Source organism: Lathyrus oleraceus, chromosome 7 (genome assembly GCF_024323335.1).
Source record: "Lathyrus oleraceus cultivar Zhongwan6 chromosome 7, CAAS_Psat_ZW6_1.0, whole genome shotgun sequence".
Taxonomy (NCBI): Eukaryota; Viridiplantae; Streptophyta; class Magnoliopsida; order Fabales; family Fabaceae; genus Lathyrus; species Lathyrus oleraceus.
In genome coordinates, this window is record NC_066585.1 from 37,115,624 (window position 1) to 37,187,712 (window position 72,089).

General features: G+C 29.0%; 4 protein-coding genes and 3 long non-coding RNA genes across 11 annotated transcripts in view; 2 read left to right on the top strand and 5 right to left on the bottom strand.

The window, feature by feature from the left end:
* Window positions 1-27,896: 27,896 nt before the first annotated feature.
* LOC127105628 (uncharacterized) lies at window positions 27,897-39,469 on the bottom strand. 3 transcript variants are annotated; one of them, XR_007795064.1, is made up of 2 exons: window positions 39,452-39,469; window positions 27,897-28,483 (listed from the first exon to the last, which is right to left on the bottom strand). It is a non-coding gene; the product is annotated as an uncharacterized LOC127105628 (long non-coding RNA). The 3 variants fall into 3 exon arrangements; XR_007795062.1 differs by lacking the exon at window positions 39,452-39,469 and adding an exon at window positions 33,129-33,311; XR_007795063.1 differs by lacking the exon at window positions 39,452-39,469 and adding an exon at window positions 28,587-28,750.
* Window positions 39,470-46,538: 7,069 nt separating this feature from the next.
* On the bottom strand, window positions 46,539-48,997 carry LOC127101882 (uncharacterized). The gene is made up of 8 exons (XM_051039315.1): window positions 48,730-48,997; window positions 48,236-48,637; window positions 47,910-48,160; window positions 47,668-47,835; window positions 47,463-47,567; window positions 47,300-47,366; window positions 46,805-46,900; window positions 46,539-46,715 (listed from the first exon to the last, which is right to left on the bottom strand). Exons 1-8 carry the CDS (start codon window positions 48,889-48,891, stop codon window positions 46,539-46,541), a joined length of 1,428 nt encoding a protein of 475 aa, XP_050895272.1. The 5' UTR covers window positions 48,892-48,997.
* Window positions 48,972-49,624, bottom strand: LOC127101884 (uncharacterized). Its single transcript, XM_051039316.1, has 3 exons — window positions 49,363-49,624; window positions 49,071-49,285; window positions 48,972-48,984 (listed from the first exon to the last, which is right to left on the bottom strand). Exons 1-3 carry the CDS (start codon window positions 49,621-49,623, stop codon window positions 48,972-48,974), a joined length of 489 nt encoding a protein of 162 aa, XP_050895273.1. The 5' UTR covers window position 49,624.
* Window positions 49,625-52,229: 2,605 nt separating this feature from the next.
* On the top strand, window positions 52,230-53,174 carry LOC127105626 (uncharacterized). Its single transcript, XM_051042820.1, has 2 exons — window positions 52,230-52,553; window positions 53,027-53,174. Exons 1-2 carry the CDS (start codon window positions 52,233-52,235, stop codon window positions 53,135-53,137), a joined length of 432 nt encoding a protein of 143 aa, XP_050898777.1. The 5' UTR covers window positions 52,230-52,232; the 3' UTR covers window positions 53,138-53,174.
* LOC127101886 (uncharacterized) lies at window positions 53,173-54,556 on the top strand. The gene is made up of 5 exons (XM_051039318.1): window positions 53,173-53,191; window positions 53,222-53,288; window positions 53,643-53,733; window positions 53,815-53,874; window positions 54,055-54,556. The coding sequence occupies exons 1-5, from the start codon at window positions 53,173-53,175 to the stop codon at window positions 54,547-54,549; spliced, it is 732 nt and encodes a 243-aa protein (XP_050895275.1). The 3' UTR covers window positions 54,550-54,556.
* Window positions 54,557-56,389: 1,833 nt separating this feature from the next.
* Window positions 56,390-57,252, bottom strand: LOC127105630 (uncharacterized). The gene is made up of 2 exons (XR_007795065.1): window positions 57,051-57,252; window positions 56,390-56,947 (listed from the first exon to the last, which is right to left on the bottom strand). It is a non-coding gene; the product is annotated as an uncharacterized LOC127105630 (long non-coding RNA).
* Window positions 57,253-62,684: 5,432 nt separating this feature from the next.
* The window catches only part of LOC127105627 (uncharacterized), a 13,566-nt gene continuing 4,161 nt past the window's right edge, over window positions 62,685-72,089 (bottom strand). The window contains exons 1-2 of one of the 3 annotated variants that reach the window (XR_007795059.1): window positions 63,366-63,545; window positions 62,685-63,262 (exon numbers count right to left, since the gene is read on the bottom strand). This is a non-coding gene — a long non-coding RNA (uncharacterized LOC127105627). Of the gene's footprint in view, window positions 63,263-63,365; window positions 63,546-69,681; window positions 69,869-72,089 lie in introns of those variants that run through there. The other 2 variants (XR_007795060.1, XR_007795061.1) reach the window with 2 other exon arrangements.

Below are 72,089 nucleotides of genomic sequence, written 5' to 3' on the forward strand. Positions count from 1 at the left end.
TAGTTGTGACCCCTTTATCTGGGTCTCCTATAATGAGATCTTTAGGATGATCCTTCTGAGTTCTGATTGAGGGTCCTTTTTTTAATTTTGTCAGCTTCAGGTTCAGCTTGAGTGAGTTCACTTTCATTACTTTTGTCTGGGAAATTAGTTGGGGAATCATTTAGGGATGTCTCAACATCTTCTGTGACATCAGTCTGCTAATCATCAACCACAACATTGATAGATTCCATCATTACTTTTGTTTTGGAATTAAAGACTCTAAATGCTCTGCTGTTTGTTGAGTAGCCCAGAAATATTCCTTCATCTCTCTTGGGATCCATCTTCCTTCTTTGTTCACGATCAGTCAAGATATAACAATTACTACCAAACACATGGAAGTATTTGACTGTAGGTCTTCTCCCTTTCCAGACTTCATATAAAGTAGTAGGAGTCCCTTTCTTCAAGGTTACTCTGTTGTGAACATAGCAGGTTGTGTTCATAGCTTCAGCCCATAAGTGGTAGGGCAATTTCTTGGCATGAATCATAGCTCTGGCTGATTCTTGGAGAGTTCTATTTTTCCTTTCTACCACACCATTTTGTTGGGGAGTAATGGGAGATGAGAACTCCTGACTAATTCCTTCTGATGCATAGAATCCAACAAGTTTGCTGTTCTCAAATTCCTTCCCATGATCACTTCTGATTTTGATAACTTGACTTTCTTTTTCTCTTTGAAGTCTTAGACAAAGATCTTTGAAGACTTCAAATACATCAGATTTTTCTCTTATAAAATTGACCCATGTGTATCTGGAGAAGTCATCCACCACTACATAAGCATACTTCTTCCCACCAAGACTTTCCACCTGCATGGGTCCCATCAAATCCATATGGAGAAGTTCCAGCACTCTGGAAGTGGTGTCATGTCTGCACTTCCGATGTGACATCTTTGTCTATTTTCCAATCTGACATTCCCCACAAACTCTTCCTTCATCAATCTTCAAGTTGGGAATTTCTCTAACAACTTCAATAGATATAATCCTCTTCATTCCTTTAAGATGAAGATGGCCCAATCTTTGATGCCATATATTCGCTTCTTCTTCTTTGGCTAGAGTACACATTGATGAATAACCAATTTCTTGAGAACTCCACATATAGCAGTTGTCCTTAGACCTGACTTCTTTCATGATCACTTCATTTTCTTTATTAGTAATCATACATTCAGTTTTTGTGAAGTTTACAGTTAGACCTTGGTCACATAGTTGACTGATGCTTATCAGGTTTGCAGTCAGTCCCTTAACAAGTAGGACATTGTCAAGGTTAGGGACTCCAGGGCAGTTAGGCTTACCAATCCCCTTGATTTCACCTTTTGATCCATCACCAAAGGTTACATAACTGGTGGCATGAGGATGAAGGCCAGTTGGCAGGTTTTTGTTTCCAGTCATGTGTCTGGAGCACCCACTGTCAAAATACCAGTCTTCTTTGGCTGAAATTCTGAAGGAAGTGCGAGCTATCAGGTTTGTAACACCAGTCCTAGGAATCCATTGTTTTCTGTTGACAGGTATGTGTTGTTTGGGTCTAGGTTGACGATGAGAAGGACTAGGGTAGCCATACAACTTATAGCAGAATGGTTTTATGTGGCCAAATTTTCCACAATAATGACATCTCCATCTTTGATGTTTCCCTTTCTGCTGTCTTCCTTTATGATATTGTGACATATGATGTGACATCTTTGGTTTTCTACCAGTGTAACTGCGCTCAGGTTTGGATTTTGGTTTGCTACCTGTGTGATTGCACTCAGGTTTGGATTTATTGAACCCAATGCCAGACTTGTCTCCTGTCATTTGTCCAGTCTGGAGAATTTTGTCTAAGGTGTCAGATCCATTGTTTAGCATTCTGACATACTTTGTCATCTCATCCAGTTTGGAATTCAAGAACACTGCTTCAGTCTTTAACTTAGAGATGGTTTCCAAGTGTTCTACCTTTTCATTCTCCAGTTGTGTTATCACTTTCTTCTGACTTTCAACTTGTTGACACACTTCTTCACTTCTGTGACACAACTTTCTGTAGGTAGTGGTTAACTCATCAAAGGTTACTTCATCATTACTTGAGTCTTCATCAGAACCCCATCTTCCAGTCAAGGCAGTCACAAGATTTGCAGACTCTTCTGTTTCACTTTCATCAGACCAAGTAGCAGCAAGACTCTTCTTCTGTTTCTTGAGGTAGGTTCCACATTCAGCTCTAATGTGTCCATACCCATCACATTCATGGGACTGAACTCCTTTTCCTTCTTTGGACTTTTCATCAGATCTTGTTCTTCTTCCAACATTATTGGACTTACTGATGTCAGATGAGATGTTCTTGACATTAGACTTAGACCTTACATCCATCTTTTTCAAAAGTCTGTTGAACTGTCTTCCCAGTAATGCTACATCATTTTCCAAATCTTCATCAGTATCTTGACCACTTTCTTCCTCTTTCTCTTCAGTGTTTGACATGAAGGTTATGCTTTTGACTTTCTTTTCAGATCCATCACACATTCCCATCTCAAATGTTTGTAGGGATCCAATTAGCTCATCAACTCTCATATTGGAAATGTCTTGAGACTCTTCTATGGCTGTCACTTTCATGGCAAATCTCTTAGGAAGTGACATGAGTATTTTCCTCACTAGTTTTTCATTTGATATCTTCTCACCCAGGGCTCCTGAGGCATTAGCAATTTCAAGGATATTCATATGAAATTCATGAATATTTTCATCTTCTTTCATCCTTAAATTTTCAAACTTGGTAGTGAGCAGCTGAAGTCTAGACATCTTCACTCTAGAGGTGCCTTCATGAGTGGTTTTGAGAATGTTCCAAGCATCTTTAGCCACCTCACAGTTGTTTACCAATCTGAAGATGTTCTTATCAACTCCATTGAATATAGAATTCAATGCTTTAGAGTTCCCAAGGGCTAGATCATCCTCCTCCTTGGTCCATTGTTCCTCAGCCTTCTTATCAGTTGTAACTTCTCCATCCTTAGTAATAACTGGATGTTCCCAGCCTGTTAAAACAGCCTTCCAAGCCTTATTATCCAAAAAATTTAGGAAGGCTACCATTCGAGGTTTCCAGTAGTCATAGTTGGATCCATCCAGAATAGGTGGTTTGTGAACAGATCCTCCGTCTCTATCCATAGTACCAGAAAGTAACGTCCCTAGATCTCACCCAGAACCAGAGCAGGATGCCTGCTCTGATACCAATTGAAATTCAGGTATCAGATATGAGATGTCTAAGGTAATGTCACGACACTAATATCTGAACAATACTAACAAGATAAAAGATAAAGAACAATAATGCAAGAGACACAAGCAATTGTTAACCCAGTTCGGTGCAAACTCACCTACGTCTGGGGGCTACCAAGCCAGGAAGGAAATCCACTAAATATAATCAGTTCAAAGACTCTCAGTAAACAACTTCAAGTTACAGTCTTTTCACCTAATCTCTACCCGTGTGACTTCTACCTAAGAACTCTTAGATATGAGATCCTACTCACTCCTCCTCAATCACAGCAGTGATATAAAACAAGAATTACAATGAAAAGAAGACACTCTTCAAAGACACATACTTGATCTTGCTTAAAAGCTTCAATCAAGTAAACACACACTCATGCTTCAAAGCTTAGAGTGGACAAATTACAACTCAAAAACCAGTCCAATTCAATCATCTATGGATGAATGAATGGCTTACAATTCACACGACCACACAAGACTAAAAACCCTTACTCTCTCTCAATATTTTGTTCGTTGTTTCTTGTGTATAAAACCAGGTTTTCCATGTCCTTTATATAGAAGCATTTGGCTGGGCTTGGACATCATAAAACCCTAAAACTATTTTCCATTCATATATTCTCATGACAACTGATTTTATCTCGTTGGAAAATAAGTCAATCTAGTTATAATGACTGATTGAGAGCGCGTTCAATCATCTCATCAATCATACATATATTAGCATTAAAAACGCAATCACATAATACATAACATTCAGACTGGATGTTTTGTATACAGATGTCATGACATCGAGTCTGACATCTCAGTAAAAATCATGCATATTCACATTTTAAACATCCTGCAGGTACATGATATCTTATGTCAAGATAACACTTGTGACAACTTGTGAACACTCTAGATTTTACCAAAATTGCTGCCAACACATAAAACCAACAGTTACCTCTACCATTCCTGCAACTGCTGCTCACTTTACACCCAACATGCCTACTGGATTCCCGTGGTAAATGCCTCCGAATTTTGTGCCTGAAGGCTTTGCGCCTACCTTTGCTTCCATGTCGGCTGTAAGACCCTAATTTTGACCCTAAGATGCCTCATGGCATCATCTCATTGCATATTGCATTTGCCTCAAGGATCATAGCATCTTGGCTCCTTAACCCTAGGGCGGGACTTGTGTGAGTTGGTTTGAGACCACCAAGCATGCTTGAATTGTATATTATTGCTTTTCTTATTTTGTTTACTAACCAAAAGCACAAAAATATGTCATTAACATCTTTTGTTTTGTAGCTTGAGCAATCATAAGATCTAAGGCTCCTAGAAGGCCCCTATGCTCAATGATATGGCCAGAGGAAGTTGAAAGCAAGCATGAAAATGGTTCACAAAGCTCTCAATCATCATATATGCCTCCCAAGTATCTTAATTTGTCAATTTGATCAAGATAAACCAAAGGGCTTGAGGATTGTTTCCCAAGGAAACCCTAATTCATCTGTGCATTGATTGTGCCTTGCTCATGAAGCAACCTCAACCCATGATCAAATACAATAAAGGTAAGTTCTTTCATTAATCATTTCATGCATATTTGAGCTTATGTGAGTGTCCTCAATCATCAATTCATTAAGGTTTGAAGTTTGGACTTGAGAAGTTGATCAGTCAATTCATCTGACTATTTTTGAATCCACTGAGACCTAACGTTTGATGTGTTTGTCAAATGAAGATGACCCCAAGAGAAAAAAGGTTCTTCATGACCATATGAACAACTTTCATGTTCATCAAAAATTTATTTGAAGCTTGGAAGGTCATCATCCATTTCAAAACATTATAGGTCATTTTGACTGAAACCCTAATTTTGGGTCAACTTCCCAAGGACCTAACTCACTCATTTTTCATGATTTTGAGGTGGGATCAAATGAATTTGAATTTTTAAGATGCCTAATTCATTTGTTATGTTGAACAAATTTTCATAATCCTAAAATAAACACATGTGATAATACAAAACATTATAGGTCATTTTGGACCAAAGCCATTGAATCTTGAAAAAGTCCAACTTCAAGTGCCCATAAATTTCTCATAAAAAATCCAAATGATGCAAACTTTAAGTCCAAATTGTTTGTCTTGAAAATATCTACAACTTTGATGTTGAAAGTCTTGTAATTTGAGGCTTGAATAATTGAAACAGAAGGGCTTGAAGTTGGTCCATTTTGGATAAATTCACATACACATGTTTTGCACCTTGAACTTTATGATCAGTTTTCATTAATTTCCCAACTCCAAATGGATTTTTGTTCAACATAAAAATTGTTCCCCATATCAAGACCTTTCCAACCATTACCCACAAGGCCATGTTTCAATTAGGAAAAGTGCATTTTCAAAGAGGTGAAAGTTTATGTTCATTTATGGAAACATTGTTAAAAGTTCATGCACGCTCATTTACAATGCCATGTACACGTCCAATTCAGCTTAGTGTGATACCAGCATGCTAAATCAATTGCATTTGGGCCTCCCATGCGCCTGTACAGGCCCATGCATGGATGCCCTCTTTCCACATGCACCCGAATTTTACATGATTTGTATCACCTTGTGCTATAAATAGAGATGCTCAACTTCATTCACAATCAACCTTAAGGCGCCTTACATGCTGCAGAATTGATTCCTCACCTCACTCAAAGGAATTTTTGCATTTCTCTTCCAATTTTTCAGTCTCAGTTTTCAACTTCCTTGGTTGATTATTGAGCTCTAATTCCTTAGCCTCACTTCCTTTCCATCTCAAGAACAAGTTGCATAAGAGAATTAGAGTGGATCAAGTGTTTGAAAGCTGCTCTTCAAAGGTTTTCCCTCAAACTATTTTGATACGAAACTCCAAATATATTGATCATTTCTTGTGTTTGTTGGCTCCTCTGAAGTCCTCTCATAAGAGGCAATTGAATTGTGTAATTAATTTCACGAATCCATCAAGTTCAGATTGAACACCATAATTTTCTCTCTCAGATTTCTCCTTCTATGAGAGTCTAGAGGAGAAACCAATGGCATAGGGGTGATGTACATCACACCAGCTTTCCAATGATGTGAGGATCGTCCATTTTGGTTGAGATTTCATGACCTACAAATGTCACCGGAGCTAGCATGCTCGCTGGAGAAGACGGTGGTGTACACCACCGTCCACCATGCCAGATCACATCTGGACCGTTGGTTGTGATTTCCAGATCTAATCATAGCCTTCAATTGTTATGACTTTTATTAATGCATTGTGCTTCTCCTTTGACTCTGATCCATTGTGCGCGTGCGTCTCTCCACCTTTGGATGTGCCACCTCATTTAATGAAATGAGATCCAATGCGCCAAGCTTTTTTGCATTTTCTGATTTATTCATTTTATTTTCTTAAATTCAGTTTATTTCAAAAATTCATATCTCTTTCACTTTAAATCCAAAAAATATGGGACCGATTGCATTTTTTCCTTTTTTAACATTAGTTTATGAAAATTATTTTTAATATTTTTTGTTTTGTCATTTGATATTTTTTTGTGAATTTTCTCTTTTCTGGTTATTTTTAATTCATTTTAAATAGTTTCCAATATTCAAAAAATGCAAAAATATTTTCTTAACATCTTTAAATGATGATGAATCTATGAAAAATATTCTCATCAATTTCCGAATTGATTTGAGATTTATTTCAGATTTTAGTTCAATCATGTTATTTTTTATTCATTTTTAATTGTTTAAAAATAGTTTCTGGTTTCCAAAAAGCTGAAATTTTTTGTCAAACTTTGTTTGACCTTGTTGAACTTAGGATGATCCATTTGGACTTTTCAAAGTTGATTTGAAATGGATTTGAAGTTTGACCTTTGTTTGATTATTTTAATTCTCAAAAATACCAAAAATATTTTATTTGTTTCTTGACTTCTAAACTTCATCTTGCTTCTGTTTACCATTGATTGACTTTGATTCCATTCATCTTTGGTCAATGTACTTGTTTATTTCATTTGAATTTCAATTCATGTACATTCTTATTCTTCTTATTCTTCTTCTTTTTTCTTTTTGATCAATGAGTTAAAGATTGGTGGTTAGCCTTGACATGTGAGGCGCTTAACCTTCCTTGATTCAAATCTAATTCATCTTGATCAAAGATCAAGTGAATGGCTTTGCATTAAGGATAGGTTTCTTCTTGGTCAAGCAAAAAACCTAAATCAATACAAGATCATCCTTCTTTTCTTTTGGCATGGCAAGTTGTAGGAGCTTGGCTTACTAGTCATGGTCTCTAACTTGTGTTTGTTGCCTATAGTTTTATTGACCGACCTCAGATAGGCGTGACTACTACATTAGTCCATTTACGATTGCTTAACATAGCGCTAAATTTTTCTTGGTAGGGGTTTGTGTTCGTACCATAGATTTCAAAAAATTTCATACATTTTTACCAATATTTCAAAATATTCGGAAAACATTAAAAAGTATTTCAAAATATATGAAATTCCAAAGTATTTTAATGAATATGCTAAAAGAGTTAATGCAAGATGAAAACAATTTTAATGATGCATGGATGAATAAAGAATGCTATGTACAGAAGAATAACAACAACTCAATGCAATAAATTCAAGAAATGTTTGATGCAATATATTTTAATTCAAAAAAACTTTAATGTCAATGAATGGCATGATGAAGATGATTACACAAAACATCATATGAATGGAATGATCTAGATGAAAGTATAATGTGCAATCTGATGAATGAGGTATATCATGCACGCATACCAAACATATACTACATATGCAAAATACATCAAACAAACAGACATATCAACAAATAATTAAGGTACACTAATAGAAGATGAAGGAGAGTGGAACAATCATGTGGCAAAGTGGTCATTTCTGCACATATTCCTCAACATGTTCTCATTTCAATCTTGGTTAGATAAAATCATATTGAAATTCTAACTTATGATTATGAAAACTATTAACATAATGGTATTATATTTTTTCACATAACATAAAGTCATTTAATCAATAGATATTAACTAAGCAACATGTTATCTATTTATATGTATAGATTACATTATTTGAACACACCTTTTGGATCGTTCTAGCCCACATCCTCAATCTTTGAGGTGGCAAAACCTGATCAAAAGAACAAGCTTTAATACCAATTATTGACGGAGGATATGGGAATTCAAATGGTCTAGGGGGTCATTGAACCATTTCCCTAATACCATTTTTAAAAACATTTATTTTTATAAAATCAGATTTTTTCTAGCAGGTGTGCATATTACATGCTCTAACGCCAATTATTGTTACCATGAGAGCATATAACAAACAGAAGCAAGAGATGACAACAATTTTATAAAGCATACGTTTAAATAGACATTAGAGTAAACTCAAATTATCATAAATCAAAACAATTGAGAAATATAAATTTGCTGAAACAAGTATTTCAACAATTATCATAACTCAATTTTCACACAAGGCTTAAATTGAATTTGATTAATCAAATGATTAGTCTAATAGAAAGAGTTCATTAAACAATAATCTAAAGAGAGAATGTTCAAATGACTAGATCTATCATAGATCTAAACTTTAATCACGAAATCTCTATAAGATAAATTCTAATTGCATGTTATTGTATGAAGGCAATACAAACCTAAGCATGAAAAAATATGCAGAAAATTAAAGAGAGAGAGAGAGAGAGGGAGAATAGTGCATCAGATATATTATGGTTCAACTTTATTATCCTCGAAGGTGCTTAATTCACCTTTCAATGGTTTCCTTTTGTTTCTTCTAGTATAATGATAATATGACAATTATCTTACCGATATTATACAACCACTTGATACAAGATACTCCTTAAAAAAGCTAGTCTTCTTATCTTGATCCTTTCTTGTTATATATGGTGTATGCTTCGCTGATCTTGACTTAAATCTTTGAGAATCAACAACCTTATACAAGTCTTCATATATGGAAATACACTTGATCCCATCGATTTTTTGAACGATGACCTGACTAAAGAATACATAAACTCCAACTTTGTGTTCAGGCTACCCCACATCTCTACCAAAGTGATCCTTAGGAAAAGACTTTGTTTTCAGACGTATAATAGTTCTGCAGCAATTATCGCTACTCGAAAAATACAGAGTCACCATCCGTTTTTATTTATTACAAGAGGAAAGGGAAAATATCGCGAAAATCCCAAAAGAATGGTCATCGCAACCATGAGTGGACTCAGAAGTCGGTTATGCAAGGCGAAGGTATTAGCACCCCTCATATACATTATACTTAATGAGATCCTCCTCTAAATCTAGGGTTACTATGTGCTTGATATGTTTGTTTATCTCCTATTTGTTGTTTAATTGTTTATTTATTTACAAAAATGTTTTATTATTTTAATTAGGGATGATCTAAAAAATGTTTTTGATTATTATACTCGCTAGAGTTTACAGCTCTATGCCTACGTACTATCACGTTAGATGAAGGGTCAGAGTATCGTAGTTCTTGTATAAAAAGGTTGTTTTGTTGATTGTTTTTATCCCCTGAAAATTCTCACACATCGGAGGCGTAGAAGTGATTGATTTTAAGAAAATTCCTCAATACGCTAGGGTAGAGGACTTATAGTTTAAGGTGTGTTCAATTGATTTTATCCCTTAATCATTTTGCAAATATTTAATATTTAATTTATTTAAGAAATTAAATTCATAATGATATTTGATATTGAATATTAAAAACTTAAATTAACCCAATATCATATCCCTTATTCCTTACTTTTATCCATGATTTTTATCCCTGATTTATCTCTTGAAACCCTAAGATTTTATATTTATCCCCAATTTTTTTATCCCATAATTATTCCAAAATATCCCAATCAATTAACCATAATTTTTTGTTATATTAATCCCTTATCATTTAAATATTTTTCCTTTAATTATTTTAATAATAGAAAATAAACAAATCAAACTATAAAAAAACAATTAAAATATTGAAATATTGAAAACTCAGATTATTAACTTAATTACATTAATCTAATGTTAATTAATAGTTTAGGTGTGTGAAGTTCATTTTAATTATTTGTTAATTTGCAAAAATATAATAATTAGTTTGATTTAGAAAATAAACTCATAATAGATGTATAATTATTTTATATTAAATAAAATCAAGTTAATTATAAAGGTTAATATTATATTTTATATCCCTTATCCTTTATTTATTATCCATAATTAGATAATCAAACCCCTAAACTTATGCCAGTTAGTTATATTTTTTATTTAATATTCCCTAATTAATTAATATTCCCTAATCAGCTAATATTCCCTAATTAGTTATTCCCTTATTTAATATTCCCTAATTACTTATATTTTTTATTTTTCTTTTTGTTGATTATAAATAGATAACTAATTACTAAATGATCATTGTAAATAAAATTATGCTAATTGAACAAACCTAATTATACTAATTAAATTACTAATCCCTAATTACCCTAATTAAATAATTAATCTCCTAACTATCCTAATATCCTCAAAGTATCCTAACATTATCCTAATTAGTAATAACATGCAAGAAATTTAATTATTTATTTGATTTTTGTGTGTTCTATTTATTATTGAGTTTTATATCTTAATAAATTATTCTCAAAATAATAAGAAGAAGAAAATGACATTTTTTTTTGTATTTTTCCAATATCTTTACCTTATGATAAATTAATTAACTCAAACAAAATAAATTATGATGTTTTTATATTTTTTAAATTTAAATAAAAGATTAGTATTTTTTTTAATAAATAGTTTAGTTTTCTTTTTTATTTTACAATTGAATTGATAAATAGGAATTTCAACCAGATTGATTTATAAACATTTTTTTTATAAAATTTATTTAGATGATATCCATATAACATTTATTATGATAGAAAAATAATAATATTATTATACTATTTTAAATGTAGGACAATTAAGAGTGATAAAAAAAAATAAACATAGAATTCTTGGTCTGCTTAAATCCATTACCAATACATGTCTACGTGACTACAATAAAGTACATCATGAATCGGTAAATCTTATAAAAAGTTATTAATAAAAATAATAACAATAAAGTACATCATGAATCGGTAAATCTTATAAAAAGTTATTAATAAAAATAATAACGAAACTACGGAAAATAGTCAAAATTGTGTTGTTAAATTCGTAGTCGTTTTCAAAATATTTATTTTCAAATTAACATCACACAATTGATTTTGTTCAAATGGAAGAATGTTAGAAGTATTTCTTTGGACTACAATCAATTTTAAGTTTTGATTCTATAAGTTGTATTTATGTTGTAAATGTGATATATTTGAAGATGCTTAATCCTAATAATAATGAATTTTAAATACAAATTCAGATTTGTGTAGAATAAAATCTAGGTCCAACATCTAGGATCCATAAGAGGTATTAGAGTTGTAATTTTATAAATACATAGGATATGTCTTCTTTATCGTCACATTGAACCGAATTAGGCTCTATTAAAAACTCTAAATAAGTATGTTCTAATATTTTTTATAATTTTATATCGGTTAAGCATTGCTCTATTAAAAACTCTAAACAAGGGTGTTCTAATATTATATTGTTGATAATTGTATTCCTAATGTTATATTGCTTATAATCTTAACAAGTCTTGTACATTGAAAAACATATTACTATCCAGATTGTTATACCTTAATATGTTTACAGAATATTAATATCTACATTTCAAAGTAATGTTTTGCATTATGATTTATCATGTGTTCTTGTGGTATTATTTAAAGATGAATGTATAAACTTGTTTAGCTTACATAAAATTGAAATGGTTAATATTAGATACATTTTTATGATATGGACTTTGCTCCATCTAGTAAAAAATGTAGCCAAAAATGTAGCCATTTAAATTTTGGAATGTGTTTATATTTTGGAGTCACTACATATAAAAAAATTTAATCCCAAGACCGTCGTTGAAGGCATTGCAAGACCATCTACGTTGCCTGGGTCCCACACTTTTTCATATAAAAGTTATAGCATAAAGAGCCTCCAATCATATATTTCAAAATTAATTTAAGGTTAAATAAGACCTTTTGAAAAAAAATCACAATATAATTAAAGTTAACTTCAACTTTTAACATAGACAATCTCAAAAGTTTGAGACGGCTCTGCCTTAGAGGATAATATTAATATATGTTCCTTTAATGCAAATCCCAAAAAAAAATTTAAAAAAATGAAGAGATGGACTATTGTGACACCGCCTCACACATTTTATTACATTCTTTGACTAGAAATTAGATTTACCTAGGATCAAATCAAATGAATATACAAACTTTATCAAATTTAATTTAACATTCAGCCTCTTGAATAGCATCAAATAAGGCATGCTTGCAAGAATCCAACAAAGGAAATACAAAATTGCAAACTACATCATGGACGGATGCAAAGATGAAAAGGGCATGGAATTTCTCAACTCATCTACAATATCTTCTTTCTCTTCCAATTATTATTATCTCTTAACACGCCCATTTTACCTTCTTGAGATTTTTTCTGCTTGATCATCGTCGGAAGTCTTACCGTGTTGCTTTGGATGCGAAGTTAGGTCTAAATGTTGCATAAATTTTGTCGGGTTTAGATTTCTATCTTAGTTATGAACCACAACAGACATCAACATCAACAAAGAGCCTGATCCATTTTTCTCAAAGTAAGTGTACTCAAGGAAATCACGATCGAGAAACGGAAAAAACTTCATCTTCAACTTAGAATGAAGTTGCATAATTTAGATCAAAATTTAGTAAATATTTAAATATCACATACGAATAAAATTAAGTAGATGGAAAAACCAGATCTAAAGAAACTATGAAAATTCATACCAGAAAAGGTATTTCACATTCCTGTTTAATTTATGTTTATATAATATATAACTACTCAAAACAAAATAATCACAACACACTATTTATTGGAATCAAGTTTTGGATAGTAAAAGAAAGTGTTTAAGTATTTGGAAGATGATAGAAAACTTTTTTGAAAGGGAAGAATAATAGTATTATTGAGTGTTTATAATATTGACTTGATACAAACTCAAATGCATCACCTCTATTTATACTAGTTACATTCCTAAATTAATGATTGAGATTTTGCCACCACAAACTTAATCTAATGGTCATAAATCACTCTCTAGAATTTTCTCTATTATTCTAGCAAAAGTTAAAACTTATCCTTATCTTCTAAAGATCTCCATGAATCTCTCTAGAATAGGCTTCTAGAATAAGCTTCTAGAAGTTGGGCTTAAAATTCCTAAGACCCAAGAACTAACAAATCCCAAATCAATTTAAATATTCAACACCCCTCTCCTTAAAGAAATTTTATCCTGTCACCCCCCACCTTGACCTACCACCTCCATAAACTTTTATAATGACAAAAATACCCTTTTCATTATTTACCTTTCAAATTTTCAGATTGTTTAAATAAAAATTAATCTGTAAAACTAGTAAAAACAAAAAATTTGGTAGTTATTTACAAATATCTCGTGCAATAATTTTTGTAAGAGAGAAATTTTATGCATATTTACCGGAATTTAAAAGATCTGGTTTGTGTTTTTACCAAATTTAAAAAAAAATCGTGTTTTTTTGCATTTATACCAAATTTTTTTAAAATACGGTCTTTTGTTGCAGCTTTACTGGATTTTTTTTGGGAAAATCCAACATTTTCTTGGTAGGGGTTTGTGTTCGTACCATAGATTTCAAAAAAATTCATACATTTTTACCAATATTTCAAAATATTCGGAAAACATTAAAAAGTATTTCAAAATATATGACATTCCAAAGTATTTTAATGAATATGCTAAAAGAGTTAATGCAAGATGAAAACAATTTTAATGACGCATGGATGAATAAAGAATGCTATGTAAAGAAGAATAACAATAACTCAATGCAATAAATTCAAGAAATGTTTGATGCAATATATTTTAATTTAAAAAAACATTAATGTCAATGAATGGCATGATGAAGATGATTATACAAAACATCATATGAATGGAATGATCTAGATGAAAGTATAATGTGCAATATGATGAATGAGGTATATCATGCACGCATACCAAACATATACTACATATGCAAAATACATCAAACAAACAGACATATCAACAAATAATTAAGGTACACTAATAAAAGATGAAGGAGAGTGGAACAATCATGTGGCAAAGTGGTCATTCCTGCACATATACCTCAACATGTTCTCATTTCAATCTTGGTTAGATAAAATCATATTGAAATTCTAACTTATGATTATGAAAACTATTAACATAATGGTATTATATTTTTTCACATAACATAAAGTCATTTAATCAATAGATATTAACTAAGCAACATGTTATCTATTTATATGTATAGATTACATTATTTGAACACACCTTTTGGATCGTTCTAGCCCACATCCTCAATCTTTGAGGTGGAAGGACCTGATCAAAAGAACAGGCTTTAATACCAATTATTGAAGGAGGATATGGGAATTCAAACGGTCTAGGGGGTCATTGAACCATTTCCCTAATACCATTTTTAAAAACATTTATTTTTATAAAATCAGATTTTTTCTAGCAGGTGTGCATATTACATGCTCTGACGCCAATTATTGTTACCATGAGAGCATATAACAAACAGAAGCAAGAGATGACAACAATTTTATAAAGCATACGTTTAAATAGACATTAGAGTCAACTCAAATCATCATAAATCAAAACAATTGAGAAATATAAATTTGTTGAAACAAGTAATTCAACAATTATCATAACTCAATTTTCACACAAGGCTTAAATTGAATTTGATTAATCAAATGATTAGTCTAATAGAAAGAGTTCATTAAACAATAATCTAAAGAGAGAATGTTCAAATGACTAGATCTATCATAGATCTAAACTTTAATCACAAAATCTCTATAAGATAAATTCTAATTGCATGTTATTGTATGAAGGCAATACAAACCTAAGCATGGAAAAATATGCAGAAAATTAAAGAGAGAGAGAGAGAGAGTGAGAGGGAGAATAGTGCATCAGATATATTATGGTTCAACTTTATCATCCTAGAAGGTGCTTAATTCACCTTTCAATGGTTTCCTTTTGTTTCTTCCAGTATAATGATAATATCACAATTATCTTACAGATATTATACAACCACTTGATACAAGATTCTCCTTAAAAAAGCTAGTCTTCTTATCTTGATCCTCTCTTGTTATATACGGTGTATGCTCGCTGATCTTGACTTAAATCTTCGAGAATCAACAACCTGCTCCAAGTCTTCATATATGGAAATACACTTGATCCCATCGATTTTTTGAGCGATGACCTGACTAAAGAATACATAAACTCCAACTTTGTGTTCAGGCTTCCCCACAGCTCTACCAAGCTGATCCTTAGGAAAAGACTTTGTTTTCAGACGTATAATAGTTATGCAGCAGTTATCGCTACGCGAAAAATACAGAGTCACCATCCGTTTTTATTTATTACAAGAGGAAAGGGAAAATATCGAGAAAACCCCAAAAGAATGGTCATCGCAACTATGAGTGGACTCAGAAGTCGGTTATGCAAGGCGAAGGTATTAGCACCCCTCATATACATTGTACTTAATGAGATCCTCCTCTAAATCAAGGGTTACTATGTGCTTGATATGTTTGTTTCTCATCTATTCATTGTTTAATTGTTCATTTATTTACAAAAATCTTTTATTTTTTTAATTAGGGATGATCTAAAAAATGTTTTTGATTATTATACTCGCTAGAGTTTACAGCTCTATGCCTACGTACCATCACGTTAAATGAAGGGTCAGAGTACCGTAGTTCTTGTATAAAAAGGTTTTTTTGTTGATTGTTATTATCCATTGAAAATTCTCACACATCGGAGGCGGATAAGTTATTGAATTTAAGAAATTTTCTCAATACGCCAGGGTAGAGGACTTATAGTTTAATGTGTGTCCAATTGATTTTATCCCTTAATCATTTTGCAAATATTTAATATTTAATTTATTTAAGAAAATAAATTCATAATGATATTTGATATTGAATATTAAAAACTTTAATTGACCCAATATCATATCCCTTATTCCTTACTTTTATCCATGATTTTTATCCCTGATTTATCTCTTGAAACCCTAGGATTTTATATTTATTCCCAATTTTTTTATCCCAAAATTTTATCCCATCATTATTTCAAAAAATCCCAATCAATTAACCATAATTGTTTGTTATATTAATCCCTAATCATTTAAATATTTTTCCTTTAATTATTTTTATAATAGAAAATAAACAAATCAAACTATAAAAAAACAAATAAAATATTGAAATATTTAAAACCCAGATTATTAACTTAATTACATTAATCTAATGTTAATTAATAGTTATGTGTGTGAAGTTGATTTTAATTATTTGTTAATTTGCAAAAATATAATAATTAGTTTGACTTAGAAAATAAACTCATAATAGATGTATAACTATTTTATATTAAATAAAATCAAGTTAATTATAAAGGTTAATATTATATTTTATATCCCTTATCCCTTATTTATTATCCATAATTAGATAATCAAACCCCTGAACTTATGCCAGTTAGGAATATTTTTTATTTAATATTCCCTAATTAGTTAATATTCCCTAATTAGTTATTCCCTTATTTACTATTCCCTAATTAATTAATATTCCCTAATTAGTTATATTTTTTATTTTTCTTTTTGTTGATTACAAATAGATAACTAATTACTAAATGATCATTGTAAATAAAATTATGCTAATTGAACAAACCTAATTATACTAATTAAATTACTAATCCCTAATTAAATAATTAATCTCCTAACTATCCTAATATCCTCAAAGTATCCTAAGATTATCCTAATTAGTAATAAAATGCAAGAAATTTAATTATTTATTTGATTTTTGTGTGTTTTATTTATTATTGAGTTTTATGTCTTAATAAATTATTCTCATAATAATAAGAAGAAGAAAATGACTTTTTTTTTGTATTTTTCCAATATCTTTACCTTATGATAAAGTAATTAACTTACACAAAATAAACTATGATGTTTTTATATTTTTTAAATTTAAATAAAAGATAAGTATTTTTTTTAATAAATAGTTTTGTTTTCTTTTTTATTTTACAATTGAATTGATAAATAGGAATTTCAACCAGGTTGTTTTATTAACATTTTTTTTATAAAATTTATTTAGATGATATCCATATAATATTTATTATGATAGAAAAATAATAATTTTATTATACTATTTTAAATGTAGGACAATTAAGAGTGATAAAAAAATAAACATAGAATTCTTGGTCTACTTAAATCCATTACCAACACATTTCTATGTGACTACTATAAAGTACATCATGAATCGGTAAATCTTATAAAAAGTTATTAATAAATATAATAACGAAACTAGGGGAAATAGTCAAAACTGTGTTGTAAAATTCGTAGTCGTTTTCAAAATATTTATTTTCAAATTAACATCACACAATTGATTTTGTTCAAATGAAATAATGTTAGAAGTATTTTTCTGGACTACAATCAATCTTAAGTTTTGATTCTATAAGATGTATTTATGTTGTAAATGTGATATATTTGAAGATGCTTAATCCTAATAATAATGAATTTTAAATACAAATTCAGATTTCTGTAGAATAAAATCTAGGTCCAACATCTACGATCCATAAGAGGTATTAGAGTTGTAATTTTATAAATACATAGGATATGTCTTCTTTATCGTCACATTGAACCAAATTAGGCTCTATTAAAAACTCTAAATAAGTATGTTCTAATATTTTTTATAATTTTATATCGGTTAAGCATTGCTCTATTAAAACCTCTAAATAAGGGTGTTCTATTGTTATATTGTTGATAATTGTATTCCTAATGTTATATTGCTTATAATCTTAACAAGTCTTGTACATTGAAAAACATATTACTATCCAGATTGTTATACCTTAATATGTTTACAGAATATTAATATCTACATTTCAAAGTAATGTTTTGCATTATGATTTATCATGTGTTCTTGTGGTATTATTTAAATATGAATGTATAAATTTGTTTAGCTTACATAAAATTGAAATGGTTAATATTAGATACATTTTTATACAGTTTTATGCTATGGACTTTGCTCCATCAAGTAAAAAATGTAGCCAAAAATGTAGCCATTTAAATTTTGGAATGTGTTTATATTTTGGAGTCACTACATATAAAAAAATTTGGTTTGTGTTTTTACCAAATTTAAAAGAAAATCGTGTTTTGTTGCATTATTACCAAATCTTTTTAAAAATCGGTATTTTGTTGCAGGTTTACTGGATTTTTTTTGGGAAAGTCCAACATTTTCTTGGTAGGGGTTTGTGTTCGTACCATAGATTTCAAAAAAAATTCATACATTTTTACCAATATTTCAAAATATTCGGAAAACATTAAAAAGTATTTCAAATTTTTTGAAATTCCAAAGTATTTTAATGAATATACTAAAAGAGTTAATGCAAGATGAAAACAATTTTAATGATGCATGGATGAATAAAGAATGCTATGTAAAGAAGAATAACAACAACTCAATGCAATAAATTCAAGAAATGTTTGATGCAATATATTTTAATTCAAAAAAACTTTAATGTCAACGAATGGCATGACGAAGATGATTATACAAAACATCATATGAATGGAGTGATCTAGATGAAAGTATAATGTGCAATCTGATGAATGAGATATATCATGCACGCATACCAAACATATACTACATATGCAAAATACATCAAACAAACACACATATCAACAAATAATTAAGGTACACTAATAGAAGATGAAGGAGAGTGGAACAATCATGTGGCAAAGTGGTCATTCCTGCACATATACCTCAACATGTTCTCATTTCAATCTTGGTTAGATAAAATCATATTAAAATTCTAACTTATGATTATGAAAACTATTAACATAATGGTATTATATTTTTTCACATAACATAAAGTCATTTAATCAATAGATATTAACTAAGCAACATGTTATCTATTTATATGTATAGATTACATTATTTGAACACACCTTTTGGATCGTTCTAGCCCACGTCCTCAATCTTTGAGGTGGCAAGACCTTATCAAAAGAACATGCTTTAATACAAATTATTGACGGAGGATATGGGAATTCAAACGGTCTAGGGGGTCATTGAACCATTTCCCTAATACCATTTTTAAAAACATTTATTTTTATAAAATCAGAATTTTTCTAACAGGTGTGCATATTACATGCTCTGACGCCAATTATTGTTACCATGAGAGCATATAACAAACATAAGCAAGAGATAACAACAATTTTACAAAGCATATGTTTAAATAGACATTAGAGTAAACTCAAATTATCATAAATCAAAACAATTGAGAAATATAAATTTGCTGAAACAAGTAATTCAACAATTATCATAACTCAATTTTCACACAAGGCTTAAATTGAATTTGATTAATCAAATGATTACTCTAATAGAAAGAGTTCATTACACAATAATCTAAAGAGAGAATGTTCAAATGACTAGATCTATCATAGATCTAAACTTTAATCACGAAATCTCTATAAGATAAATTCTAATTGCATGTTATTGTATGAAGGCAATACAAACCTAAGCATGAAAAAATATGCAGAAAATTAAAGAGAGAGAGAGAGAGAGGGAGAATAGTGCATCGGATATATTATGGTTCAACTTTATCATCCTCGAAGGTGCTTAATTCACCTTTCAATGGTTTCCTTTTGTTTCTTCTAGTATAATGATAATATGACAATTATCTTGTAAATATTATACAACCACTTGATACAAGATACTCGTTAAAAAATGTAATCTTCTTATCTTGATCCTCTCTTGTTATATATGGTGTATGCTTCGCTGATCTTGACCTAAATCTTCGAGAATCAACAACCTTCTCCAAGTCTTCATATATGGAAATACACTTGATCCTATCTATTTTTTGAGCGATGACCTGACTAAAGAGTACATAAACTCCAACTTTGTGTTCAGGCTTCCCCACAACTCTACCAAGGTGATCCTTAGGAAAAGACTTTGTTTTCAGACGTATAATAGTTATGCAACAATTATGGCTACGCGAAAAATACAGAGTCACCATCCGTTTTTATTTATTACAAGAGGAAAGGGAAAATATCGAGAAAACCCCAAAAGAATGGTCATCGCAACCATGAGTGGACTCAGAAGTCGGTTATGCAAGGCGAAGGTATTAGCACCCCTCATATACATTATACTTAATGAGATCCTCCTCTAAATCTAGGGTTACTATGTGCTTGATATGTTTGTTTATCATCTATTCGTTGATTAATTGTTCATTTATTTACAAAAATGTTTTATTATTTTAATTAGGGATGATCTAAAAAATATTTTTGATTATTATACTCGCTAGAGTTTACAGCTTTATGCCTACGTACTATCACGTTAGATGAAGGGTCCGAGTACCGTAGTTCTTGTATAAAAGGGTTTTTTTGTTGATTGTTTTTATCCCTTGAAAATTCTCACACATCGGAGGCGTAGAAGTGATTGATTTTAAGAAAATTCCTCAATACGCTAGGGTAGAGGACTTATAGTTTAAGGTGTGCTCAATTGATTTTTTCCCTTAATCATTTTGCAAATATTTAATATTTAATTTATTTAAGAAAATAAATTCAAAATGATATTTGATATTGAATATTAAAAACTTTAATTGACCCAATATCATATCCTTTATTCCTTACTTTTATCCATGATTTTTATCCCTGATTTATCTCTTGAAACCCTAAGATTTTATATTTATCCTCAATTTTTTTATCCCAAAATTATTCCAAAAAATCCCAATCAATTAACCATAATTTTTTGTTATATTAATCCCTAATCATTTAAATATTTTTCCTTTAATTATTTAATAATAGAAAATAAACAAATCAAACTATAAAAAAACAAATAAAATATTGAAATATATAAAACCCAGATTATTAACTTAATTACATTAATCTAACGTTAATTAATAGTTTAGGTATGTGAAGTTGATTTTAATTATTTGATAATTTGCAAAAATATAATAATTAGTTTGATTTGAAATAAACTCATAATAGATGTATAATTATTTTATATTAAATAAAATCAAGTTAATTATAAAGGTTTATATTATATTTTATATCCCTTATCCTTTATTTATTATCCATAATTAGATAATCAAACCCTTAAACTTATGCCAGTTAGTTATATTTTTTATTTAATATTCCCTAATTAATTAGTTAATATTCCCTAATTAGTTATTCCCTTATTTAATATTCCCTAATTAATTAATATTCCCTAATTAGTTATATTTTTTATTTTTCTTTTTGTTGATTATAAATAGATAACTAATTACTAAATGATCATTGTAAATAAAATTATGCTAATTGAACAAACCTAATAATACTAATTAAATTACTAATCCCTAATTACCCTAATTAAATAATTAATCTCCTAACTATCCTAATATCCTCAAAGTATCCTAACATTATCCTAATTAGTAATAACATGCAAGAAATTTAATTATTTATTTGATTTTTGTGTGTGTTAATTATTATTGAGTTTTATATCTTAATAAATTATTCTCATAATAATAATAAGAAGAAAATGACATATACTTTTGTATTTTTCCAATATCTTTACCTTATGATAAAGTAATTAACTCAAACAAAATAAATTATGATGTTTTTATATTTTTTAAATTTAAATAAAAGATAATTATTTTTTTTAATAAATAGTTTTGTTTTCTTTTTTATTTTACAATTGAATTGATAAATAGGATTTTCAACGAGATTGTTTTATTAACATTTTTTTTATAAAATTTATTTAGATGATATCCATATAATATTTATTATGATAGAAAAATAATAATTTTATTATACTATTTTAAATGTAGGACAATTAAGAGTGATAAAAAAAATAAACATAGAATTCTTGGTCTACTTAAATCCATTACCAACACATGTCTATGTGACTACTATAAAGTACATCATGAATCGGTAAATCTTATAAAAAGTTATTAATAAAAATAATAACGAAACTAGGGGAAATAGTCAAAACTGTGTTGTAAAATTCTTAGTCGTTTTTTAAATATTTATTTTCAAATTAACATCACACAATTGATTTTGTTCAAATGGAATAATGTTAGAAGTATTTTTCTGGACTACAATCAATTTTAAGTTTTGATTCTATAAGATGTATTTATGTTGTAAATGTGATATATTTGAAGATGCTTAATCCTAATAATAATGAATTTTAAATACAAATTCAGATTTGTGTAGAATAAAATCTAGGTCCAACATCTTGGATCCATAGGAGGTATTAGAGTTGTAATTTTATAAATACATAGGATATGTCTTCTTTATCGTCACATTGAACCGAATTAGGCTCTATTAAAAACTCTAAATAAGTATGTTCTAATATTTTTTATAATTTTATATCGGTTAAGCATTGCTCTATTAAAAACCTCTAAATAAGGGTGTTCTAATGTTATATTGTTGATAATTGTATTCCTAATGTTATATTGCTTATAATCTTAACAAGTCTTGTACATTGAAAAACATATTACTATCCAGATTTTTATACCTTAATATGTTTGCAGAATATTAATATCTACATTTCAAAGTATTGTTTTGCATTATGATTTATCATGTGTTCTTGTGGTATTATTTAAAGATGAATGTATAAATTTGTTTAGCTTACATAAAATTGAAATGGTTAATATTAGATACATTTGTATACAGTTTTATGCTATGGATTTTGCTCCATCTAGTAAAAAATGTAGCCATTTAAATTTTGGAAGGTATTTATATTTTGGAGTCACTACATATAAAAAAATTTTAATCCCAAGACCGTCTTTGAAGGCATTGCAAGACCATCTACGTTGCATGGGTCCCACACTTTTTCATGTAAAAGTTATAGCATAAAGAGCCTCCATCCATATATTTCATAATTAATTTAAGGTTAAATAAGACCTTTTGAAAAAATATCACAATATAATTAAAGTTAACTTCAACCTCTAACATAGACAATCTCATAAGTTTGAGACGGCTCTGCCTTAGAGGATAATATTAATATATGTTCCTTTAATGCAAATCCCAAAAGAAAATTAAAAAAAAAAATGAAGAGATGGACTATTGTGACACCGCCTCACACATTTTATTACATTCTTTGACTAGAAATTAGATTTAATTAGGATCAAATCAAATGAATATACAAACTTTATCAAATTTAATGTAACATTCAGCCTCTTGAATAGGATCATATAAGGCATGATTGCAAGTACATCAAACAAACACACATATCATAAATAATTAAGCTACACTAATAGAAGATGAAGGAGATTGGAACAATCATGTGGCAAAGTGGTCATTCTCAGCACATATACCTCAACATGTTCTCATTTCAATCTTGGTTAGATAAATTCATATTGAAATTCAAACCTATGATTATGAAAACTATTAACATAATGGTATTATTTTTTTCACATGACATAAAGTCATTTAATCAATAGATATTAACTAAGCAACATGTTATCTATTTATATGTATAGATTACATTATTTGAACACACCTTTTGGATCGTTCTAGCCCATATCCTCAATCTTTGAGGTGGCAAGACCTGATGAAAATAACAGGCTTTAATACCAATTATTGACGGAGGATATAGGAATTCAAACGTTCTAGGGGGTCATTGAACCATTTCCCTAATACCATTTTTAAAACATTTATTTTTATAAAATCAGAGGTTTTCTAACAGGTGTGCATATTACATGCTCTGACACCAATTATTGTTACCATGAGAGCATATAACAAACAGAAGCAAGAGATAACAACAATTTTATAAAGCATACGTTTAAATAGACATTAGAGTAAACTCAAATTATCATAAATCAAAACAATTGAGAAATATAAATTTGCTGAAACAAGTATTTCAATAATTATCATAACTCAATTTTCACACAAGGCTTAAATTGAATTTGATTAATCAAATGATTAGTCTAATAGAAAGAGTTCATTAACAATAATCTAAAGAGAGAATGTTCAAATGACTAGATCTATCATAGATCTAAACTTTAATCACGAAATCTCTATAAGATAAATTCTAATGGCATGTTATTGAATGAAGGAAATACAAACCTAAGCATGAAAAAATATGCAGAAAATTAAAGAGCGAGAGAGAGAGGAGAATAGTGCATCAGATATATTATGGTTCAACTTTATCATCCTCGAAGGTGCTTAATTCACCTTTCAATGGTTTCCTTTTGTTTCTTCAAGTATAATGATAATATGACAATTATCTTACAGATATTATACAAACACTTGATACAAGATACTCCTTAAAAAAGCTAGTCTTCTTATCTTGATCCTCTCTTGTTATATATGGTGTATGCTTCGCTGATCTTGACTTAAATCTTCGAGAATCAACAACCTGCTCCAAGTCTTCATATATGGAAATACACTTGATCCCATCGATTTTTCGAGCGATGACCTGACTAAAGAATACATAGACTCCAGCTTTGTGTTCAGGCTTCCCCACAACTTAACCAAAGTGATCCATAGGAAAAGACTTTGTTTTCAGACGTATAATAGTTATGCAGCAATTACCGTTACGCGAAAAATACAGAGTCATCATCCGTTTTTATTTATTACAAGAGGAAAGGGAAAATATCGAGAAAACCGCAAAAGTATTGTCATCGTAACGATGAGTGGACTCAGAAGTCGGTTATGCAAGGCGAAGGTATTAGCACCCCTCATATACATTGTACTTAATGAGATCCTCCTCTAAATCTAGGGTTACTATGTGCTTGATATGTTTGTTTATCATCTATTCGTTTTTTAATTGTTCATTTATTTACAAAAATGTTTTATAATTTTAATTAGGGAAGATCTAAAAATGTTTTTGATTATTATACTCGCTAGAGTTTACAGCTCTATGCCTACGTACCATCACGTTAGATGAAGGGTCAGAGTACCGTAGTTCTTGTATAAAAAGGTTTTTTTGTTGATTGTTTTTATCCCTTGAAACTTCTCACACATCGGAGGCGGAGAAGTGATTGATTTTAAGAAATTCCTCAATACGCTAGGGTAGAGGACTTATAGTTTATGGTGTGTTCAATTGATTTTATCCCTTAATCATTTTGCAAATATTTAATATTTAATTTATTTAAGAAAATAAATTCATAATGATATTTGATATTGAATATTAAAAACTTTAATTAACCCAATATCATATCCCTTATTCCTTACTTTTATCCATTGATTTTTATCCCTGATTTATCTCTTGAAACCCTAGGATTTTATATTTATCCCCAATTTTTTTATCCCAAATTTTAGGCCATAATTATTCCAAAAATCCCAATCAATTAACCATAATTTTTGTTATATTAATCCCTAATCATTTAAATATTTTTCCTATAATTATTTTAATAATAGAAAATAAGCAAATCAAACTATAAAAAAACAAATAAAATATTGAAATATTGTAAACCCAGATTACTAACTTAATTACATTAATCTAATGTTAATTAATAGTTTAGGTGTGTGAATTTGATTTTAATTATTTGTTAATTTGCAAAAATATAATAATTAGTTTGATTTAGAAAATAAACTCATAATAGAAGTATAACTAATTTATATTAAATAAAATCAAGTTAATTATAAAGGTTAATTTTATATTTTATATCCCTTATCCTTTATTTATTATCCATAATTAGATAATCAAACCCCTAAACTTATTCCAGTTAGTTATATTGTTTATTTAATATTCCCTAATTAATTAATATTCCATAATTAGTTAATATTCCCTAATTAGTTATTCCCTTATTTACTATTCCCTAATTAATTAAAATTCCCTAAATAGTTATATTTTTTATTTTTCTTTTTGTTGATTATAAATAGATAACTAATTACTAAATGATCATTGTAAATAAAATTATGCTAATTGAACAAACCTAATTATACTAATTAAATTACTAATACCTAATTACCCTAATTAAATAATTAATCTCCTAACTATCCTAATATCCTCAAAGTATCCTAACATTATCCTAATTAGTAATAAAATGCAAGAAATTTAATTATTTATTTGTTTTTTCTGTGTTTTATTTATTATTGAGTTCTATATCTTAATAAATTGTTCTCATAATAATAAGAAGAAGAAAATTACTTTTTTTTTGTATTTTTCCAATATCTTTACCTTATGATAAAATAATTAACTTAAACAAACTAAATTATGATGTTTTAATATTTTTTAAATTTAAATAAAAATAAGTATTTTTTTAATAAATGTTTTGTTTTCTTTTTATTTTACAGTTGAACTGATAAAAAGGAATTTCAACTAGATTGTTTTATTAACATTTTTTTATAAAATTTATTTAGATGATATCCATGAAATATTTATTATGATAGAAAAATAATAATTTTATTATACTATTTTAAATGTAGGACAATTAAGAGTGATAAAAAAATAAACATAGAATTCTTGGTCTGCTTAAATCCATTACCAACACATGTCTATGTGACTACTATAAAGTACATCATGAATCGGTAAATCTTATAAAAAGTTATTAATAAAAATAATAACGAAACTAGGGGAAATAGTCAAAATTGTGTTGTCAAATTCGTAGTCGTTTTCAAAATATTTATTTTCAATTAACATCACAAAATTGATTTTGTTCAAATGGAAGAATGTTAGAAGTATTTTTCTGGACTACAATCAGTTTTATGTTTTGATTTTATAAGATGTATTTATGTTGTAAATGTGATATATTTGAAGATGCTTAATCCTAATAATAATGAGTTTTAAGTACAAATTCAGATATGTGTAGAATAAAATCTAGGTCCAACATCTAGGATCCATAAGAGGTATTAGAGTTGTAATTTTATAAATACATAGGATATGTCTTTTTATCGTCACATTGAACCGAATTAGGCTCTATTAAAAACTCTAAATAAGTATGTTCTAATATTTTTTATAATTTTATATCGGTTAAGCATTGCTCTATTAAAAACCTCTAAATAAGGGTGTTCTAATGTTATATTGTTGATAATTGTATTCCTAATGTTATATTGCTTATAATCTTAACTAGTCTTGTACATTGAAAAACATATTACTATCCAGATTTTTATACCTTAATATGTTTGCAGAATATTAATATCTACATTTCAAAGTATTTTTTTGCATTATGATTTATCATGTGTTCTTGTGGTATTATTTAAAGATGAATGTATAAATTTGTTTAGCTTACATAAAATTGAAATGGTTAATATTAGATACATTTGTATACAGTTTTATGCTATGGATTTTGCTCCATCTAGTAAAAAAATGTAGCCATTTAAATTTTGGAAGGTATTTATATTTTGGAGTCACTACATATAAAAAAAATTTAATCCCAAGACCGTCTTTGAAGGCATTGCAAGACCATCTACGTTGCATGGGTCCCACACTTTTTCATGTAAAAGTTATAGCATAAAGAGCCTCCATCCATATATTTCAAATTAATTTAAGGTTAAATAAGACCTTTTGAAAAATATCACAATATAATTAAAGTTAACTTCAACTTCTAACATAGACAATCTCATAAGTTTGAGACGGCTCTGCCTTAGAGATGATATTAATATATGTTCCTTTAATGCAAATCCCAAAAGAAAATTAAAAAAAAAAATGAAGAGATGGACTATTGTGACACCGCCTCACACATTTTATTACATTCTTTGACTAGAAATTAGATTTAACTAGGATCAAATCAAATGAATATACAAACTTTATCAAATTTAATGTAACATTCAGCCTCTTGAATAGGATCATATAAGGCATGATTGCAAGAATCCAACAAAGGAAATACAAAATTGCAAACTACATCATGGACGGATCACGGATGCAAAGATGAAAAGGGCATGGAATTTCTCAACTCATCTACACTATCTTCTTTCTCTTCCAATTATTATTATCTCTTAACACGCCCATTTTACCTTCTTGAGATTTTTCTGCTTGATCATCGTCGGAAGTCTTACCCTGTTGCTTTGGATGGGAAGTTAGGTCAGAATGTTGCATGAATTTTGTCGGGTTTAGGTATCTATCTTAATTATGAACCACAACCAACATCAACATCAACAAAGAGCCTGGTCCATTTTTCTCAAAGTAAGTGTACTCAAGGAAATCACGGTCGAGAAACGGAAAAAATATCTCTAACAAGTGATCAATCATGTTGCATACTATAAATTCTCATTAAATGAATAAACCTCATCTTCAACTTAGAATGAAGCTGCATAATTTAGATCAAAATTTAGTAAATATTTAAATATCACATACGAAGAAAATTAAGTAGACGGAAAAACCAGATCTAAAGAAATTGTGAAAATTCATACCAGAAAAGGTATTTCACATTCCTGTTTAATTTATGTTTATATAATATATAACTACTCAAAACAGAATAACCATAACACACTATTTATTGTAATCAAGTTTTGGATAGTAAGAGAAAGTGTTTAAGTATTTGGAAGATGATAGAAAACTTTTTTGAAAGGGAAGAATAACAGTATTATTGAGTGTTATAATATTGACTTGATACAAACTCAAATGCATCACCTCTATTTATACTAGTTACATTCCTGAATTAATGATTGAGATTTTGCCGCCAGAAAGTTAATCTAATGGTCATAAATCACTCTCTAGAATTTTCTTTATTATTCTAGCAAAAGTTAAAACTTATCCTTATCTTCTAAAGATCTCCATGAATCTCTCTAGAATAGGCTTCTAGAATATGCTTCTAGAAGTTGGGCTTAAAATTCCTAAGACCCAAGAACTAACAAACCCCAAATCAATTTAAATATTCAACACCGCTCTCCTTAAAGAAATTTTATCCTGTCACCCCCCACCTTGACATGCCACCTCCATAAAATTTATAATGACAAAAATACCCTTTGCATTATTTACCTTTCAAATTTTCAGATTGTTTAAATAAAAATTAATCAGTAAAACTAGTAAAAAAAAATTTGTAGTTATTTACAAATATCCGGTGCAATAATTTTTGTAAGAGAAATTTTATGCATATTTACCGGAATTTAAAATATCTGGTTTGTGTTTTTACCAAATTTAAAAAAAAATCGTGTTTTGTTGCATTTATACCAAATTTTTTTAAAAATTGGTATTTTGTTGCAGGTTTACTGGATTTTTTTGGGAAAATCCAACATTTTCTTGGTAGGTGTTTGTGTTCGTACCATAGATTTCAAAAAATTTCATACATTTCTACCAATATTTCAAAATATCCGGAAAACATTAAAAAGTATTTCAAAATATATAAAATTCCAAAGTATTTTAATGAATATGCTATCAGAGTTAATGCAAGACGAAAACAATTTTAATGATGCATGGATGAATAAAGAATGCTATGTAAAGAAGAATAACAACAACTCGATGCAATAAATTCAAGAAATGTTTGATGCATTATATTTTAATTCAAAAAAACTTTAATGTCAATGAATGGCATGATGAAGATGATTATACAAAACATCATATGAATGGAATGATCCAGATGAAAGTATAATGTGCAATCTGATGAATGAGATATATCATGCACGCATACCAAACATTTACTACATATGCAAAATACATCAAACAAACACACATATCAATAAATATTTAGGTACACTAATAGAAGATGAAGGAGATTGGAACAATCATGTGGCAAAGTGGTCATTCCAGCACATATACCTCAACATGTTCTCATTTCAATCTTGGTTAGATAAATTCATATTGAAATTCTAACCTATGATTATGAAAACTATTAACATAATGGTACTATTTTTTTCACATGACATGAAGTCATTTAATCAATAGATATTAACTAAGCAACATGTTATCTATTTATATGTATAGATTACATTATTTGAACACACCTTTTGGATCGTTCTAGCCCATATCCTCAATCTTTGAGGTGGCAAGACCTGATCAAATGAAAAGACTTTAATACCAATTATTGACGGAGGATATGGGAATTCAAACGGTCTAGGGGGTCATTGAACCATTTCCCTAACACCATTTTTAAAAACATTTATTTTTATATAATCGGAGGTTTTCTAACAGGTGTGCATATTACATGCTCTGACGCCAATTATTGTTACCATGAGAGCATATAACAAACAGAAGCAAGAGATAACAACAATTTTATAAAGCATACGTTTAAATAGACATTAGAGTAAACTCAAATTATCATAAATCAAAACAATTGAGAAATATAAATTTGCTGAAACAAGTAATTCAATAATTATCATAACTCAATTTTCACACAAGGCTTAAATTGAATTTGATTAATCAAATGATTAGTCTAATAGAAAGAGTTCATTAAACAATAATCTAAAGAGAGAATGTTCAAATGACTAGATCTATCATAGATCTAAACTTTAATCACGAAATCTCTATAAGATAAATTCTAATGGCATGTTATTGAATGAAGGAAATACAAACCTAAGCATGAAAAAATATGCAGAAAATTAAAGAGAGCGAGAGAGAGAGGGAGAATAGTGCATCAGATATATTATGGTTCAACTTTATCATCCTCGAAGGTGCTTAATTCACCTTTCAATGGTTTCCTTTTGTTTCTTCCAGTATAATGATAATATGACAATTATCTTACAGATATTATACAAACACTTGATACAAGATACTCCTTAAAAAAGCTAGTCTTCTTATCTTGATCCTCTCTTGTTATATATGGTGTATGCTTCGCTGATCTTGACTTAAATCTTCGAGAATCAACAACCTGCTCCAAGTCTTCATATATGGAAATACACTTGATCCCATCGATTTTTCGAGCGATGACCTGACTAAAGAATACATAGACTCCAGCTTTGTGTTCAGGCTTCCCCACAGCTTAACCAAAGTGATCCATAGGAAAAGACTTTGTTTTCAGACGTATAATAGTTATGCAGCAATTACCGTTACGCGAAAAATACAGAGTCATCATCCGTTTTTATTTATTACAAGAGGAAAGGGAAAATATCGAGAAAACCGCAAAAGTATTGTCATCGTAACGATGAGTGGACTCAGAAGTCGGTTATGCAAGGCGAAGGTATTAGCACCCCTCATATACATTGTACTTAATATTTAATATTTAATTTATTTAAGAAAATAAATTCATAATGATATTTGATATTGAATATTAAAAACTTTAATTAACCCAATATCATATCCCTTATTCCTTACTTTTTCCATGATTTTTATGCCTGATTTATCTCTTGAAACCCTAGGATTTTATATTTATCCCCAATTTTTTTATCCCAAAATTTTAGGCCATAATTATTCCAAAAAATCCCAATCAATTAACCATAATTTTTTGTTATATTAATACCTAATCATTTAAATATTTTTCCTATAATTATTTTAATAATAGAAAATAAGCAAATCAAACTATAAAAAAACAAATAAAATATTGAAATATTGTAAACCCAGATTACTAACTTAATTACATTAATCTAATGTTAATTAATAGTTTAGGTGTGTGAATTTGATTTTAATTATTTGTTAATTTGCAAAAATATAATAATTAGTTTGATTTAGAAAATAAACTCATAATAGAAGTATAACTAATTTATATTAAATAAAATGAAGTTAATTATAAAGGTTAATTTTATATTTTTTATCCCTTATCCTTTATTTATTATCCATAATTAGATAATCAAACCCCTAAACTTATTCCAGTTAGTTATATTTGTTTATTTAATATTCCCTAATTAATTAATATTCCATAATTAGTTAATATTCCCTAATTAGTTATTCCCTTATTTACTATTCCCTAATTAATTAAAATTCCCTAAATAGTTATATTTTTTATTTTTCTTTTTGTTGATTATAAATAGATATGTGTTAATAAAAAGTAGCCATTTAAATTTTGGAAGGTATTTATATTTTGGAGTCACTACATATAAAAAAAATTTAATCCTAAGACCGTCTTTGAAGGCATTGCAAGACCATCTACGTTGCATGGGTCCCACACTTTTTCATGTAAAAGTTATAGCATAAAGAGCCTCCATCCATATATTTCATAATTAATTTAAGGTTAAATAAGACCTTTTGAAAAAATATCACAATATAATTAAAGTTAACTTCAACTTCTAACATAGACAATCTCATAAGTTTGAGACGGCTCTGCCTTAGAGGATAATATTAATATATGTTCCTTTAATGCAAATCCCAAAAGAAAATTAAAAAAAAAATGAAGAGATGGACTATTGTGACACCGCCTCACACATTTTATTACATTCTTTGACTAGAAATTAGATTTAACTAGGATCAAATCAAATGAATATACAAACTTTATCAAATTTAATGTAACATTCAGCCTCTTGAATAGGATCATATAAGGCATGATTGCAAGAATCCAACAAAGGAAATACAAAATTGCAAACTACATCATGGACGGATGCAAAGATGAAAAGGGCATGGAATTTCTCAACTCATCTACACTATCTTCTTTCTCTTCCAATTATTATTATCTCTTAACACGCCCATTTTACCTTCTTGAGATTTTTCTGCTTGATCATCGTCGGAAGTCTTACCCTGTTGCTTTGGATGGGAAGTTAGGTCAGAATGTTGCATGAATTCTGTCGGGTTTAGGTATCTATCTTAATTATGAACCACAACCAACATCAACATCAACAAAGAGCCTGGTCCATTTTTCTCAAAGTAAGTGTACTCAAGGAAATCACGGTCGAGAAACGGAAAAAATATCTCTAACAAGTGATCAATCATGTTGCATACTATAAATTCTCATTAAATGAATAAACCTCATCTTCAACTTAGAATGAAGCTGCATAATTTAGATCAAAATTTAGTAAATATTTAAATATCACATACGAAGAAAATTAAGTAGACGGAAAAACCAGATCTAAAGAAATTGTGAAAATTCATACCAGAAAAGGTATTTCACATTCCTGTTTAATTTATGTTTATATAATATATAACTACTCAAAACAGAATAACCATAACACACTATTTATTGGAATCAAGTTTTGGATAGTAAGAGAAAGTGTTTAAGTATTTGGAAGATGATAGAAAACTTTTTTGAAAGGGAAGAATAACAGTATTATTGAGTGTTTATAATATTGACTTGATACAAACTCAAATGCATCACCTCTATTTATACTAGTTACATTCCTGAATTAATGATTGAGATTTTGCCGCCAGAAAGTTAATCTAATGGTCATAAATCACTCTCTAGAATTTTCTTTATTATTCTAGCAAAAGTTAAAACTTATCCTTATCTTCTAAAGATCTCCATGAATCTTTCTAGAATAGGCTTCTAGAATATGCTTCTAGAAGTTGGGCTTAAAATTCCTAAGACCCAAGAACTAACAAACCCCAAATCAATTTAAATATTCAACACCGCTCTCCTTAAAGAAATTTTATCCTGTCACCCCCCACCTTGACATGCCACCTCCATAAAAATTTATAATGACAAAAATACCCTTTGCATTATTTACCTTTCAAATTTTCAGATTGTTTAAATAAAAATTAATCAGTAAAACTAGTAAAAAAAAATTTGGTAGTTATTTACAAATATCCGTTGCAATAATTTTTGTAAGAGAAATTTTATGCATATTTACCGGAATTTAAAATATCTGGTTTGTGTTTTTACCAAATTTAAAAAAAAATCGTGTTTTGTTGCATTTATACCAAATTTTTTTAAAAATTGGTATTTTGTTGCAGGTTTACTGGATTTTTTTGGGAAAATCCAACATTTTCTTGGTAGGTGTTTGTGTTCGTACCATAGATTTCAAAAAATTTCATACATTTCTACCAATATTTCAAAATATCCGGAAAACATTAAAAAGTATTTCAAAATATATAAAATTCCAAAGTATTTTAATGAATATGCTATCAGAGTTAATGCAAGACGAAAACAATTTTAATGATGCATGGATGAATAAAGAATGCTATGTAAAGAAGAATAACAACAACTCGATGCAATAAATTCAAGAAATGTTTGATGCATTATATTTTAATTCAAAAAAACTTTAATGTCAATGAATGGCATGATGAAGATGATTATACAAAACATCATATGAATGGAATGATCCAGATGAAAGTATAATGTGCAATCTGATGAATGAGATATATCATGCACGCATACCAAACATTTACTACATATGCAAAATACATCAAACAAACACACATATCAATAAATATTTAGGTACACTAATAGAAGATGAAGGAGATTGGAACAATCATGTGGCAAAGTGGTCATTCCAGCACATATACCTCAACATGTTCTCATTTCAATCTTGGTTAGATAAATTCATATTGAAATTCTAACCTATGATTATGAAAACTATTAACATAATGGTACTATTTTTTTCACATGACATGAAGTCATTTAATCAATAGATATTAACTAAGCAACATGTTATCTATTTATATGTATAGATTACATTATTTGAACACACCTTTTGGATCGTTCTAGCCCATATCCTCAATCTTTGAGGTGGCAAGACCTGATCAAATGAAAAGGCTTTAATACCAATTATTGACGGAGGATATGGGAATTCAAACGGTCTAGGGGGTCATTGAACCATTTCCCTAACACCATTTTTAAAAACATTTATTTTTATATAATCGGAGGTTTTCTAACAGGTGTGCATATTACATGCTCTGACGCCAATTATTGTTACCACGAGAGCATATAACAAACAGAAACAAGAGATAACAACAATTTTATAAAGCATACGTTTAAATAGACATTAGAGTAAACTCAAATTATCATAAATCAAAACAATTGAGAAATATAAATTTGCTGAAACAAGTAATTCAATAATTATCATAACTCAATTTTCACACAAGGCTTAAATTGAATTTGATTAATCAAATGATTAGTCTAATAGAAAGAGTTCATTAAACAATAATCTAAAGAGAGAATGTTCAAATGACTAGATCTATCATAGATCTAAACTTTAATCACGAAATCTCTATAAGATAAATTCTAATGGCATGTTATTGAATGAAGGAAATACAAACCTAAGCATGAAAAAATATGCAGAAAATTAAAGAGAGCGAGAGAGAGAGGGAGAATAGTGCATCAGATATATTATGGTTCAACTTTATCATCCTCGAAGGTGCTTAATTCACCTTTCAATGGTTTCCTTTTGTTTCTTCCAGTATAATGATAATATGACAATTATCTTACAGATATTATACAAACACTTGATACAAGATACTCCTTAAAAAAACTAGTCTTCTTATCTTGATCCTCTCTTGTTATATATGGTGTATGCTTCGCTGATCTTGACTTAAATCTTCGAGAATCAACAACCTGCTCCAAGTCTTCGTATATGGAAATACACTTGATCCCATCGATTTTTCGAGCGATGACCTGACTAAAGAATACATAGACTCCAGCTTTGTGTTCAGGCTTCCCCACAGCTTAACCAAAGTGATCCATAGGAAAAGACTTTGTTTTCAGACGTATAATAGTTATGCAGCAATTACCGTTACGCGAAAAATACAGAGTCATCATCCGTTTTTATTTATTACAAGAGGAAAGGGAAAATATCGAGAAAACCGCAAAAGTATTGTCATCGTAACGATGAGTGGACTCAGAAGTCGGTTATGCAAGGCGAAGGTATTAGCACCCCTCATATACATTGTACTTAATGAGATCCTCCTCTAAATCTAGGGTTACTATGTGCTTGATATGTTTGTTTATCATCTATTCGTTTTTTAATTGTTCATTTATTTACAAAAATGTTTTATAATTTTAATTAGGGAAGATCTAAAAAATGTTTTTGATTATTATACTCGCTAGAGTTTACAGCTCTATGCCTACGTACCATCACGTTAGATGAAGGGTCAGAGTACCGTAGTTCTTGTATAAAAAGGTTTTTTTGTTGATTGTTTTTATCCCTTGAAACTTCTCACACATCGGAGGCGGAGAAGCGATTGATTTTAAGAAAATTCCTCAATACGCTAGGGTAGAGGACTTATAGTTTATGGTGTGTTCAATTGATTTCATCCCTTAATCATTTTGCAAATATTTAATATTTAATTTATTTAAGAAAATAAATTCATAATGATATTTGATATTGAATATTAAAAACTTTAATTAACCCAATATCATATCCCTTATTCCTTACTTTTATCCATGATTTTTATCCCTGATTTATCTCTTGAAACCCTAGGATTTTATATTTATCCCCAATTTTTTTATCCCAAAATTTTAGGCCATAATTATTCCAAAAAATCCCAATCAATTAACCATAATTTTTTGTTATATTAATCCCTAATCATTTAAATATTTTTCCTATAATTATTTTAATAATAGAAAATAAGCAAATCAAACTATAAAAAAACAAATAAAATATTGAAATATTGTAAACCCAGATTACTAACTTAATTACATTAATCTAATGTTAATTAATAGTTTAGGTGTGTGAATTTGATTTTAATTATTTGTTAATTTGCAAAAATATAATAATTAGTTTGATTTAGAAAATAAACTCATAATAGAAGTATTACTAATTTATATTAAATAAAATCAAGTTAATTATAAAGGTTAATTTTATATTTTATATCCCTTATCCTTTATTTATTATCCATATATATCAAAAACCCCTAAACTTATTCCAGTTATAGTTAATTATTTAATATTCCCTAATTAATTAATATTCCATAATTAGTTAATATTCCCTAATTAATTATTCCCTTATTTACTATTCCCTAATTAATTATATTCCCTAATTAGTTATATTTTATTATTTCTTTTTGTTGATTATAAATAGATAACTAATTACTAAATGATCATTGTAAATAAAATTATGCTAATTGAACAAACCTTAATTATACTAATTAAATTACTAATACCTAATTACCCTAATTAAATAATTAATCTCCTAACTATCCTAATATCCTCAAAGTATCCTAACATTATCCTAATTAGTAATAAAATGCAAGAAATTTAATTAATTATTTATTTTTTTTCTGTGTTTTATTTATTATTGAGTTTTATATCTTAATAAATGGTTCTAATAATAATAAGAAGAAAGAAATTACTTTTTTTTTGTATTTTTCCAATATCTTTACCTTATGATAAAATAATTAACTTAAACAAACTAAATTATGATGTTTTAATATTTTTTAAATTTAAATAAAAGATAAGTATTTTTTTAATAAATGGTTTTGTTTTCTTTTTTATTTTACAGTTGAACTGATAAAAAGCAAACTAGATTTTTTTATTAACATTTTTTTATAAAATTTATTTAGATGATATCCATGAAATATTTATTATGATAGAAAAATAATAATATTTATTATACTATTTTAAATGTAGGACAATTAAGAGTGATAAAAAAAAACATAGAATTCTTGGTCTGCTTAAATCCATTACCAACACATGTCTATGTGACTACTATAAAGTACATCATGAATCGGTAAATCTTATAAAAAGTTATTAATAAAAATAATAACGAAACTAGGGGAAATAGTCAAAATTGTGTTGTCAAATTCGTAGTCGTTTTCAAAATATTTATTTTCAATTAACATCACAAAATTGATTTTGTTCAAATGGAAGAATGTTAGAAGTATTTTTCTGGACTACAATCAGTTTTATGTTTTGATTTTATAAGATGTATTTATGTTGTAAATGTGATATATTTGAAGATGCTTAATCCTAATAATAATGATTTTAAGTACAAATTCAGATATGTGTAGAATAAAATCTAGGTCCAACATCTAGGATCCATAAGAGGTATTAGAGTTGTAATTTTATAAATACATAGGATATGTCTTTTTTATCGTCACATTGAACCGAATTAGGCTCTATTAAAAACTCTAAATAAGTATGTTCTAATATTTTTTATAATTTTATATCGGTTAAGCATTGCTCTATTAAAAACCTCTAAATAAGGGTGTTCTAATGTTATATTGTTGATAATTGTATTCCTAATGTTATATTGCTTATAATCTTAACTAGTCTTGTACATTGAAAAACATATTACTATCCAGATTTTTATACCTTAATATGTTTGCAGAATATTAATATCTACATTTCAAAGTATTGTTTTGCATTATGATTTATCATGTGTTCTTGTGGTATTATTTAAAGATGAATGTATAAATTTGTTTAGCTTACATAAAATTGAAATGGTTAATATTAGATACATTTGTATACAGTTTTATGCTATGGATTTTGCTCCATCTAGTAAAAAATGTAGCCATTTAAATTTTGGAAGGTATTTATATTTTGGAGTCACTACATATAAAAAAAATTTAATCCTAAGACCGTCTTTGAAGGCATTGCAAGACCATCTACGTTGCATGGGTCCCACACTTTTTCATGTACAAGTTATAGCATAAAGAGCCTCCATCCATATATTTCATAATTAATTTAAGGTTAAATAAGACCTTTTGAAAAAATATCACAATATAATTAAAGTTAACTTCAACTTCTAACATAGACAATCTCATAAGTTTGAGACGGCTCTGCCTTAGAGGATAATATTAATATATGTTCCTTTAATGCAAATCCCAAAAGAAAATTAAAAAAAAATGAAGAGATGGACTATTGTGACACCGCCTCACACATTTTATTACATTCTTTGACTAGAAATTAGATTTAACTAGGATCAAATCAAATGAATATACAAACTTTATCAAATTTAATGTAACATTCAGCCTCTTGAATAGGATCATATAAGGCATGATTGCAAGAATCCAACAAAGGAAATACAAAATTGCAAACTACATCATGGACGGATGCAAAGATGAAAAGGGCATGGAATTTCTCAACTCATCTACACTATCTTCTTTCTCTTCCAATTATTATTATCTCTTAACACGCCCATTTTACCTTCTTGAGATTTTTCTGCTTGATCATCGTCGGAAGTCTTACCCTGTTGCTTTGGATGGGAAGTTAGGTCAGAATGTTGCATGAATTCTGTCGGGTTTAGGTATCTATCTTAATTATGAACCACAACCAACATCAACATCAACAAAGAGCCTGGTCCATTTTTCTCAAAGTAAGTGTACTCAAGGAAATCACGGTCGAGAAACGGAAAAAATATCTCTAACAAGTGATCAATCATGTTGCATACTATAAATTCTCATTAAATGAATAAACCTCATCTTCAACTTAGAATGAAGCTGAATAATTTAGATCAAAATTTAGTAAATATTTAAATATCACATACGAAGAAAATTAAGTACACGGAAAAACCAGATCTAAAGAAATTGTGAGAATTCATACCAGAAAAGGTATTTCACATTCCTATTTAATTATGTTTATATTATATAACTACTCAAAACAGAATAACCATAACACACTATTTATTGGAATCAAGTTTTGGATAGTAAGAGAAAGTGTTTAAGTATTTGAAGATGATAGAAAACTTTTTTGAAAGGGAAGAATAACAGTATTATTGAGTGTTTATAATATTGACTTGATACAAACTCAAATGCATCACCTCTATTTATACTAGTTACATTCCTGAATTAATGATTGAGATTTTGCCGCCAGAAAGTTAATCTAATGGTCATAAATCACTCTCTAGAATTTTCTTTATTATTCTAGCAAAAGTTAAAACTTATCCTTATCTTCTAAAGATCTCCATGAATCTTTCTAGAATAGGCTTCTAGAATATGCTTCTAGAAGTTGGGCTTAAAATTCCTAAGACCCAAGAACTAACAAACCCCAAATCAATTTAAATATTCAACACCGCTCTCCTTAAAGAAATTTTATCCTGTCACCCCCCACCTTGACATGCCACCTCCATAAAAATTTATAATGACAAAAATACCCTTTGCATTATTTACCTTTCAAATTTTCAGATTGTTTAAATAAAAATTAATCAGTAAAACTAGTAAAAAAAAATTTGGTAGTTATTTACAAATATCCGGTGCAATAATTTTTGTAAGAGAAATTTTATGCATATTTACCGGAATTTAAAATATCTGGTTTGTGTTTTTACCAAATTTAAAAAAAAATCGTGTTTTGTTGCATTTATACCAAATTTTTTTAAAAATTGGTATTTTGTTGCAGGTTTACTGGATTTTTTTGGGAAAATCCAACATTTTCTTGGTGGGTGTTTGTGTTCGTACCATAGATTTCAAAAAATTTCATACATTTCTACCAATATTTCAAAATATCCGGAAAACATTAAAAAGTATTTCAAAATATATAAAATTCCAAAGTATTTTAATGAATATGCTATCAGAGTTAATGCAAGACGAAAACAATTTTAATGATGCATGGATGAATAAAGGATGCTATGTAAAGAAGAATAACAACAACTCGATGCAATAAATTCAAGAAATGTTTGATGCATTATATTTTAATTCAAAAAAACTTTAATGTCAATGAATGGCATGATGAAGATGATTATACAAAACATCATATGAATGGAATGATCCAGATGAAAGTATAATGTGCAATCTGATGAATGAGATATATCATGCACGCATACCAAACATTTACTACATATGCAAAATACATCAAACAAACACACATATCAATAATATTTAGGTACACTAATAGAAGATGAAGGAGATTGGAACAATCATGTGGCAAAGTGGTCATTCCAGCACATATACCTCAACATGTTCTCATTTCAATCTTGGTTAGATAAATTCATATTGAAATTCTAACCTATGATTATGAAAACTATTAACATAATGGTACTATTTTTTTCACATGACATGAAGTCATTTAATCAATAGATATTAACTAAGCAACATGTTATCTATTTATATGTATAGATTACATTATTTGAACACACCTTTTGGATCGTTCTAGCCCATATCCTCAATCTTTGAGGTGGCAAGACCTGATCAAATGAAAGGCTTTAATACCAATTATTGACGGAGGATATGGGAATTCAAACGGTCTAGGGGGTCATTGAACCATTTCCCTAACACCATTTTTAAAAACATTTATTTTTATATAATCGGAGGTTTTCTAACAGGTGTGCATATTACATGCTCTGACGCCAATTATTGTTACCACGAGAGCATATAACAAACAGAAACAAGAGATAACAACAATTTTATAAAGCATACGTTTAAATAGACATTAGAGTAAACTCAAATTATCATAAATCAAAACAATTGAGAAATATAAATTTGCTGAAACAAGTAATTCAATAATTATCATAACTCAATTTTCACACAAGGCTTAATTGAATTTGATTAATCAAATGATTAGTCTAATAGAAAGAGTTCATTAAACAATAATCTAAAGAGAGAATGTTCAAATGACTAGATCTATCATAGATCTAAACTTTAATCACGAAATCTCTATAAGATAAATTCTAATGGCATGTTATTGAATGAAGGAAATACAAACCTAAGCATGAAAAAATATGCAGAAAATTAAAGAGAGCGAGAGAGAGAGGGAGAATAGTGCATCAGATATATTATGGTTCAACTTTATCATCCTCGAAGGTGCTTAATTCACCTTTCAATGGTTTCCTTTTGTTTCTTCCAGTATAATGATAATATGACAATTATCTTACAGATATTATACAACACTTGATACAAGATACTCCTTAAAAAACTAGTCTTCTTATCTTGATCCTCTCTTGTTATATATGGTGTATGCTTCGCTGATCTTGACTTAAATCTTCGAGAATCAACAACCTGCTCCAAGTCTTCATATATGGAAATACACTTGATCCCATCGATTTTTCGAGCGATGACCTGACTAAAGAATACATAGACTCCAGCTTTGTGTTCAGGCTTCCCCACAGCTTAACCAAAGTGATCCATAGGAAAAGACTTTGTTTTCAGACGTATAATAGTTATGCAGCAATTACCGTTACGCGAAAAATACAGAGTCATCATCCGTTTTATTTATTACAAGAGGAAAGGGAAAATATCGAGAAAACCGCAAAAGTATTGTCATCGTAACGATGAGTGGACTCAGAAGTCGGTTATGCAAGGCGAAGGTATTAGCACCCCTCATATACATTGTACTTAATGAGATCCTCCTCTAAATCTAGGGTTACTATGTGCTTGATATGTTTGTTTATCATCTATTCGTTTTTTAATTGTTCATTTATTTACAAAAATGTTTTATAATTTAATTAGGGAAGATCTAAAAAATGTTTTTGATTATTATACTCGCTAGAGTTTACAGCTCTATGCCTACGTACCATCACGTTAGATGAAGGGTCAGAGTACCGTAGTTCTTGTATAAAAAGGTGTTTTTGTTGATTGTTTTTATCCCTTGAAACTTCTCACACATCGGAGGCGGAGAAGTGATTGATTTTAAGAAAATTCCTCAATACGCTAGGGTAGAGGACTTATAGTTTATGGTGTGTTCAATTGATTTTATCCCTTAATCATTTTGCAAATATTTAATATTTAATTTATTTAAGAAAATAAATTCATAATGATATTTGATATTGAATATTAAAACTTTAATTAACCCAATATCATATCCCTTATTCCTTACTTTTATCCATGATTTTTATCCCTGATTTATCTCTTGAAACCCTAGGATTTTATATTTATCCCCAATTTTTTTATCCCAAAATTTTAGGCCATAATTATTCCAAAAAATCCCAATCAATTAACCATAATTTTTTGTTATATTAATCCCTAATCATTTAAATATTTTTCCTATAATTATTTTAATAATAGAAAATAAGCAAATCAAACTATAAAAAAACAAATAAAATATTGAAATATTGTAAACCCAGATTACTAACTTAATTACATTAATCTAATGTTAATTAATAGTTTAGGTGTGTGAATTTGATTTTAATTATTTGTTAATTTGCAAAAATATAATAATTAGTTTGATTTAGAAAATAAACTCATAATAGAAGTATAACTAATTTATATTAAATAAAATCAAGTTAATTATAAAGGTTAATTTTATATTTTATATCCCTTATCCTTTATTTATTATCCATAATTAGATAATCAAACCCCTAAACTTATTCCAGTTAGTTATATTTGTTTATTTAATATTCCCTAATTAATTAATATTCCATAATTAGTTAATATTCCCTAATTAGTTATTCCCTTATTTACTATTCCCTAATTAATTAAAATTCCCTAATTAGTTATATTTTTTATTTTTCTTTTTGTTGATTATAAATAGATAACTAATTACTAAATGATCATTGTAAATAAAATTATGCTAATTGAACAAACCTTATTATACTAATTAAATTACTAATACCTAATTACCCTAATTAAATAATTAATCTCCTAACTATCCTAATATCCTCAAAGTATCCTAACATTATCCTAATTAGTAATAAAATGCAAGAAATTTAATTATTTATTTGTTTTTTCTGTGTTTTATTTATTATTGAGTTTTATATCTTAATAAATTGTTCTCATAATAATAAGAAGAAGAAAATTACTTTTTTTTTTTGTATTTTTCCAATATCTTTACCTTATGATAAAATAATTAACTTAAACAAACTAAATTATGATGTTTTAATATTTTTTAAATTTAAATAAAAGATAAGTATTTTTTAATAAATGGTTTTGTTTTCTTTTTTATTTTACAGTTGAACTGATAAAAAGGAATTTCAACTAGATTGTTTTATTAACATTTTTTTATAAAATTTATTTAGATGATATCCATGAAATATTTATTATGATAGAAAAATAATAATTTTATTATACTATTTTAAATGTAGGACAATTAAGAGTGATAAAAAAATAAACATAGAATTTTTGGTCTGCTTAAATCCATTACCAACACATGTCTATGTGACTACTATAAAGTACATCATGAATCGGTAAATCTTATAAAAAGTTATTAATAAAAATAATAACGAAACTAGGGGAAATAGTCAAAATTGTGTTGTCAAATTCGTAGTCGTTTTCAAAATATTTATTTTCAATTAACATCACAAAATTGATTTTGTTCAAATGGAAGAATGTTAGAAGTATTTTTCTGGACTACAATCAGTTTTATCTTTTGATTTTATAAGATGTATTTATGTTGTAAATGTGATATATTTGAAGATGCTTAATCCTAATAATAATGAGTTTTAAGTACAAATTTAGATATGTGTAGAATAAAATCTAGGTCCAACATCTAGGATCCATAAGAGGTATTAGAGTTGTAATTTTATAAATACATAGGATATGTCTTTTTTATCGTCACATTGAACCGAATTAGGCTCTATTAAAAACTCTAAATAAGTATGTTCTAATATTTTTTATAATTTTATATCGGTTAAGCATTGCTCTATTAAAAGCCTCTAAATAAGGGTGTTCTAATGTTATATTGTTGATAATTGTATTCCTAATGTTATATTGCTTATAATCTTAACAAGTCTTGTACATTGAAAAACATATTACTATCCAGATTTTTATACCTTAATATGTTTGCAGAATATTAATATCTACATTTCAAAGTATTGTTTTGCATTATGATTTATCATGTGTTCTTGTGGTATTATTTAAAGATGAATGTATAAATTTGTTTAGCTTACATAAAATTGAAATGGTTAATATTAGATACATTTGTATACAGTTTTATGCTATGGATTTTGCTCCATCTAGTAAAAAATGTAGCCATTTAAATTTTGGAAGGTATTTATATTTTGGAGTCACTACATATAAAAAAAATTTAATCCCAAGACCGTCTTTGAAGGCATTGCAAGACCATCTACGTTGCATGGGTCCCACACTTTTTCATGTAAAAGTTATAGCATAAAGAGCCTCCATCCATATATTTCATAATTAATTTAAGGTTAAATAAGACCTTTTGAAAAAATATCACAATATAATTAAAGTTAACTTCAACTTCTAACATAGACAATCTCATAAGTTTGAGACGGCTCTGCCTTAGAGGATAATATTAATATATGTTCCTTTAATGCAAATCCCAAAAGAAAATTAAAAAAAAATGAAGAGATGGACTATTGTGACACCGCCTCACACATTTTATTACATTCTTTGACTAGAAATTAGATTTAACTAGGATCAAATCAAATGAATATACAAACCCATTTTACCTTCTTGAGATTTTTCTGCTTGATCATCGTCGGAAGTCTTACCCTGTTGCTTTGGATGGGAAGTTAGGTAAGAATGTTGCATGAATTCTGTCGGGTTTAGGTATCTATCTTAATTATGAACCACAACCAACATCAACATCAACAAAGAGCCTGGTCCATTTTTCTCAAAGTAAGTGTACTCAAGGAAATCACGGTCGAGAAACGGAAAAAATATCTCTAACAAGTGATCAATCATGTTGCATACTATAAATTCTCATTAAATGAATAAACCTCATCTTCAACTTAGAATGAAGCTGCATAATTTAGATAAAAATTTAGTAAATATTTAAATATCACATACGAAGAAAATTAAGTAGACGGAAAAACCAGATCTAAAGAAATTGTGAAAATTCATACCAGAAAAGGTATTTCACATTCCTGTTTAATTTATGTTTATATAATATATAACTACTCAAAACAGAATAATCATAACACACTATTTATTGGAATCAAGTTTTGGATAGTAAGAGAAAGTGTTTAAGTATTTGGAAGATGATAGAAAACTTTTTTGAAAGGGAAGAATAACAGTATTATTGAGTGTTTATAATATTGACTTGATACAAACTCAAATGCATCACCTCTATTTATACTACACTAGTGCAGAAAGACGATTTTACACCCGTTTTTTATACATATTACACCCGTTATGATAGGGTGTAAATTCAAAGGGTGAGATATGTATGAAGAATTTACACCCGTTTTAAAACGGGTGTAAAAAGAGAATATATTACACCCTATTTTAGATTTAAAAAAAGGGTGTAATTGGTAGATATATACATTAAATTTTAAGACATTTACACCCTGTTTAATATAAAACGGGTGTAACTTGTCACCTATTACACCCTGTTTTAGATAAAAAAAGGTGTAATTGGTAGATATATACATTGAATTTTAGGACATTTACACCCTATTTAATATAAAACGGGTGTAAATTGTCACCTACATACATTGAAGTTAAACGAATTTACACCCTATTATAATTCAAACGGGTGTAAAATGACAAATATTTACACCCTATTTTTGATATATCAAATGTAAAATATCTTATAATTACATTTATTTTAACACATTTACACCCTATTTTGTGTATGAAGGGTGTAAAATATCTCAATTTTTTTAAAAATATTTTATTTGAAATTTCATTAAACCAAATATTTTTATATATTCCTGGATATTCAATAAAAAACAAAAATAACCAAAACAAACATTTCTCTAATCTTTAGAATCTTGCACCAAGTCATACATCAACAAAATTGTATTCATGTAAGAAAAAAATTCAACCACTTTGTTCATGTAACTTGTACCAATAAATCATTCATGGAACAAAATATATCTATATATAAGTTTTTTTAATCGCTTCTGTTTTGTCATTAAATCTTTCTTTTCCTGGTTCTCTTGCTCTTCAACCTTTTGCAAAAAGAATTGAGCCCAAAGTTGTCGGATGTGATCAATTGACTCTTTTTCATATGATGAGGTGTCTGTGAATATCTGCAAGTTCAAACATATAATAAATTAAACAACTACATGTTAAACAATAATTTACATGTTTTTCATTAAATATATGTAATATAAAATACCTCATTGAATCTTTCAACAATACAAGCATCAATAATGTCAAACATATTTTTCATGACATAATATCCACATGCCCATCCGTTATCTTGTTGATGCCCCTGCATATAAACTCCTAGTTACATTAAAGCCACCAAAAACAACAACATCACAAACTTTTTTCCTTTTTCACAAAATTTGTACCAACACTAACTTTCTTCACTCGACATAGAAACACATACAATTTTAGTTGGTTCAGAGCATGTACAACTATAATTTTATCACCATAAGTGCAATTCAGTAATAAATATACTACATGTTTATAATGATAACTTACAAATATATCACTTGCAATTATAAAATCGGAATTTTCTTTTTCTTTATCTCATTTATAATAATATAAATAATCAAGATATATGGGCATTTAATACCTCTTTATAAATGGTATCTTTCAAGAACTAAAAAATCAAGCCAACACACCAGTATTCCAAGAAACGACAATATAGTAAAACAAATCTTACCATAATATTCTTCCAATTAGGCTTCTTCTTCTTAATACCTCTTAATAAATGATAACCTTCTAGAGCTCTGATAAAAGAGTTGTCAACGAAGTAAGTTATAAATATAAAGACTATGTGTACAAAAATTTAGTATAAATGATATCTCTCTATTTAGGCTTCTTACCCCTCCAATATGACCTTAATATTTTTCTTAGGAGATCTGTTTAATGAACAAAACCAAAAAATAATATTATCTTCAGGACAAATGACAAACAATTGCCAGTGATTGCTGTAAATTTACAAAAAAAAAGTGTTAGAATCAATAAAATTTAAATATTACAAAATAACATATGAAAAACGATAAAACCTTGAAGGAAACATGTACTTACCTATTTAGCAATGGTCCTAAATAACATTTTTTTGGCTCTCCATCCAACTTATTTTGTATGTATGTTTGAATAACTTCGGCCGGTTTTGTGTGAACTAGTATCCTATTTGGATCGAGAAACCCAAATAGTTTGTTGAAATTCTTGGAGATACACATGCGATGTAGATATCTAAATTTTTGAAACAAATATTAATTATATTTGATACATAAAAAAAATAACTAACAATAGAATATGATACTTACGTGCACCATAAAGACAAGATAGATGTGGATAGCCATTTAATACCGGAAGTTAATTCATTAAGATCCACCCTATCAATAAAAACTGAGAGTTCACTTGTTTCATGATCCAAATCTAGAGAGAATGAATTTTCCTTGAGATTGTTAATCTTTTTGAGGTAATCTTCAGAAGCATCCATTTTTTTAGTTAAATCTTCAGTAGTCATAACCTTTGAGCAACTTCCGTTAGTGCTCGTACCCACAGATTCTACATGCTGTATCAAGTGAACATTAATTAAATTAATTTTTTTCTAATTTTTAGTAGATTAATTGTATCCAGTTACGCATACCTCTTTTATAAACATCTCTTTAGGCCTCTCGGAGCGGAGCTCCAATTGCATCTGTTGTAGGAGTTTCATTCCTTGTTGGATTTGAGCTCTCTCCTCTTGCATCTCTTTTTGCATTTGTTGTTGGAGCTCTGTTCTTTGTTGTTGGAGATGTTTTTGTAATTTATGTTGGAAATCTATATTCATTTTTTGCTCCAAGGCTTGAAGGTGGGCTAGAAGGTCATCTTGAGAGACACCTCCTAAGGTGGAGCGTGAACTTTTTCCATAGAATTTCTTAAAGCCCACACCCCTAGGAGCAGTGCGGATCCGACCAGGGTGTTCATTTATTCCAAGGGCAACAGTCAAGATATCGTCACGCCCTTCAAAGACAATAGTACCTTGTGTATTTTTTTCCACTAACTCTCCCTAAAACATTTAGATACATATAAAAATGATGTAAAATGATTACTAAGTTATGAATGAAATTTAAATTTATCAATAAATCTTTTATTACTTACAATCTTAGATGCTACTAAGTTTGTTGCCTCAGATGTAAAATTTCCCGATGGCTTCTGTCGAGCCATCAACCATGCCTCATATCGCTTTAGTTCGGGAGGGTCAACCATCAAACTTTCATCACCTTTGGCCTCTTCAATCACTTTTTTCCTCCTCTCTTCCATTACGGTGGCCCTAAGTTTTTCATAACCACCACGAGACAAAATATGAGGGTGGATATTCTTTGATGCATGTGTCTTTCCTTTTAGCCTTTTCTCCTATTACAAATAAATCACATTAAACTAAACGTCAAAAACCAAATCAATTTAGATAACATAAAAATAAATCTACAAATTTAACTAACTTGAAAATCTCTTTTTGTCGAGTCTGGACAAACAAATCCCAATCTTCTTCTTTGATAAATTTATACTTTTCAAATGGAGTTGTATTTCCATGCTTATCTCCTTTCCCAAATATATAGACATTTGAGAGCAATGTCTTAAATTGCTTCAATCGTTCCCCCGTATAAACAAACCAATGCTTCCTAAATTCTTTATCAGTGGGGCAAGTGAACTTACACTTCAAAACATAAGGAGTGTTAGTAATTGAAGCAATTATAGATAATAACTTTAAAATAATTAATTAAAAATGCATACCGTGATATCGTCCCATATCACGTCCTTCAACTTATCGCTTATCTTTTTCCATTGCTTTTCATTTATACTAACCTTGCTACGTGCAATGAATGACAAATAACTTTTAAACTTTGCAGCATACTGACCAATGGGTTGGAAGGTATCAGGATCAAAATCAATTTGGTATTTTTCACCATCAGGAAGTTTGGCAATGAAACGTAGCAATGCTGTGACACCTCTAGTCTTCTTTTTTTTTGGTGAAGAGCTAGATGGTTTATCCATAATTCCTGTTTAGAGAGAAAACAATATTAGTCAAAACTAAAATTAAAATGAATAATAAACATAATAACAATTTATTAACTAAAATATAGTTATTAGTAAAATATAGATGGTTTTTCTTGGTTATTTGTTATTATCCTCCAAAATCCCTTCTTGATGATCATAACGAATGGCATAAACATCATCAACTTCATTTTCATCATTAAAATAAGGCCTTTGTGTTGAAAAAGAAGTATTGTGATCAATGTCTAGAGTTGAATCTTCATTTTCATCACTATAATTCATGTTTCTTCTTTGGAGGACAACAGACCACCTAGTGTTCGAGGGATCCTTTACATAAAATACTTGTACTGCTTGAGCTGCCATGATAAAAGGTTCATCCTTATATCCTACCTTATCAAGGTCCACCAATGTAAATCCTAATTCATCAGTTTGCACACCATTGTTACTATTAACCCATTTACATTTAAAAATAGGAACTTTAAACTTAACATAATTGAGCTCCCATATCTCTTCTATAACGCCAAAGTAAGCTGTGGATGCCAAGACAGGGTTTTTATCCTTTGAACTAGAAAAGTGCATTGAAGAAGCTGTTATCATTACCCCACTATTTTGCATGGTACTCTTGTCATCCTGTGATTTTGTACAAAAAGAAAACTTATTTATATCGTACCCACTCCAACATAAAACATTAAAGCTAGGCTCGTATGCTAGAAACTTTAATGTATCAGAAGCATTATCATCATTCATAATCTTGGTTTTAAACCATTTTGAGAATGTTCTGTTATGCTCTTTCAACACCCATTTTTCAGTCATACGAGGGTTTTTAGCTTTGACAATGGTTTGATGTGTACTCAAGTATGGATGAACCTCGTCAGTGTTATTCAATATATACAAATGTGCTTGAAAAACTTCCCCTTCGCCCATATGCTTAACCTTTAGACGTGTACCCTTACCGTCACATCTTCCATCATGACGAGACTTGGGTAGTCCTACAGGTTTTGCATCTGACAAATAGTCTGTACAAAATTCAATGGCTTCTTCTGTGATGTACCTTTCAACAATAGATGCTTCAGGACGATAATAATTCTTCACATAGCCTTTCAATATCTTCATGTATCGTTCAAAAGGATACATCCACCTTAAATAAACAGGACCACACAATCTAATCTCTCTAACTAGATGAACAATCAAGTGAACCATGATGTCAAAAAATGAAGGAGGAAAAAACATCTCCAACTGACACAAGATAATAATTGACTCGTTTTCCATCTCGTCCAATTTATCAGGGTCAATCACTTTGTTACAAATATCATTAAAGAATAAGCACAATCTAGTTATGGCATGTCGGACATTTTTTGGCAAGATGCCACGAATAGCCACAGGTAGTAGTTGTTGCATCAAAATGTGGCAATCGTGAGATTTTAAACCAATTAGTTTGAGATCTTGTATTGACACGAGACTTTTGACATTTGAGGAGTATCCATTTGGCACTTTCACACCTTGTAGACACTGGCAAAATTTTCTTTTCTCTTCTTTTGACAATGTATGACACGCCGGTGGCAAATAGGTTTTGTTACCTCTTGGTTGAGGAGCTAACTCCTCTCTTATTTTCATCTTAACCATATCTAAACGAGAACTTAAACCATCTTTGGTCTTACCTTGAATATTAAGAAGTGTTCCGATTACACTATCACACACATTTCTTTCTCTTCATTATCTTTCCAATACAATATGCAGTCATTAGGGCATACGTGTATTTTCTTATATTCTATACCCATTGGACATAATATCTTTTTTGCCTCATAGGCCCGGTTCGGCAACATGTTTTCTTCCGGTAACATTTCCTTCAACAACTCTAACAATTGTGTGAAGCTTTTATCTGTCCAACTATTAATCGCCTTCAAATTGAACAATCTTAGCACAGCCGACAGTCGTGTGAAGTTTTTACAATTTGGATACAAAGGGATTTTACTGTCATTGCAAAGAGTATCATGTATATTTGCCCGTTGAAAAGAGTCTTGTCCAATATCACGGATCATATCTTCTAGACGATCACCCATCTCTACATCAAACTCTTCTTTAGGAGAGGCCTTTGGCGCGTCAGACAATTCACCATGCCATATCCACTTTGTATAATTTTGACAAATCCCGTTAACTCCTAAGTGTTCCCATACGATGTGAGCCTCTAAAGGTGCAATATTTACACACTTAGCACAAGGACAGTGAAATCTTCCATTACTTTCAGGAAGATTAGTTTCAGCAAATTTCAAAAACTCTAACACTCCTTTCTTATACTCCTCGGATAGGCGATTTTTTTGCATCCAACTACGATCCATAACTATGTAAAGAACAAAAAGAATTGTAGTTAAAAGATGCACTTACAAGTATAATACAACTAGTGTTTCTTATAAATAATACAACTAGTCTTGTGAGGAAACCATAATTTTGATCATAAATGTGTTAAGTTAGTGACAACTAAATTGACAACTAAAAACACAGTTAGCAAACTAATTTTACAAACTCAGAAGCAAAACTAGCGAACAACGCTGAATTATAACAACCACCTCCAATGAATTTCTCTCAATGCAGAATATGAACCAATGCAGAATATGAACCAACAGTTACCTATGCAAATGCAGAGACCATATGGCATGCATCCTGTTCAACAACAACCTATGTTTGGCTTTCCTCCTAACCAACTGCCTCCTCATCCTATGGTCCCTCAAAATCCAACGTTTTCTGGAAATTCTCAGTTTGGTGTTGTGCCTGGAAATCAAGTCAGGCCACCAATTGCCCCAAATCCGGCAGCCGGGAACCCAAATGGTTTTGTATCAGGTCCTTTTCCATCTCAGCAGTTACAAGGGAATACTTCTGTGCCACATAATACAAACAATGCTCAAAGTTCTGCATTTAGGAATTCACATTCACAGGTATTTTGAAACTGAATGTGTTTGTCTTTTCATTGCAATGTTCTCAAATAGCGCGTTATAGCATTGTCGCGAAGTGAAGTTTTAACTAACCACAGTCGTTTAGTGATACATGATTTACTTTAGTACAAAGTGTTGTCAAATAGTGGTTATAGCCAGTGTCGTCTTAAACTTTCGGAGGCCCTGTGTAGCTTAGCCAGAATTTAACTCTAACAAATAGAGCCCTATTTTGCCAAGGTTTAGCAGTGATAAACATTTTATGCGACCCTATTTAGTCACGGGTGAACCTGCCTTGCACGCTCTCAAGTATGATCCTGACTATATTAGGGCCTTAGCACTAGTGTAGCAAAATTTGAAGTTGAATATACTTCTACTTTCTGTGATCAGCTATTGACAACATTGCTTTAATGTGTATTAGTCATGTTTATCAATTTGCTAAGGATTTAGTTTAATGCAAATCTAAATTGTCGCTGCAGGAAAATCCTAATAGCAATGTCAACACTAATTTTGCAAACTCTAACTGGAAAGGATCGCCAAACAATAACTTCAAAGGAAACAGGAGAGCAGGGTTTTCAAAAAGATCGTAAGGGTAGAGGTTTGAACTCTTCTACTTTGTATCGAGATGAAAACAATTTTCTGCTGTTAGACTAATGCTTGTGAGAAAAAAACAGGTCCCAACAATGAGAGAGCAGGAACTTTTGGTTTAAATTCTGAGGAACATCAGCAGCAACCACAAAGGTAGCTTTAACATTGTCCGACTTTCCAATAATATCTTACCAATCTTTTACTTCCTATCACTGCCTCTCACTCACCAATCATCCACCAAAATCTAATTTTCGTTACTTCTATAAGTTACAAGGTGAATCGGCAATAACTGATTCTCAAAAGTTCTGTTAATTGGTTCACAAGTTCCAATTCACGATTTTGGTTCCGAACTTAAATTTTAAATAACCATCCAAATGGAACAGAAACCTCATTTGTGGTGCTGGTTTTAGTAATCATGTATTATTTCCTCATCAGGGTTTAGTTCGATCTTTGCACCGATAATATCATAACACTTACGCTTTTATTATTTGTCCTTCTAATCATTAGATCCTATTCTGCGACTTATTCTGAGCAAGAAATTCTACGATGGCGTGACGCACGGAGGAAGAATCACCCTTCCAGAGAAAAAAATGAGAAGGTTTCAAACAATCTACTCTATCTGCTTGTGTTTATTAAAATGTTATTGACTAATTAATAATAACCAAATTACTACTTGCAGACGCAGAGTGAACAATCGAAAGACTCCAAGTGCATTGATAGAGAGGTTTTACAAAGAGAGGTATACTTATTGATAGAGAGGTTTTGCGATACGCTAGTTTGTTCAAAATGTTGTCGGATAGCCACTATAGCATTATTGCATAACAAAGTTTGAATAAACGGCTATTTTCTGCGTTTCGCAGTCGACAACACTGCATAGTTTTGCAGATCTCGAACTTAGCATATATTTTTGTCATTGCAGCTCAAAGAGGTTTTAGCAAAGCAAGCTGAGTTGGGAGTTGAAGTTGCCGAAATACCTTCATACTATCTGAAGAATGCTGCAAATCAAGGCCTTCAGAGTGAAGAGAATGAAACCCCATTTACCAACAAAAGAAAATTCAAAAACAAGGCAAGAAGGAATCCAAACAAAAGGCGTCGGAACGGCAAGAAGCAGAAGCTGGCTGACAAAGATTTTTTAGAAAACAAGAAGAAGCCAACTTTATTACAGAAACTCTTGAGTGCAGATATAGTGAGGGATCAAAGCTACCTGTTTCAGGTTTTCAGGTTCATGACAGCGAATTCGTTCTTGAAGGATTATCCTGATAAGCCTCTGGTATATCCACCAGTTTTGGTAAAAGAAATGGGGTCTGAAGTTTATGATGGAAAAAAACATTTGCATGGCGGAAAAGATGTTGTTGAAGATGGTACCAAGGGAATAGTTGAAACACAACTTGTTGGGAAACAAGTTTATTACTAGAACAGATCAAAGAAGTATGAAAATCCTCATGGATCAATCACTGCAAACTTCTGAACAACAGACGTGGTTACAGAAATTTCTGGGGTACGATTTCAAGATTGAATATAGACCAAATAGCTTACCAAATAGCTTACCATATGCAGACTCATGAACATAAAGAACAGGCATGCTCTGTTAAGCAGGCTTGCGACAAATCCAACAATCCTAATATAAAAGAACAGGCAGGCTCTGTTAAGCATGCCAGCAAATTCCAATGAAAATCCCATCTTGGAATTGTCGTTGGGCTTGGGAACTCGCGGAAAATGCCCTAAACGTTCAATCATAACATTGATACTACAATTTTAAATGAAAATCAAACAAGAAGCTGAAACATACTCAAACTGTTTCAGCATTACACAATCTGTGAAAGAGATCAGAATAATAGAACCATACGAAAATATACAAAAACTGTTTCAATGTTAATTCCAAACAGAACCAATGCACAAAACAATCAACACAACCAATGCACAAAACAATTAACACAACATTCAAAATCAACCATGTGTTCAAATATTATAGAGGCAGTGGGAAAAAGATTTACCTGATTGTCTCAAACTTGCAAATCAATAACCCGTTGTTGATGTTGCGTTATGTTTCTATGGAGATGAAAAAACCTTCTTCGATGAGTCGTCGAGCAGCTGCTAGTAGCTTTCGTAAAGATCGTCCAGCACAATGGTTAAAATAATTTTGATGAGTAAAGATCGTCCAGCACAATGGTTAAAATAATTTTGATGAGTAGATGAATGAAAACAAACGAATAAATGAATAAAGTACCTTCCAAGCGAGTTCGAAACTGATGGAATTAACGATGAAACTAGAAGAAACCCAGCAAAGAAAAGTAAGAACAACAACGAATGAATCAACTTTAATATCCAAAGCAGCGTAAAAGAGAGTATAGAAAACGGTAAAGAAGAATGATGAAGCCGTTGTGGGTTGTGAAGATTTCCGAGCAATCACGTTCTTTGTTCCTTTTTCACTATTTCTTGCACTTCATCGATGATGAAAAGTTTCTAAAATGTGAAATGAAAAGAAAATTTGGAACATGAGAAGTCATGGTTATATTTTAGGCGGTAATGATAAATTGTACTTAGGGTTTCCTAAATTTACACCCTATTTTAATATAACGGGTTTAATATAAATTTAGTCATTTATATTGTTATAATTATACACCCTATTTTTAAATATAGGGTGTCTATTGTTATATTAATATTCCAAAATTTACACTCTATTTTAATATAACGGGTTTAATATAAATTTAGTCATTTATATTGTTATAATTATACACCCTATTTTTAAATATAGGGTGTCTATTGTTATATATTAATATTAAAATTTATTATTTTTTTAAGAAAATTTAAGATTAAACAAATAAGAATAATAAAAGTTATTGTTTAAGGCACGAATATTTTATTTTTATTTTTAAATTTACACCCTTTTTTTGAATATCAGGTGTAATATAGAGTTGATAATAAATAATATTTGAATTTACACCCGTGATTTAAAAATAGGGTGTCTATTGTTACGTACTAAAATTCAAAATAAGACTTTATTTACAAAACTGCCACCGCATTTGCTATTTACACCCGTTTTTTGTAAAACGGGTGTAAATTTACAAATTATATTATTCTTTTTGTACTAGTGCCTTTTGAAAAAATATCACAATATAATTAAAGTTAACTTCAACTTCTAACATAGACAATCTCATAAGTTTGAGACGGCTCTGCCTTAGAGGATAATATTAATATATGTTCCTTTAATGCAAATCCCAAAAGAAAATTAAAAAAAAAATGAAGAGATGGACTATTGTGACACCGCCTCACACATTTTATTACATTCTTTGACTAGAAATTAGATTTAACTAGGATCAAATCAAATGAATATACAAACTTTATCAAATTTAATGTAACATTCAGCCTCTTGAATAGGATCATATAAGGCATGATTGCAAGAATCCAACAAAGGAAATACAAGGATGCAAAGATGAAAAGGGCATGGAATTTCTCAACTCATCTACACTATCTTCTTTCTCTTCCAATTATTATTATCTCTTAACACGCCCATTTTACCTTCTTGAGATTTTTCTGCTTGATCATCGTCGGAAGTCTTACCCTGTTGCTTTGGATGGGAAGTTAGGTCAGAATGTTGCATGAATTCTGTCGGGTTTAGGTATCTATCTTAATTATGAACCACAACCAACATCAACATCAACAAAGAGCCTGGTCCATTTTTCTCAAAGTAAGTGTACTCAAGGAAATCACGGTCGAGAAACGGAAAAAATATCTCTAACAAGTGATCAATCATGTTGCATACTATAAATTCTCATTAAATGAATAAACCTCATCTTCAACTTAGAATGAAGCTGCATAATTTAGATCAAAATTTAGTAAATATTTAAATATCACATACGAAGAAAATTAAGTAGACGGAAAAACCAGATCTAAAGAAATTGTGAAAATTCATACCAGAAAAGGTATTTCACATTCCTGTTTAATTTATGTTTATATAATATATAACTACTCAAAACAGAATAATCATAACACACTATTTATTGGAATCAAGTTTTGGATAGTAAGAGAAAGTGTTTAAGTATTTGGAAGATGATAGAAAACTTTTTTGAAAGGGAAGAATAACAGTATTATTGAGTGTTTATAATATTGACTTGATACAAACTCAAATGCATCACCTCTATTTATACTAGTTACATTCCTGAATTAATGATTGAGATTTTGCCACCAGAAAGTTAATCTAATGGTCATAAATCACTCTCTAGAATTTTCTTTATTATTCTAGCAAAAGTTAAAACTTATCCTTATCTTCTAAAGATCTCCATGAATCTCTCTAGAATAGGCTTCTAGAATATGCTTCTAGAAGTTGGGCTTAAAATTCCTAAGACCCAAGAACTAACAAACCCCAAATCAATTTAAATATTCAACACCGCTCTCCTTAAAGAAATTTTATCCTGTCACCCCCCACCTTGACATGCCACCTCCATAAAAATTTATAATGACAAAAATACCCTTTGCATTATTTACCTTTCAAATTTTCAGATTGTTTAAATAAAAATTAATCAGTAAAACTAGTAAAAAAAAAATTTGGTAGTTATTTACAAATATCCGGTGCAATAATTTTTGTAAGAGAAATTTTATGCATATTTACCGGAATTTAAAATATCTGGTTTGTGTTTTTACCAAATTTAAAAAAAAAATCGTGTTTTGTTGCATTTATACCAAAATTTTTTTAAAATTGGTATTTTGTTGCAGGTTTACTGGATTTTTTTGGGAAAATCCAACATTTTCTTGGTAGGTGTTTGTGTTCGTACCATAGATTTCAAAATTTTTTATACATTTCTACCAATATTTCAAAATATCCGGAAAACATTAAAAAGTATTTCAAAATATATAAAATTCCAAAGTATTTTAATGAATATGCTATCAGAGTTAATGCAAGATGAAAACAATTTTAATGATGCATGGATGAATAAAGAATGCTATGTAAAGAAGAATAACAACAACTCGATGCAATAAATTCAAGAAATCTTTGATGCATTATATTTTAATTCAAAAAAACTTTAATGTCAATGAATGGCATGATGAAGATGATTATACAAAACATCATATGAATGGAATGATCTAGATGAAAGTATAATGTGCAATCTGATGAATGAGATATATCATGCACGCATACCAAACATTTACTACATATGCAAAATACATCAAACAAACACACATATCAATAAATAATTAAGGTACACTAATAGAAGATGAAGGAGATTGGAACAATCATGTGGCAAAGTGGTCATTCCAGGACATATACCTCAACAGGTTCTCATTTCAATCTTGGTTAGATAAATTCATATTGAAATTCTAACCTATGATTATGAAAACTATTAACATAATGGTATTATTTTTTTCACATGACATAAAGTCATTTAATCAATAGATATTAACTAAGCAACATGTTATCTATTTATATGTATAGATTACATTATTTGAACACACCTTTTGGATCGTTCTATCCCATATCCTCAATCTTTGAGGTGGCAAGACCTGATGAAAATAACAGGCTTTAATACCAATTATTGACGGAGGATATAGGAATTCAAACGTCTAGGGGGTCATTGAACCATTTCCCTAATACAATTTTTAAAACATTTATTTTTATAAAATCAGAGGTTTTCTAACAGGTGTGCATATTACATGCTCTGACACCAATTATTGTTACCATGAGAGCATATAACAAACAGAAGCAAGAGATAACAATAATTTTATAAAGCATACGTTTAAATAGACATTAGAGTAAACTCAAATTATCATAAATCAAAACAATTGAGAAATATAAATTTGCTGAAACAAGTAATTCAATAATTATCATAACTCAATTTTCACACAAGGCTTAAATTGAATTTGATTAATCAAATGATTAGTCTAATAGAAAGAGTTCATTAAACAATAATCTAAAGAGAGAATGTTCAAATGACTAGATCTATCATAGATCTAAACTTTAATCACGAAATCTCTATAAGATAAATTCTAATTGCATGTTATTGAATGAAGGAAATACAAACCTAAGCATGAAAAAATATGCATAAAATTAAAGAGAGCGAGAGAGAGAGAGGGAGAATAGTGCATCAGATATATTATGGTTCAACTTTATCATCCTCGAAGGTGCTTAATTCACCTTTCAATGGTTTCCTTTTGTTTCTTCCAGTATAATGATAATATGACAATTATCTTACAGATATTATACAAACACTTGATACAAGATACTCCTTAAAAAAGCTAGTCTTCTTATCTTGATCCTCTCTTGTTATATATGGTGTATGCTTCGCTGATCTTGACTTAAATCTTCGAGAATCAACAACCTGCTCCAAGTCTTCATATATGGAAATACACTTGATCCCATCGATTTTTCGAGCGATGACCTGACTAAAGAATACATAGACTCCAGCTTTGTGTTCAGGCTTCCCCACAGCTTAACCAAAGTGATCCATAGGAAAAGACTTTGTTTTCAGACGTATAATAGTTATGCAGCAATTACCGTTACGCGAAAAATACAGAGTCATCATTCGTTTTTATTTATTACAAGAGGAAAGGGAAAATATCGAGAAAACCGCAAAAGTATTGTCATCGTAACGATGAGTGGACTCAGAAGTCGGTTATGCAAGGCGAAGGTATTAGCACCCCTCATATACATTGTACTTAATGAGATCCTCCTCTAAATCTAGGGTTACTATGTGCTTGATATGTTTGTTTATCATCTATTCGTTTTTTAATTGTTCATTTATTTACAAAAATGTTTTATGATTTTAATTAGGGAAGATCTAAAAAATATTTTTGATTATTATACTCGCTAGAGTTTACAGCTCTATGCCTACGTACCATCACGTTAGATGAAGGGTCAGAGTACCGTAGTTCTTGTATAAAAAGGTTTTTTTGTTGATTGTTTTTATCCCTTGAAACTTCTCACACATCGGAGGCGGAGAAGTGATTGATTTTAAGAAAATTCCTCAATACGCTAGGGTAGAGGACTTATAGTTTATGGTGTGTTCAATTGATTTTATCCCTTAATCATTTTGCAAATATTTAATATTTAATTTATTTAAGAAAATAAATTCATAATGATATTTGATATTGAATATTAAAAACTTTAATTAACCCAATATCATATCCCTTATTCCTTACTTTTATCCATGATTTTTATCCCTGATTTATCTCTTGAAACCCTAGGATTTTATATTTATCCCCAATTTTTTATCCCAAAATTTTAGGCCATAATTATTCCAAAAAATCCCAATCAATTAACCATATTTTTTGTTATATTAATCCCTAATCATTTAAATATTTTTCCTATAATTATTTTAATAATAGAAAATAAGCAAATCAAACTATAAAAAAACAAATAAAATATTGAAATATTGTAAACCCAGATTACTAACTTAATTACATTAATCTAATGTTAATTATTAGTTTAGGTGTGTGAATTTGATTTTAATTATTTGTTAATTTGCAAAAATATAATAATTAGTTTGATTTAGAAAATAAACTCATAATAGAAGTATAACTAATTTATATTAAATAAAATCAAGTTAATTATAAAGGTTAATTTTATATTTTATATCCCTTATCCTTTATTTATTATCCATAATTAGATAATCAAACCCCTAAACTTATTCCAGTTAGTTATATTTGTTTATTTAATATTCCCTAATTAATTAATATTCCATAATTAGTTAATATTCCCTAATTAGTTATTCCCTTATTTACTATTCCCTAATTAATTAAAATTCCCTAATTAGTTATATTTTTTATTTTTCTTTTTGTTGATTATAAATAGATAACTAATTACTAAATGATCATTGTAAATAAAATTATGCTAATTGAACAAACCTAATTATACTAATTAAATTACTAATACCTAATTACCCTAATTAAATAATTAATCTCCTAACTATCCTAATATCCTCAAAGTATCCTAACATTATCCTAATTAGTAATAAAATGCAAGAAATTTAATTATTTATTTGTTTTTTCTGTGTTTTATTTATTATTGAGTTTTATATCTTAATAATTGTTCTCATAATAATAAGAAGAAGAAAATTACTTTTTTTTTGTATTTTTCCAATATCTTTACCTTATGATAAAATAATTAACTTAAACAAACTAAATTATGATGTTTTAATATTTTTTAAATTTAAATAAAAGATAAGTATTTTTTTAATAAATGGTTTTGTTTTCTTTTTTATTTTACAGTTGAACTGATAAAAAGGAATTTCAACTAGATTGTTTTATTAACATTTTTTTATAAAATTTATTTAGATGATATCCATGAAATATTTATTATGATAGAAAAATAATAATTTTATTATACTATTTTAAATGTAGGACAATTAAGAGTGATAAAAAAATAAACATAGAATTCTTGGTCTGCTTAAATCCATTACCAACACATGTCGATGTGACTACTATAAAGTACATCATGAATCGGTAAATCTTATAAAAAGTTATTAATAAAAATAATAACGAAACTAGGGGAAATAGTCAAAATTGTGTTGTCAAATTCGTAGTCGTTTTCAAAATATTTATTTTCAATTAACATCACAAAATTGATTTTGTTCAAATGGAAGAATGTTAGAAGTATTTTTCTGGACTACAATCAGTTTTATGTTTTGATTTTATAAGATGTATTTATGTTGTAAATGTGATATATTTGAAGATGCTTAATCCTAATAATAATGAATTTTAAGTACAAATTCAGATATGTGTAGAATAAAATCTAGGTCCAACATCTAGGATCCATAAGAGGTATTAGAGTTGTAATTTTATAAATACATAGGATATGTCTTCTTTATCGTCACATTGAACCGAATTAGGCTCTATTAAAAACTCTAAATAAGTATGTTCTAATATTTTTTATAATTTTATATCGGTTAAGCATTGCTCTATTAAAAACCTCTAAATAAGGGTGTTCTAATGTTATATTGTTGATAATTGTATTCCTAATGTTATATTGCTTATAATCTTAACAAGTCTTGTACATTGAAAAACATATTACTATCCAGATTTTTATACCTTAATATGTTTGCAGAATATTAATATCTACATTTCAAAGTATTGTTTTGCATTATGATTTATCATGTGTTCTTGTGGTATTATTTAAAGATGAATGTATAAATTTGTTTAGCTTACATAAAATTGAAATGGTTAATATTAGATACATTTGTATACAGTTTTATGCTATGGATTTTGCTCCATCTAGTAAAAAATGTAGCCATTTAAATTTTGGAAGGTATTTATATTTTGGAGTCACTACATATAAAAAAAATTTAATCCCAAGACCATCTACGTTGCATGGGTCCCACACTTTTTCATGTAAAAGTTATAGCATAAAGAGCCTCCATCCATATATTTCATAATTAATTTAAGGTTAAATAAGACCTTTTGAAAAAATATCACAATATAATTAAAGTTAACTTCAACTTCTAACATAGACAATCTCATAAGTTTGAGACGGCTCTGCCTTAGAGGATAATATTAATATATGTTCCTTTAATCCAAATCCCAAAAGAAAATTAAAAAAAAATATGAAGAGATGGACTATTGTGACACCGCCTCACACATTTTATTACATTCTTTGACTAGAAATTAGATTTAATTAGGATCAAATCAAATGAATATACAAACTTTATCAAATTTAATGTAACATTCAGCCTCTTGAATAGGATCATATAAGGCATGATTGCAAGAATCCAACAAAGGAAATACAAAATTGCAAACTACATCATGGACGGATGCAAAGATGAACAGGGCATGGAATTTCTCAACTCATCTACACTATCTTCTTTCTCTTCCAATTATTATTATCTCTTAACACGCCCATTTTACCTTCTTGAGATTTTTCTGCTTGATCATCGTCGGAAGTCTTACCCTGTTGCTTTGGATGGGAAGTTAGGTCAGAATGTTGCATGAATTCTGTCGGGTTTAGGTATCTATCTTAATTATGAACCACAACCAACATCAACATCAACAAAGAGCCTGGTCCATTTTTCTCAAAGTAAGTGTACTCAAGGAAATCACGGTCGAGAAACGGAAAAAATATCTCTAACAAGTGATCAATCATGTTGCATACTATAAATTCTCATTAAAGGAATAAACCTCATCTTCAACTTAGAATGAAGCTGCATAATTTACATCAAAATTTAGTAAATATTTAAATATCACATACGAAGAAAATTAAGTAGACGGAAAAACCAGATCTAAAGAAATTGTGAAAATTCATACCAGAAAAGGTATTTCACATTCCTGTTTAATTTATGTTTATATAATATATAACTACTCAAAACAGAATAATCCTAACACACTATTTATTGGAATCAAGTTTTGGATAGTAAGAGAAAGTGTTTAAGTATTTGGAAGATGATAGAAAACTTTTTTTAAAGGGAAGAATAACAGTATTATTGAGTGTTTATAATATTGACTTGATACAAACTCAAATGCATCACCTCTATTTATACTAGTTACATTCCTGAATTAATGATTGAGATTTTGCCACCAGAAAGTTAATCTAATGGTCATAAATCACTCTCTAGAATTTTCTTTATTATTCTAGCAAAAGTTAAAACTTATCCTTATCTTCTAAAGATCTCCATGAATCTCTCTAGAATAGGCTTCTAGAATATGCTTCTAGAAGTTGGGCTTAAAATTCCTAAGACCCAAGAACTAACAAACCCCAAATCAATTTAAATATTCAACACCGCTCTCCTTAAAGAAATTTTATCCTGTCACCCCCCACCTTGACATGCCACCTCCATAAAAATTTATAATGACAAAAATACCCTTTGCATTATTTACCTTTCAAATTTTCAGATTGTTTAAATAAAAATTAATCAGTAAAACTAGTAAAAAAAAAATTTGGTAGTTATTTACAAATATCCAGTGCAATAATTTTTGTAAGAGAAATTTTATGCATATTTACCGGAATTTAAAATATCTGGTTTGTGTTTTTACCAAATTTAAAAAAAAAATCGTGTTTTGTTGCATTTATACCAATTTTTTTAAAAAATTGGTATTTTGTTGCAGGTTTACTGGATTTTTTTGGGAAAATCCAACATTTTCTTGGTAGGTGTTTGTGTTCGTACCATAGATTTCAAAATTTTTTATACATTTCTACCAATATTTCAAAATATCCGGAAAACATTAAAAAGTATTTCAAAATATATAAAATTCCAAAGTATTTTAATGAATATGCTGTCAGAGTTAATGCAAGATGAAAACAATTTTAATGATGCATGGATGAATAAAGAATGCTATGTAAAGAAGAATAACAACAACTCGATGCAATAAATTCAAGAAATGTTTGATGCATTATATTTTAATTCAAAAAAACTTTAAGGTCAATGAATGGCATGATGAAGATGATTATACAAAACATCATATGAATGGAATGATCCAGATGAAAGTATAATGTGCAATCTGATGAATGAGATATATCATGCACGCATACCAAACATTTACTACATATGCAAAATACATCAAACAAACACACATATCAATAAATAATTAAGCTACACTAATAGAAGATGAAGGAGATTGGAACAATCATGTGGCAAAGTGGTCATTCCAGCACATATACCTCAACATGTTCTCATTTCAATCTTGGTTAGATAAATTCATATTGAAATTCTAACCTATGATTATGAAAACTATTAACATAATGGTATTATTTTTTTCACATGACATAAAGTCATTTAATCAATAGATATTAACTAAGCAACATGTTATTTATTTATATGTATAGATTACATTATTTGAACACACCTTTTGGATCGTTCTAGCCCATATCCTCAATCTTTGAGGTGGCAAGACCTGATGAAAATAACAGGCTTTAATACCAATTATTGACGGAGGATATAGGAATTCAAACGTTCTAGGGGGTCATTGAACCATTTCCCTACTACCATTTTTAAAACATTTATTTTTATAAAATCAGAGGTTTTCTAACAGGTGTGCATATTACATGCTCTGACACCAATTATTGTTACCATGAGAGCATATAACAAACAGAAGCAAGAGATAACAACAATTTTATAAAGCATACGTTTAAATAGACATTAGAGTAAACTCAAATTATCATAAATCAAAACAATTGAGAAATATAAATTTGCTGAAACAAGTAATTCAATAATTATCATAACTCAATTTTCACACAAGGCTTAAATTGAATTTGATTAATCAAATGATTAGTCTAATAGAAAGAGTTCATTAAACAATAATCTAAAGAGAGAATGTTCAAATGACTAGATCTATCATAGATCTAAACTTTAATCACGAAATCTCTATAAGATAAATTCTAATTGCATGTTATTGAATGAAGGAAATACAAACCTAAGCATGAAAAAATATGCATAAAATTAAAGAGAGCGAGAGAGAGAGGGAGAATAGTGCATCAGATATATTATGGTTCAACTTTATCATCCTCGAAGGTGCTTAATTCACCTTTCAATGGTTTCCTTTTGTTTCTTCCAGTATAATGATAATATGACAATTATCTTACAGATATTATACAAACACTTGATACAAGATACTCCTTAAAAAAGCTAGTCTTCTTATCTTGATCCTCTCTTGTTATATATGGTGTATGCTTCGCTGATCTTGACTTAAACCTTTGAGAATCAACAACCTGCTCCAAGTCTTCATATATGGAAATACACTTGATCCCATCGATTTTTCGAGCGATGACCTGACTAAAGAATACATAGACTCCAGCTTTGTGTTCAGGCTTCCCCACAGCTTAACCAAAGTGATCCATAGGAAAAGACTTTGTTTTCAGACGTATAATAGTTATGCAGCAATTACCGTTACGCGAAAAATACAGAGTCATCATTCGTTTTTATTTATTACAAGAGGAAAGGGAAAATATCGAGAAAACCGCAAAAGTATTGTCATCGTAACGATGAGTGGACTCAGAAGTCGGTTATGCAAGGCGAAGGTATTAGCACCCCTCATATACATTGTACTTAATGAGATCCTCCTCTAAATCTAGGGTTACTATGTGCTTGATATGTTTGTTTATCATCTATTCGTTTTTTAATTGTTCATTTATTTACAAAAATGTTTTATAATTTTAATTAGGGAAGATCTAAAAAATGTTTTTGATTATTATACTCGCTAGAGTTTACAGCTCTATGCCTACGTACCATCACGTTAGATGAAGGGTCAGAGTACCGTAGTTCTTGTATAAAAAGGTTTTTTTGTTGATTGTTTTTATCCCTTGAAACTTCTCACACATCGGAGGCGGAGAAGTGATTGATTTTAAGAAAATTCCTCAATACGCTAGGGTAGAGGACTTATAGTTTATGGTGTGTTCAATTGATTTTATCCCTTAATCATTTTGCAAATATTTAATATTTAATTTATTTAAGAAAATAAATTCATAATGATATTTGATATTGAATATTAAAAACTTTAATTAACCCAATATCATATCCCTTATTCCTTACTTTTATCCATGATTTTTATCCCTGATTTATCTCTTGAAACCCTAGGATTTTATATTTATCCCCAATTTTTTTATCCCAAAATTTTAGGCCATAATTATTCCAAAAAATCCCAATCAATTAACCATAATTTTTTGTTATATTAATCCCTAATAATTTAAATATTTTTCCTATAATTATTTTAATAATAGAAAATAAGCAAATCAAACTATAAAAAAACAAATAAAATATTGAAATATTGTAAACCCAGATTACTAACTTAATTACATTAATCTAATGTTAATTATTAGTTTAGGTGTGTGAATTTGATTTTAATTATTTGTTAATTTGCAAAAATATAATAATTAGTTTGATTTAGAAAATAAACTCATAATAGAAGTATAACTAATTTATATTAAATAAAATCAAGTTAATTATAAAGGTTAATTTTATATTTTATATCCCTTATCCTTTATTTATTATCCATAATTAGATAATCAAACCCCTAAACTTATTCCAGTTAGTTATATTTGTTTATTTAATATTCCCTAATTAATTAATATTCCATAATTAGTTAATATTCCCTAATTAGTTATTCCCTTATTTACTATTCCCTAATTAATTAAAATTCCCTAATTAGTTATATTTTTTATTTTTCTTTTTGTTGATTATAAATAGATAACTAATTACTAAATGATCATTGTAAATAAAATTATGCTAATTGAACAAACCTAATTATACTAATTAAATTACTAATACCTAATTACCCTAATTAAATAATTAATCTCCTAACTATCCTAATATCCTCAAAGTATCCTAACATTATCCTAATTAGTAATAAAATGCAAGAAATTTAATTATTTATTTGTTTTTTCTGTGTTTTATTTATTATTGAGTTTTATATCTTAATAATTGTTCTCATAATAATAAGAAGAAGAAAATTACTTTTTTTTTGTATTTTTCCAATATCTTTACCTTATGATAAAATAATTAACTTAAACAAACTAAATTATGATGTTTTAATATTTTTTAAATTTAAATAAAAGATAAGTATTTTTTTAATAAATGGTTTTGTTTTCTTTTTTATTTTACAGTTGAACTGATAAAAAGGAATTTCAACTAGATTGTTTTATTAACATTTTTTTTATAAAATTTAATTAGATGATATCCATGAAATATTTATTATGATAGAAAAATAATAATTTTATTATACTATTTTAAATGTAGGACAATTAAGAGTGATAAAAAAATAAACATAGAATTCTTGGTCTGCTTAAATCCATTACCAACACATGTCTATGTGACTACTATAAAGTACATCATGAATCGGTAAATCTTATAAAAAGTTATTAATAAAAATAATAACGAAACTAGGGGAAATAGTCAAAATTGTGTTGTCAAATTCGTAGTCGTTTTCAAAATATTTATTTTCAATTAACATCACAAAATTGATTTTGTTCAAATGGAAGAATGTTAGAAGTATTTTTCTGGACTACAATCAGTTTTATGTTTTGATTTTATAAGATGTATTTATTTTGTAAATGTGATATATTTGAAGATGCTTAATCCTAATAATAATGAATTTTAAGTACAAATTCAGATATGTGTAGAATAAAATCTAGGTCCAACATCTAGGATCCATAAGAGGTATTAGAGTTGTAATTTTATAAATACATAGGATATGTCTTCTTTATCGTCACATTGAACCGAATTAGGCTCTATTAAAAACTCTAAATAAGTATGTTCTAATATTTTTTATAATTTTATATCGGTTAAGCATTGCTCTATTAAAAACCTCTAAATAAGGGTGTTCTAATGTTATATTGTTGATAATTGTATTCCTAATGTTATATTGCTTATAATCTTAACAAGTCTTGTACATTGAAAAACATATTACTATCCAGATTTTTATACCTTAATATGTTTGCAGAATATTAATATCTACATTTCAAAGTATTGTTTTGCATTATGATTTATCATGTGTTCTTGTGGTATTATTTAAAGATGAATGTATAAATTTGTTTAGCTTACATAAAATTGAAATGGTTAATATTAGATACATTTGTATACAGTTTTATGCTATGGATTTTGCTCCATCTAGTAAAAAATGTAGCCATTTAAATTTTGGAAGGTATTTATATTTTGGAGTCACTACATATAAAAAAAATTTAATCCCAAGACCGTCTTTGAAGGCATTGCAAGACCATCTACGTTGCATGGGTCCCACACTTTTCATGTAAAAGTTATAGCATAAAGAGCCTCCATCCATATATTTCATAATTAATTTAAGGTTAAATAAGACCTTTTGAAAAAATATCACAATATAATTAAAGTTAACTTCAACTTCTAACATAGACAATCTCATAAGTTTGAGACGGCTCTGCCTTAGAGGATAATATTAATATATGTTCCCTTAATGCAAATCCCAAAAGAAAATTAAAAAAAAAATGAAGAGATGGACTATTGTGACACCGCCTCACACATTTTATTACATTCTTTGACTAGAAATTAGATTTAATTAGGATCAAATCAAATGAATATACAAACTTTATCAAATTTAATGTAACATTCAGCCTCTTGAATAGGATCATATAAGGCATGATTGCAAGAATCCAACAAAGGAAATACAAGGATGCAAAGATGAAAAGGGCATGGAATTTCTAAACTCATCTACACTATCTTCTTTCTCTTCCAATTATTATTATCTCTTAACACGCCCATTTTACCTTCTTGAGATTTTTCTGCTTGATCATCGTCAGAAGTCTTACCCTGTTGCTTTGGATGGGAAGTTAGGTCAGAATGTTGCATGAATTCTGTCGGGTTTAGGTATCTATCTTAATTATGAACCACAACCAACATCAACATCAACAAAGAGCCTGGTCCATTTTTCTCAAAGTAAGTGTACTCAAGGAAATCACGCTCGAGAAACGGAAAAAATATCTCTAACAAGTGATCAATCATGTTGCATACTATAAATTCTCATTAAATGAATAAACCTCATCTTCAACTTAGAATGAAGCTGCATAATTTAGATCAAAATTTAGTAAATATTTAAATATCACATACGAAGAAAATTAAGTAGACGGAAAAACCAGATCTAAAGAAATTGTGAAAATTCATACCAGAAAAGGTATTTCACATTCCTGTTTAATTTATGTTTATATAATATATAACTACTCAAAACAGAATAATCATAACACACTATTTATTGGAATCAAGTTTTGGATAGTAAGAGAAAGTGTTTAAGTATTTGGAAGATGATAGAAAACTTTTTTGAAAGGGAAGAATAACAGTATTATTGAGTGTTTATAATATTGACTTGATACAAACTCAAATGCATCACCTCTATTTATACTAGTTACATTCCTGAATTAATGATTGAGAGTTTGCCACCAGAAAGTTAATCTAATGGTCATAAATCACTCTCTAGAATTTTCTTTATTATTCTAGCAAAAGTTAAAACTTATCCTTATCTTCTAAAGATCTCCATGAATCTCTCTAGAATAGGCTTCTAGAATATGCTTCTAGAAGTTGGGCTTAAAATTCCTAAGACCCAAGAACTAACAAACCCCAAATCAATTTAAATATTCAACACCGCTCTCCTTAAAAAAAAATTATCCTGTCACCCCCCACCTTGACATGCCACCTCCATAAAAATTTATAATGACAAAAATACCCTTTGCATTATTTACCTTTCAAATTTTCAGATTGTTTAAATAAAAATTAATCAGTAAAACTAGTAAAAAAAAATTTGGTAGTTATTTACAAATATCCGGTGCAATAATTTTTGTAAGAGAAATTTTATGCATATTTACCGGAATTTAAAATATTTGGTTTGTGTTTTTACCAAATTAAAAAAAAAATCGTGTTTTGTTGCATTTATACCAAATTTTTTTAAAAATTGGTATTTTGTTGCAGGTTTACTGGATTTTTTTGGGAAAATTCAACATTTTCTTGGTAGGTGTTTGTGTTCGTACAATAGATTTCAAAAAATTTCATACATTTCTACCAATATTTCAAAATATCCGGAAAACATTAAAAAGTATTTCAAAATATATTAAATTCCAAAGTATTTTAATGAATATGCTATCAGAGTTAATGCAAGATGAAAACAATTTTAATGATGCATGGATGAATAAAGAATGCTATGTAAAGAAGAATAACAACAACTCGATGCAATAAATTCAAGAAATGTTTGATGCATTATATTTTAATTCAAAAAAACTTTAATGTCAATGAATGGCATGATGAAGATGATTATACAAAACAACATATGAATGGAATGATCCAGATGAAAGTATAATGTGCAATCTGATGAATGAGATATATCATGCACGCATACCAAACATTTACTACATATGCAAAATACATCAAACAAACACACATATCAATAAATAATTAAGGTACACTAATAGAAGATGAAGGAGATTGGAACAATCATGTGGCAAAGCGGTCATTCCAGCACATATACCTCAACATGTTCTCATTTCAATCTTGGTTAGATAAAATCATATTGAAATTCTAACCTATGATTATGAAAACTATTAACATAATGGTATTATTTTTTTCACATGACATAAAGTCATTTAATCAATAGATATTAACTAAGCAACATGTTATCTATTTATATGTATAAATTACATTATTTGAACACACCTTTTGGATCGTTCTAGCCCATATCCTCAATCTTTGAGGTGGCAAGACCTGATGAAAATAACAGGCTTTAATACCAATTATTGACGGAGGATATAGGAATTCAAACGTTCTAGGGGGTCATTGAACCATTTCCCTAATACCATTTTTAAAACATTTATTTTTATAAAATCAGAGGTTTTCTAATAGGTGTGCATATTACATGCTCTGACGCCAATTATTGTTACCATGAGAGCATATAACAAACAGAAGCAAGAGATAACAACAATTTTATAAAGCATACGTTTAAATAGACATTAGAGTAAACTCAAATTATCATAAATCAAAACAATTGAGAAATATAAATTTGCTGAAACAAGTAATTCAACTATTGTCATAACTCAATTTTCACACAAGGCTTAAATTGAATTTGATTAATCAAATGATTAGTCTAATAGAAAGAGTTCATTAAACAATAATCTAAAGAGAGAATGTTCAAATGACTAGATCTATCATAGATCTAAACTTTAATCACGAAATCTCTATAAGATAAATTCTAATTGCATGTTATTGAATGAAGGAAATACAAACCTAAGCATGAAAAAATATGCAGAAAATTAAAGAGAGTGAGAGAGAGAGGGAGAATAGTGCATCAGATATATTATGGTTCAACTTTATCATCCTCGAAGGTGCTTAATTCACCTTTCAATGGTTTCCTTTTGTTTCTTCCAGTATAATGATAATATGACAATTATCTTACAGATATTACACAAAAACTTGATACAAGATACTCCTTAAAAAAGCTAGTCTTCTTATCTTGATCCTCTCTTGTTATATATGGTGTATGCTTCGCTGATCTTGACTTAAATCTTCGAGAATCAACAACCTGCTCCAAGTC

Coding starts and splice junctions, on each gene's coding strand:
- LOC127101884 (XM_051039316.1), bottom strand. CDS start 49,623: ATGGATAAACCATCTAGCTCTTCACCAAAAAAAAAGAAGACTAGAGGT. Junction 49,286..49,362: donor TGATATGGGACGATATCACG/GTATGCATTTTT, acceptor TATGTTTTGAAG/TGTAAGTTCACTTGCCCCAC.
- LOC127101886 (XM_051039318.1), top strand. Junction 53,289..53,642: donor CATCAGCAGCAACCACAAAG/GTAGCTTTAACA, acceptor TCTAATCATTAG/ATCCTATTCTGCGACTTATT. Junction 53,734..53,814: donor CCAGAGAAAAAAATGAGAAG/GTTTCAAACAAT, acceptor TACTACTTGCAG/ACGCAGAGTGAACAATCGAA.
- LOC127101882 (XM_051039315.1), bottom strand. CDS start 48,891: ATGGAAGAGAGGAGGAAAAAAGTGATTGAAGAGGCCAAAGGTGATGAA. Junction 47,836..47,909: donor ATCTTGTCTTTATGGTGCAC/GTAAGTATCATA, acceptor TCAAAAATTTAG/ATATCTACATCGCATGTGTA. Junction 46,901..47,299: donor CTAATTGGAAGAATATTATG/GTAAGATTTGTT, acceptor GTTTATATGCAG/GGGCATCAACAAGATAACGG.
- LOC127105626 (XM_051042820.1), top strand. CDS start 52,233: ATGAACCAACAGTTACCTATGCAAATGCAGAGACCATATGGCATGCAT. Junction 52,554..53,026: donor TTAGGAATTCACATTCACAG/GTATTTTGAAAC, acceptor TTGTCGCTGCAG/GAAAATCCTAATAGCAATGT.